This window comes from Mustela putorius, unplaced genomic scaffold (assembly GCF_011764305.1).
Source record: "Mustela putorius furo isolate JIRA1106 unplaced genomic scaffold, ASM1176430v1.1 tig00003845_pilon_pilon_pilon, whole genome shotgun sequence".
Lineage (NCBI taxonomy): Eukaryota > Metazoa > Chordata > Mammalia > Carnivora > Mustelidae > Mustela > Mustela putorius.
The window spans coordinates 6,040,333-6,106,921 of NW_025421998.1; the positions used below are offsets into that span (position 1 = coordinate 6,040,333).

The window sequence follows — 66,589 nt, forward strand, 5'->3', positions numbered from 1 at the left end:
AGGGAGAATTACAGACCAATATCCCTGATGGATGCCAGGATACTAGCTAAGAGGATTCAACAATACATTAAAATTCACCATGACCAGGTGAGATTTACTCCTGGGATTCTTGCAAGGGTGGTTCAACATTTGCAAATCAATCAATGTGACAGACCACATTAATAAAAGAAAAGAGCAAAAGAAAAGGAAAAGAGGGAGGGAGGAAGGAAGAAAACAAACTGAGGGTTGCTGGAGAAGAGGTAGATCAGGGGTGGGGTAAGTGGGTGATGGGCATTAAAGAGGGCACTTGATGTAGTGAGTACTGGGCATTATATGCTACTGATGAATCACTAAAACCTACCCCAAAATTAATAATACACTATATGTTAACTAACATGAATATAAGTAAAACCAAAAATCAGAACAACAAAAAAAATAATTATAACAAAACTCATCAACAAAGAGTGAGACTAAAACTGGAAATAGTTTTCTTGGCAGCACTATATTACCAAAGGCAATTAATTATAAATATCTTCAAAGGTCTGAGGGAAAATATTTAAGTTGTTTAGAACTAAGTTTTTCATATGCAATAAAACTATCAATCAAGTGTGAGATTAGACTAAAGATATTTTGATCTCTTACACATTTTACTTAGGAAGTTATTGGTGATAAGTTGCAGCAAAATAAAAGAACCAAGCAAGTGAAAGATTTAGAATCTGGGAAACATTATCACTAACTCAAGGAACCAAAGGAAGAAAGATGTCAGGATGACGCTGTGTTTCAGGTCAAGAAAATACTTTGTACAGCAGTGAGAGGACCGAGGGCTCCAGAAGGAGGTGGGAGACGTGCAGAGGAGGGAAAATGCCATACATGTGACACTCCTGAGACACAGTGATAAAGGCAGACTATGTTAAGGAAAATAGAAATAAAAACATAAACACAAAATATACAGAAAGATGATCAAAAAAGAAACGTAACTATAATACATTTCTTGGCTGGGAATTCAGCAATATTTATTAGGTTATAGTAATGTAAACACCATTTATTATTTTTTTAACTTTTAGAATATACCTATTTACAAAGCAAAAAATGACAACAGTAAATGCTATCAAGTCTGAAAATGTAAAAGTTCAAATGGTAAGGGCTGAGAGGTGATGGAAAGCAGCAGCCAAATAAAGACAAGCCTATAAATATCCACATCCTCTAAGTGGGGAGTTAAAAAGATACTGCCCACATTGTTAACAAAAAACAGAGGTGTGAACACACTATTTAAATGCACAAACATAGGACAAATAAAAATAGTACTTTATACTAGGAGGATGAAAAAGGAAAAGCAGCAAGCATGTAGTGAGCTAAAGCATCATCTATCATAACAGAGGATCAATAGTATATTTAAGTAGGTAAACCTAGAAATAATTCCTATGATTTTGGGATTAGGAGAATTACCAGAAGAAACAGCTAAAATAAAAGTCAGGCTTCTAGATAATGGACCGGCAAGTCAGAGTGTTGAAGCCAAAGGCTGATGTTACTATTTACAAGTCTCTGTACCACTTGACTAAAATCCTTACTCCTTATTAGTTTAATAAAATGTTTGTGTGTGAGAGGCACTAAGGTTTATAGCTACAGAATATAGCAGGTATGAGTTTCAGACCATAAAACTAGAATATGAGACATTCATATTGTCTTTTTTGACAAATAAAAGTTAAACTGTTCCAAAGCCCCATCCTATAAGTTGCCAGAATTCAGCCTCAACTATTTACCAAGATTGTCTCACCAGGCCCTGAGTCATGCAAAGGCCCTGAGGGCTTATATAGTCTTGAACATTCAAAGAACCTCAGGTCTTCAGTCTGTGCTGGTTGTTAATGGTAAGTTCATTTTCTGACTCCTCTGTCCTTTAGAGGCCGAAAGCAGTAAACCCCTGCCCCTTGCATTTCATGAGTGCAAGCCTCCCCAACTTTTTTTTTAGTAAAATAGAATACAATTATTATAAAATAATGCACGGCATGTAGTTTGAATAAGGCTAAGTATTATTACTTGAAACTTGCTTCACACATTATATATTTTTATTTTATATATTATGTATTTTTTATTGACCCTAAACATGATCTCTTATTGACATTTATTCTATATGTCTTACTGCTACAGAACATTCAGATATTCAGTCTAGTTTATAAATACAGTTTTGCAGCTGCTGGTTCTGATTATAGCTTAGTCTAGGTCTGATCATGTCAACATTAAGACCCATAATATTGACAGATAGCATTTAGAAACGGTGAAAAAACTTTCTACTGTTAATAACCCTATTTATGCAGAAACTAACTCAGACAATCCAGATCAGGTTAAGGGAACAACTGACCAAAACACTGAAAAAGAAATACTTAGCAAGTGATTAATATTTGGTATTTATTACTTCTGTTTTTAATATAATTTTTAATAATGACATATTTGACAGAAATGAATTATAAACCATTAAAAAGTGAGTCAGTGAGTCCACATTGTAATACATAGATTAGTAAGTTAAATAATTAAATACATACATACATACATGGAGAATGGAAGTCTACTTCTGGTAGAATTCTGAAGGCCAATCATAAATGTGATGGGAGTGCTGGAATGTCCTCATTTGTAAAAGGAGAGTAGATAAGAGGATCTTGTACGCTAACATTTGCTAACAAATGCTAACATTTTTTTCCAAGTTTAGCTGCTGAAGTTTGTCTGTAAAGACTCAAACTTATTATTGCTGAACAATAATACATTGGGGAGACACTACTATGTAATAAAAATTGGGAATGGTCAGCATGTATTTCTTTAAATATATAGCATATAAATACATGTATACACACACACACACACACACACACACACACACACTACACATTCATATATATACTCTCAAGTCCCCCTCCCTTTTTTTTTTAATTAAGGACCCTGTGGTATAATACAAAAATATGTATGTTTGGTCTTTGTCCCTGGTTCTTGGCACAGAGTTCCTAAAACTCTTGAAATTTCTTGTGATAGGGGTGTCTTTTGTTATTTATAAGTAATCTCTTTTGACCACCCTTGAATTTAGGCCAATGAGGTGACTTTGGGCAGGCCCCCAAGTGGCTTCAGGATGGGGGCCGATGACTGAAAGACAACTAGAATTAGATAGAGAATTCTTCTGGGCCAGAAGAGGCTGGAAATTAAATCTAATCACCAATAGCTACCGATCTAATCAACCATATGTACATAAATGATGCCTCAACAAAAACCCCTATGTGATGGGGTTCAGGGAGCTTCCCTGTTGGGGAGCACATCAATGTGTTGGAAGGGTGACACACCCAGAGAGGACATGGAAGCTCTTCATCCTCTTCCCTGCTCCCCACTCATACCTTGTCCTATACATCCCTTCCATCTGGCTGTTTGAGTTGTATCTTTTCCAATAAAGATAAAAGTAGAGCACTTCCCTAAGTCATGTCATTTCTTGTGAATTGTCAAACCTGAAGGGCGTAGATTTTGTGAGAATCCCCACATTTGTGATTGGCTGAGCAATAGTGTGGACTGTCTGGGGACCCCACTTGTAACTGGCATCTGAAATGAGGGCCATCATGTGGGACTGAGCCCTTTAACTTGTGTGGTCTGACTCTAACACCAGGGAGAGAGTGTAAGAATTGAAATAAATAGTTGGACATTCAGTTGGTGTCACAGAATTGGTGAACTGATATGGAAAAACACACACTTGGCATCAGAAGAAAAACACTGCAGACCCAAAGAGTGCTCTTGAACTAAAGGCCAGCTTTGGTGGGGTGTGGACCTTTACAGATACCTCAGAGTCCTCTCTGAATAAATTAGATCACAGAAAAGCACTTTAGAAATCATCTTCCCCAATTTCTTCAGAGACTAAACAGGTAAAATGTGCAATTTTAAAACAATTTTTTAAATTTTTAAAAATTATTTAAGTTATTTCTACATCCAATGTGGGGCTCAAACTTACAACCCCAAGATCAAGAGTCTCATGCTCTACCAAATGAGCCAGCCAGCCCCCCACAAAGTTCACCATTTTAAAAAGTCTTGAGATAGCAACTTCACACCTTACTACAAAGAACTAACCATGCCATTTTCTATCGTCCGCTGTGCTTGTACTTCTTTCTACCCTACCAAGACTAGGGAAGTGGTCAGAATAAATTGTTACTGATAGGACTTTTTGCAACCCCTTTACACAGTCAGGGTTGAGATGACTCACTTTCTTCTTGCTTAAGAAAGCACACTTTCTGGGGTGCCTGGGTGGCTCAGCCGTTAAGCGTTTGCCTTTGGGTCATGTCATAATCCGAGACTCCCTGCTCCACAGGGAGCCAGCTTCCTCCTCTTCCTCTGCCTCATGCTCTGCTTGTGCTCGCTCTCTGTCAAATAAATAAAATATTAAGGAAAGATAGAAAGATAGAAAGCAAGCAAGTGCACCTTCTTATTGCCAGTACCTAGCCAACTTCTTAACATATAGTAGGGAATCAGTTCACTAATTCAACCTAAACACCCCTAGCCTTTGGTAAATGTCAGTTCCTTGCATTCTGGGTTAGGAAACAGACAATGTGAGAAATTATTTTAACGTGACCGTGGGCAAGCTGTCAGGACAACAGACAGTGCCATATGAAGATTATTAGAACTCCAGCTTGTACCAATTGGAGGAAGGCCAGCTATATAGAGCTTCAGGGCCTCTTGCCTCTGAGGTGGAAGGATCAGAGAAAAAACAAGATTTAACATTAGAATACCTATGTTCAGACATTTCTGCAAAGAAGACATCCAGATGGCCAACAGACACATGAAAAAGTGCTCCATATCACTCGGCATCAGGGAAATACAAATCAAAACCACAATGAGATATCACCTCACACCAGTCAGAATGGCTAAAATCAACAAGTCAGGAAATGACAGATGCTGGCAAGGATCCGGAGAAAGGGGAACCCTCCTACACTGTTGGTGGGAATGCAAGCTGGTGCAGCCACTCTGGAAAACAGCATGGAGGTTCCTCAAAATGTTGAAAGTAGAACTGCCCTATGACCCAGCAATTGCACTACTGGGTATTTACCCTAAAGATACAAACATAGTGATCCAAAGGGGCACGTGCACCCGAATGTTTATAGCAGCAATGTCCACAATAGCCAAACTATGGAAAGAATCTAGATGTCCATCAACAGATGAATGGATCAAGAAGATGTGGTATATATACACAATGGAATACTATGCAGCCATCAAAAGAAATGAAATCTTGCCATTTGCGACAACATGGATGGAACTAGAGCGTATCATGCTTAGCGAAATAAGTCAAGCAGAGAAAGACAACTATCATATGATCTCCCTGATATGAGGAAGTGGTGATGCAACATGGGGGCTTAAGTGGGTAGGAGAAGAATCAATGAAACAAGATGGGATTGGGAGGGAGACAAACCATAAGTGACTCTTAATCTCACAAAACAAACTGAGGGTTGCTGGGGGGAGGGGGTTTGGGAGAAGGGGGTGGGATTATGGACATTGGGGAGGGTATGTGCTTTGGTGAGTGCTGTGAAGTGTGTAAACCTGGTGATTCACAGACCTGTACCCCTGGGGATAAAAATAAATGTTTATAAAAAAATAAAAAATTAAAAAAAAAAAAAGAATACCTATGTTCTAGGCACTGTGCCCACATCACTCACCGGTATTTCCTGACCTTAGGGAATTCAACACTGAAAGCTGGGCATTAATATACCCATTCTGAGGATCAGCAGACTGCAGTTCAAAATGGTTAAGGAAACTTAACCTAAGGTGACATGTTCTACGACTGTCCTGGGCACTATGGGTGCGACAACTACTATTCTTCCCTGAGAGGACAAAGAACTTGCTTTGATACTGGTTCAGCTTATTGTGACTTACTGTGACCAGTGGCCTGACATATTTTCACTTGGTTCTATGCTCCTGACCTTCCAAAAACACATAATTTATTTCATGTCCATAGAGTTTAGCCTTCAAAGCCCTTTCGCATCTATAGGGGTAATATTCTTACTATGGGGAAGGGCAGAGACTTTTATGCTCATTACACTTAGAATAATGCCAGAAGAGTTGAAAGAACTGGCCAGTTTTCCTGGTCCTCCAATCTAGGTTTTTGTTTGGTTTGCAAGGCCTCGAAAACATTCTAGAAGAGTGCTACTCTGGCCAACCATCTGCTCCAACTCGAAGTCCTTTCTTGCAAGGCTGGCTAGCTCACAGTCAAGACTGCAGGTGGCCCCCGAATGCCATGTGTGGCTCTTAAAGCAGGGGAACAAACCTTATAAATTGTACTGATACTAATCACATCTTTAAGAAGCAAAAACAAAAAAACCAAAAACATAAACTACATTGCCATACAGAGACACAAGAGGGAATCCCCAATCATTAATGAAGAAAGAAACTATTTTCCATATAGGCCATAGGTAGGGCGGGGAAAAAGGCACAGAATTGCTACTGTTCCAAGTTGAAAAGCTAAGGAGTACGTAGTTTAAGACCATGGTACAGGCATATATATAAAGAAAACAAACACACATATATGTATATGTGTTCTTATATCAAAAAACCAGTAACACACACTATACATATGTGTGTATTAATTTTCTGATACTAGGTTGCTCTGACCAAGTAAGGATTTGCTTTGGGCACTGTACTAGGCAGGTGATTTAAATTATTATGATCTTTGTTGCCCTTACAAGTAAGAAACTATTAAATCTGCGATGTATACAATACTTTTTTCCTTCACTTAGTAAGCAGTGGTTACTACAAGTAGACACTGCCCTAGGCGCTTGGGATTTGCCATTAAATTAGACAAAATGTCTCTCTCCTGGAACTTTTTTAGTGTGGCAGACAACAAAGAAAAAATATCCAGGTGTGGTGGTGTGGTGGCAGTGGAGGGGTGAGAAGTAAATTGTAGATATTATTTTGGAGAATACATTACTTGTCACAGGGTTATTGTGAGGACCAACTGAGAAGGAATAGCTGGAAAACTGTAAGGCCTTATTTGTGTATCATTAATCCTATAAAGCATATACTCCAACCTCTATTCGTCTGTCAATGTTTGTGATAATATTCATTTAGAAATTCAACAAGTGTTTTGTAGGAGAATGCAGATAGATTTTTAGTAATTTGTAATTAGTCAATCAACTGATGTCCTCTTTCAGTGACACATTTCATGATAAGACATTCCAGGAGCCCACAAACCACACTATTAAGCAAGGTTGATCAGGAGCTGAAAACACATGGGGGAGACAAGCAAATACATGACTGTGTGAGTGGCTATGGAATGAGAAGAGTGTAGGTAGAATAAGTGTCAGGGAAATGAGACAACTGCATCCAAATAATCTTGAAAATCTACCCAGAAAAGACCTTCTCTAGCAAAATTATGACCAACGTGTAACATAAGAGGTAGAATTCAGCTCATTTTAAACACTTTCAGTTCATTTACTTTTTGACATAAGGTTCTCCTTCAAACAAAAAAACAAAATGGTGCTTCCTGCACTCAGGTTAAATTAAACACCCTTCATTCCAAGTAGAACATTCTTAACAAGAGACAAATGGCCCAAGGGCAGATTTTGGGGTAAAACACCACTTGTAAGCAGTGACAAAGTAACTGGAACTGGAACCAGGCTTTATTTCCTACTCTTCCATCAGGGCTCAGGGCTGTCTGGACTCTTCCTCTGTGATGTGTACTTTTGTTGACTTTTTGTGGTTAGAGTTTAGTCTAGTGGACTAGATGGCCAAAGCCACTTCCTTTAAGGCATACGTTTCATGGAAATGGCAGAACTACCATAAAAAGGGCATTCTTTTATTTTGGTATAGGTATTTAAACAACACAAAGCCTCAGCAACTCTTGGGGTGCTTGGCCGGCTATCAGTAGAGCACGTGACTCTGATCTTGGGCTTGTAAGCAAAAAGTCCCACACTGGGTGTACAGATTACTTAAAATCTTAAAAAAAAAAAAAAACACAACTACTAAGAACTTTAAAAATTTGCTACTCAAAAGTGTGGTCCATGTATCAGCAGCCATTAGCAGGCAAAAAGAAATGAATATTTTCAGACCCACCCAGACCTACTCAATCAATCTCTAGGGGTAGAACCCAAGGAGCTGTATCTTAAAATAACTCTCAAAGATGATTCTTATACTTGCTAAAGTTTGAGAAGTACTGTTTTATAACACAAATGCTCTAGCTCTTAGATACATTGGTATGGTTAATTAAAAAAATCTATTTTATTTATTTTTCCTACCTAAGAGTCAATTAAGTGTGAAGGTTACTCTGGTCTATCACCAGTTATTGGTCAGCCCTCATTTTACATGTATAAATATAAAATATGTAATACTTTACCTACCCATGCATCAAGAACCAGCAAATCAGCAAAATAAAAAATAGCAAAATACATGTTATAAATAGGGACTCATAATTACCTTATATTAAGAAAATACTTGTGTCTAGAATTATCTAAGAAGATAAACACATTTGCCAGAGGCAAAGGAAGTCTACATTTTAGAATAATTTCTATCATAATTTCTATGTGTATATGTGCACGTGTATATGTACATATCTAAGCATCTGTGCACACATACACATACATGTGCTTACACACATGTCCACACACACACACACACACATTTTTGCCTTTAAGGAGCTTAGCATCTATAAAATGGGGCCATATGGATGCCCTATGATTAAAGTTCCAAGGCTATATTTTTATTTCCTTGAAGACCGCCATTCATTTAAAACTGAAGTACTTAGCATTTCAAAACAGGCAGAAAATCAGTTACTATCAATATGAGAACAGACTTTCCTCTCTGCACTGGAGTCCAAAACTGAGGAACACTTCAACCATACCAGTAAGACTCCAGACTACCTTATTCATGAAGAATCAGGACATTCATCAGACATAGTTATATTATTTTCAGATGTAGGATATACTAATTCAACAATTCTCAGTGTTGCTAACCAATTTATTATAAACATACTGGAACTTTGGAAATAAAGTTCAGTAATTAAACACTGAATAAACAGACTAAATCACCGCCCCTACCCTGCCAAAGGGGAATAAACTATCTCTCCTGTTTATTACTTTTTTTTTTTTAAGGGAAAAGAAGGCCATTTTTCATCTCACATTCAATTATCAGTGAATTTTTCACATAATTCAGAATGCTGTTTCTGCTCTCTCACTCTGAAGTTTTAACCTTTATTTCATGAAGCACCTAAACATCTACAGGAGCTCCACCTGCCTGTTCAGACAAAACTCCTACCCTACCTTCAAACTCTTTGATTACCTTTACCAACATTACTTGCTCTGTTTCTTTTCCCATGATACGAAAATGTTTATGAGAAGGGGTGCTCAGAAAGTGCAGTATTTCATTTTAATTTCTCCTATAAAGCAAAATATGAAGGACAGAAGGAAGGAGGCGAAAATAACCCATGATATCCTATCAAATTTGTTTAATATCTATGATGGAAAAAAGTTAGGTTTGTTTATTTTGAAACTGTTTTAATTTACAAATACAAAACACCCTGGAAGACAAAAATGAAAGAAAAACACAAAACACATAGGCAAATTTTTACTCCATGAGCTTCTCAAATCCTCACTTATTCACCAATCCCCAAGATGGAAAAAGTCTCCTAAAAAGGTGTTCAGCCACCACTGCAAAAGAAAAAAAAAATGGTCCATCTCAGTGTATAGAACATTTTAATAACAATTATTATTTGAAATAGTTTCTATAATTTTATGGAACTAAAATCAGTTATTTGAGAACCCTAAGAGAGCATAAAGGAGAAGAACTGTACTTTGAAATCTCAGAATGGGAAAGATCCTTAGAGATGATGTGGCTTCTGCATAGGCTTATCTTAAAAACTCTGAATCCTCTTTGGGTAATGTGTTTTATGGTCTTATTTAGTAAGTCTTATTTAAGTCTTCTCTTTCTAAACAGGATGGAAAATATGAATTACATATAGGACAGTTAGTTGATTAAGTTTTTCAATTTGATATACAATCAACCGGCTGAAAATAAAGACTAAAACTAGCTCAACCATTCCCAACTACGATCACTAAAAACAGGGGTTTAATCATAATGAAAACAAAAATCACCTTTTCTACAAAAGAACTTCTAAATTTCAAAAGCCTAAACATTGTAAAAGTCTGCTGAGATATACATTTCAGTATCGTTTAATAATTTTTTAAAAGTAGGCTCCACACCCAGTATGTGGCTTGAACTCACCCCCCTTGAGATCAAGTGGCAAGCTCCACCAGTCAGGGTACGTACAATCTCTGACTGGTAATGGTAAATGATATTGTGTGTCTGCCATGGAAACAATTAAAAGAAAGGAAACTGAATACTTGTTTCAAAACGCTCTTGGGAACAACCCAACTGATCTCAATCCAAAAGCGTGCGCACTAAGAGTGTCTGTCCTAAACAGTATTTTAGGCCACAACTTAGGTAATGAAATAAAAGATTCTCTAGTACAAAACTAGGATAAATAACCATGTTGGACAGAATAAAAACTCAAAAATTTTCCCTAAGGGAATCTAGGAAATAGGAATTTAACAAGGATAATGTTCCATTCTTAAACTTAAAACAAACCATCCCAACTGTTTAAACCCAGGATAAAGGAAATTTATTGTAGCAGTTATTTGTGAGAAACTGTCTGAGGATTTTAGCCAAGAGCAAGAAAACATCTGTAGCAGGCATTCAATCCGAAATACTAGATTTTAGAAGGACTGATGAAATGCGAACTGGAGCATGAAGTAAGGAATGTGACTCAGAATACGAGTGTTCAATGGAGAGCTGGCTCTTAATAAGGGTTAAAAATATAGGCTCTTGGGTCAGTCAGCCTGGGTTTTATTTCTTTATTTTTAAAAATATTTTATTAAGTCAGTTTGGGTTTTATATGCTGCTTTACCACTTACCAGCCAAGAAACTTAGGTACCTACTTTTCATGCCTCAGTTTCTTCATCTATAAAATGAAAATAGTTGTGCTAGGCTCACAGAAGTGTCGTGAGGATTAGAGGAGTTGACCAAAGCAGGAATAGTCCCTGGCACACTTGCCCAATAAATGTTAGAGATCATTATTACCACCATGACCATTAGAAAAAGATAAAGAACTGTAAGCTGTTCACTTATTTCAACAAACACTTATTCACTGCTTTTCATGGGTACAGGAGAGTATGCTGGACTAGGTTCTGCTGGATACACACACACTACAGAATACATATATACACTCACATATGCATTTACATATATTAACATCTTAACATATATTAACATTTTGAGTGTGTGTGTGTATGTAAATATCTACAACAGGATTCCCTCAGAGCTCGTAATCTAAGGTGAAAGACAGGCCCTATCAAGGATGCAAGGCAGACAGTAACGTCTGGCAAGACAGAGTTAAAAAGACAGTTTTAAGTGAAGGCTGGGGAAAAAATGTAAAAAGCACTCATATAACAAAATACTGAAAGAGACAAACACTTGTTATTCCAAAGGGTAAAACTAAGAAAAATGAGGGATGTTTACAGGAAACAAGTTCCACATCAATTGAAAACAGTAACTGTATCCATTAAACCTGTGTGACACTGGAATGGGAAGCAGGAGGCATTGAGCTCTGTGGAAAAGAAGGGACTTCACAGAAACCCACCCCACCCCTTCTGTTTACTGATGAGGTTAAGTATAGCCCAGGGATGCAGAGTGTTTCTACCTGAGTATTCTCTGCATGCTTCCAGCATTCTAGTGTGGGTATTCCTCACCAGTAATATCGCAGAGATTTCTGAAGTGATGGAGTAGATTGAGACCTGATCCTTTCCACGTCTAACTTTCACAGATCCTAAAGTCTCTCTTTGCAGAACTTCTCTAAGCATAATAACTTATGCTTAATAACTACAATGACCTACTTAAAAAAATCCACCTGACAGTATCATTCAGTCACTTGTCATTTAGAAGACAAATTCCACCAGTATCTAGAGTAAAGCATCTAGGACTTAAAAAAATTTATAGTATACAAAGCATTTGTTTTCCCCTTAGATTTTACTTATTAGAGAGAGAGAGAGAGCACACAAGTAGGCAGAGCAGCAGAGGGAGAGGGAGAGGGAGAAGCAGACTCCACGCTAAGCAGAGGAGCCCGATGAGGGACTCAATCCCAGGACCCCGGGATCATGACCCAAGCCAAAGATAGCCGCTTAACTGACTGAGCCACCCAGGCGCCCCTACAAAACATTTCTAAGTAACTGTTCCAAACCTCTCTATCCCCTTGAATAAGCCTAGTAAGTATCACTACCTCTATATGAAAGATAAAGCTCAGATTAAATAAATACAAGAATCCTAGAACAAGTAAGTATTGCAACTCATAGTAAGTCTTTACATCAAACTAAAATGCCTAGAACTGGGATGCCTGGGTGGCTCAGGTCATGATCCCAGGGTCCTGCTTCACCCTCTGCCTGCTGCTCCCCCTGCTTGTGTGCGCTCTCTGACAAATAAAATCTTTAAGGATAAATAAATAAATAAAATGCCTAAACATGAACTATTCTAATTGCTCACTGCCATTAAGTTTCTTCATAACTTATAATCAATTGCAAAAGAAAAGCTTTTAGAAAAGAATAAAGTGATCTCAGTGCTTCTCAACGTTTTCTTCTCCTCTCTAATACACTGAAAGTTAAGAAACCCTCCATTAGTACAGTGGTTCATGACAGTCACAACAACTTCTATTTCCATTCTTATTCCTACCCAAATTCTTTTTTAGGGTTTTATACGACTTAAGTCATTAATTTTTCCTATAATCCAAGTAAGAGCTCTTAGCCTTATGGAATAAACTGGGCACAGAGAAGCTAAGTACCTTGCCCAAGTTCATGACATCTGTTAAGTAAAAAGAAAAGAGGATTTGAAGCTACAAGATCTGGTCTAGTCTGAACTCTATCAAAGTAGTGATTTTCAGACAGGAAGCATTTCTTCTGCACCTTAAAAACCAACCAGTTACTATACAGCATAAAGATTTAAATTTGACTACTGGCTCTATCACTTGCTTTATCACATACTGAGGGCTTTTAACCCACTTCCTTGACCCTTTAAAATTTTACTTATTTAAGAAAACTGTGCCTATTTCAGAGATGCTACAAAGACTGCAGAACATATAAAAGCACTCCTAACTATCAGGTACTCAAAAAGTACCAGTAGACTCTAGCAGCATTAAAAATTCAAAAGACATCTCTATGTATCAACAATACAGCAGGCTGTCAACTCAAAATGATTTCAGTTCTTTTTAAAGACTTATTTGAGAGGGAGAGCGCGCACAAGCAAGCGCATATGAATGGGGGAGGGACAGAGGGCCAGAGAATCTCCAGCAGACCCCCCAAGAGGAGCCTGATGCAGAGCTCAATCTCACAACCCTGGATCATGACCTAAGCCAAAATTAATTAAGAGTCAGACACTTAACTGTCTGAGCCACCCAGGTGCCCTTCAATTTGTGTTCTATCCTAGATATTGTCTATTTCAAAAAGTTTACTTACACAATGATGTTATTAATAGGGATATGGATCAATTTCACAAAGAAGCCAATGAATCCCATTATAGCAAATCCTATTGCTGTTGCCATGGCAATCTTCTGGAATTCTGGATTTAAAAACACAAAATTTAGATTATTTTTTGCACTGTCATTGCAAGTATAGGAGAGAAAACTAACAGTGACATAAATAAACTTAGTGCTATACATTATTCCTGATAGTAAATCTATCATTTTAAATTAAACAAAGCATGCTATTAAGAAATAAATTGTTTGACAGATCTTTAAATTTTCATATTTTATTGATATTTAAGGACACAGAAATAAAGTGGCTGCCCATGCTAGTGAATCCAACAACAGGCAGCAAAATAGTCTATCTTAGTAGCAAATGAACAGAATACCAAAAAAAAAAAAAAAAAAGAAACATGAATAAAAGAAATACACAGTAGGTTTTAAAAGTTGTTATACTGTTAAAATAAATAAAGTTGTTATACTGTTAAAAGTATTAATTACAGAAACACAGAACATGATTTTTTTTTAAATAAACAATACATTTGTCGTCTTTGATAACATAATGAAGCCCGAAATAAAGCCTGAGAAAGCAAACTGGGCTGGGCACAACCCTATGTTAAAGTTTCAGACCTTGGTAATGCATCCATTTAATGTTATTTCCTCGGGGAAGCTCCCCTCGCCCTCCTGACTTGGTTAGTCCCATTATGTCCTGTCCAAACTCCTATTTCTCCTCTAAAGGATTACCACAGCTGGAATTGAAGTGGTAACTGCCATTCATGACCGTCTTCCCTCAAAGATTCTAAACTCCTTCAGAGCAAGGGCGATTCTCTATGGCATGTTTTCTGTGTTATACTACATCCACACTAAAACCTAATATATTCTCTATTACATTCCCAGCTCCTAACTTCAGGCGCACTCAAATGAAGAAAGGTAAACAAATTCTGGCACACCTTTTAACAGATAAATCATGATAACCAAGAATTTAACTTCCAAGGTTAGCAACAACTATACTGCTGATTTCATGTTAAGGTTTTGTTTAGGGGAAGAAGTGGGAAGGGGGCAGTGGCAGCACAGGGATGACTCCCAAAGAGTTTCCGGAGTGGAAATGTGGAAGAGGCTAACAACTCTAAAGTCACTGATGATGACTAAGGCAAACCTAACATGGGAATGAAGACCGTAACCACCTTTCACTACACGAAAATGCACAGAACAGAAAGATCTGTAAAGTGTAAAAAAGTGCATAAAATCTAGGAAGAAATGACAGTATTAAAAAGCAGTAAGATGAAAATAACGCAACAATTATTAAACTGCAAGATATTAATCAAGGAAAAGACCTAGAAAATGCACAGAGTTAATCTTTCCTCCCATTTTAAAGCTGTCACCTTTTCTATCAGGTTTAGTGCATCTTTTCACCAGCCGAATGGAGTCCTTCACAAACTGCCGACTCGGCTCAACGAACTGCATTACCTGATCCATGATGCCTGTTTAAACGAAACAGAAGAGTAAAAAAACACTCACTGGTGTCCCTTATCACAAAGTAAGTACTTGCTCAGTTACACCAAAATGGAGAGGAGAGCAGCCACGAGTTCCTGTCTGAGACGAGTCAATTCCATCTTATAAAACAAAACAAAAAAGTACAGATTCCAGCCTAAACTGACATACTTACGCTTGCTTTCTAAGTATTTCACTTAAGTTTATTCTTCAAACCCAGTGGCTTAAACTTTATCGCTGTCCTGAAAGAAGCTAAGGGGTCTTTCTTCGGGGCGGGGGGTGGCGCTCACAATTCACAAACCCGGCACTCACTTCCCGGGGAGGGGATTTAGTGACACACCACGATCTCTCCATCTAGTCTACACCCATCCTCCCCTAGAGCCCGCAGGAGTGGGAGGGCCAGGGCTGAGTGAAGCTCTTCCGAGACAGGACGCTACGCACAAATCCCCAAAGCCAAGTCCGCGGGGAACTCCGGCCGCAGCCATCCACTCCCGCTGGAGCACAGAACACACTGGCGGCCCCCAACAGAGTACGGGTGGCACACAAAGGCGGCCCTGCGCAAACAGCCAAGAAGCCAAAGCCTGGGCCAGGTCTTTAAGCGCTGAAGGACCAGAGGCCATCAGAGCCACTCTGCTTCGCGCCCTGGGGACGCCGCCGGCTTGGGGCTTTGCTTCCACAGAAGCCGTACTAGGAAGTGTGCGGGCAGCGGAAAGCGCCGGACCTCGGTCTCCGACCGGAGCAACCGGCCCTTCTTACCGCCAGCTCCTAAGAGCCTCCCGGCGACACCCTCCGCCTCACCCACGCCCGCTGCCGCCGCCTGTCACAAAGGCTTCAGCCCAAGCCCACCAGGAGACACAGCCTCACCTGTCAGCCAACACCTCACACGCCACCGACACGTAGCACAAAAGCTGACTGACCCAGGGCCACCGGAACCGGAAGCCGAGTCTCTGCCCTCTAGCCCGCCCACCCTTCCGTTCATTGGTTCTTTACGCGGAAGACCCTGTGCGCAGGCGCAGCTTGAAGTACAGCTGGGACACCCATCCCGGAAGAGGTACGCTGCGGCGCTTGATGACGTGGCACTCTTGTAGGGTTTGGTTTTCTTCTGCAGCGTGAGTGTGGAGTATATGGTTTTGTTCCCTAAATCCTCGGTGCGCCACCAGCCAGATATCACCCTCTTCGCATTCACATAGCAAGACCGCCTGCGGCCTTGCGCCGTGCTTGCTCTATTAGAAACGAGCTGGGTAAATCTCTGCTAATTAGATTCCATTTGATCGGATGGTGTCTGATATGCTTGTTTTCAGCGGTTCATCTTGTTCTCATACCTCCTGACCATCCATCCTTTTTATATGTATTTAATTTTAGGGATCAAAATGAAGTTTACGAGTAACACAATCACGTTATGACCGACCTCGCTTGGAATGGTTTCCAACCCCTAAACCTGGCCTCCTTGTGGTATCAGTCTTGGGACTATATCTGGAATTGAGTCCTTCATTAGGGATACCCTAGGTTCGGTTTGGAGAAAGAGTTATAATGTATATATGTGTATGTTATCTGACATGCTTTGGTGAGACTATTATGAATTCAGATATTTGGTGGTAACAGGTGAGCTTGTGATTTTTAGAGTGACTCATTCCTTGAATAATTATTTGAAAGCCTGTAGGTAATTATTTATTAAGCAAGTATAAGACCCTCGTGGAGTCTTGGAATTTGCAGTGGAAGGAGAGAGAGTTTGTATAAATGCTACATAGCAAATAAAAGGGGGGTGTTGTGAAGAGAGAGGGGGGGGGAATGGTGGGATAAAGAGAGGATTCCCTTAGATGTCCCCTATAAGGACTTTTCGGAGATGACATATGGGCTGCAGTCCTAGGGATGAGGAATTATTCAGAATTTAAAAATGACTCTTAGGTCTATTCAGAATTTTAAAATGGCCCTTAGAACCAAAACAAAATATCCCTATCAACTTCGCCATGTGTATAGACCACCTGCAATACAGTGTATGGGCTTCTGACCTCTAAGCCATTGAATCAGAATATCTAAGTGGTATAGTACTAAGAAGGCAACTACTAAAAATAAATAAGTAAATAGTTCTGGAGTGATAATAGTCTTTCAGCTAATCATGCATTAGAATGGCATTCAAGGAAATAATACAGTTCATCCAAAAGGACACAGGGAAGGAAGAACAGAGAAAAACAAAAAAGCAAAGCAGTCAAAAAAAAAAAAAAACCAAATAATAAAGCAGGAGAACAAATGTAACCACATTTATAATTGTATGTCATCTAAATGTAATGTTTGTGTTTAAAAATGCCCCTCAAACACAAGTCAAAGTGCATTTAAAATCCAAAGATTTGGCAATATGCTAATTGGATGGATGCAGTCTAAATATAAAGGCACAGGTTGTGAGTAAATAAATGGAAATGGAAACTCTGAGAAGACTGTCAGAATTTAGTACCAGAGTTTCTTGATAGTAGGTAATACTAGATCATGTTGATTTTAACAAAGGGAATTACTGGAGATAAAAAGCATTGCATAATGATAAAAGGTCAATTCATCAGGAACTTGTATCAGTCATAAATTTGTGTTATCTTCAAATGACATGAGACAAAAATTAAGAAAAAGACATTTGCAAACAAGCAGGAGATTTTAACTATTTCTTTCAGCACTTATGAAATTAGAAAAGAAAAACCAGTAAAGAAATTGAAGATCTGAACATGATCAACTCCCTTGACTTAACTAAGTTATAAATGGAACAGTACTCCCCCAAACTGCATGTACCTTCTCTTCAAGTGCATATGGTACTTCTCCAAGAGAGAACATACTGGGTCATAAAACAAGTCTTAACTATAAATAAAGATTCAAAATCATGCATTGTTTTCTCCATTACAGAATTAAATCTGTAGCAACCAGATAACCAGATAAATCCAAGTGTTGAGAAATTAAATAACATCCTTCTAAGTAAATCATGGGTCAAAGAAGAAATCACAAGGGAAATTTGAACATAACTTGAACTCAATGATAATGAGACCATAGTGTATCAAATCTAAAGATCCTACTACAGACCCACAAGAATGGTTAGAAAGGTTGATGACATCAAATCTGGGCATAAATAGAAATCAGTAAAAGCTCTTATTGTTGGTAGGAGTTTAAGATGAAGCAATCTTTTTGGAAGAGGTTTGATGGTTTGTTATAAAACTAAGCACACAACGCCCTGTTACCTCATAATTCCAATTTTAGGTATTTACTGAAGATATATGAAAATATATTTACCTAAAGACTTACAGAAGAACATAGCAGGTTTATTTGTAATAGTCAAAAAACCTAAAGTGATTCAGGGGTCCGTCAAAAGAAGAGAAGATAGGATGATGTATCAAAGTGTTGAATTACTATATTGTATACCTGACACTAACCTAACACTGTATGTTAGCTAACTGGAATTAAAATAAAAAGTTTAAAAAAAGGAGAACAGATAAACAAAAAGGTGTATTTCCACAATTAAATGCTACTACACAATTTAGAAAAAAATGTTTATCTACAGCAATACTGATGAATATCAAAAACATGAATGAAAGAAGTCTCTGGGAAAGAGTGCATACTTTGCAATTCTGTTTTTAAGAAGAAAAAGGCAAGGCAGAGTTAAGGCCTGGTGAAAACAGTGTGTGGAAGTAAGGACTGAGGAGAGTAAGGAAACTCGGGTAAAAATATGTAACTTGACAAGGGTTAGGGTTCCACAGGTGTCTTAGTTCAGACTGCAAGCAAAATACCATAAACTGGATGACTTAAACCATGAATATTTATTTCTCACAGTTCTGGAGGATTGAAGTTCCAGATTAGGGTGCCAGCATGGTTGGGTTCTTGGTAGAGTACCTCTTCCCTCTCCTTTGTATTCTCCGTATATCCTCTCTTTGTATCCGTATATGGCTGAGAGAGTGCTAGTCCTTCTCCTTATATGGGTACTAATCCCTTCATTGGGCTCCACCCTTAGTACCTAAGTACCTCCCAAAGCCCCGCCTCCATCACAGAATGTGTCTGGGGAGTTCAAACATTCAGTCCATAGTAACAGGCATATGCAGTTCTTACAGCTCATCAAATAGAACTCTTAAGGTCTCTGCATTCTACTTTATGAAAAATTTGCCTCAGAAACTAAAGCACTATAAACAAATACTGAATTCTAGTTAAACAGGAGTGAAGTATACAATTATTTGTAGTTTACTTAGGTAAAAAAGTGGATTCATGGTTTGGTAGAGGAATGGATAGGTAAGTGATAAAAGCAGATATAGGGAACTGTTACTTGTAGACTCTCAGTTGTGGTGGTGGGGGTATTCAGTGAACAGTTTGTATGTATGAAATTTTTTGTATTATGGGGGAAAGTCAAGTTTTAAAAATTTTGGTCTGACAACTAATGATGAATATAAATTGAAGTATATGTGGTAAAAATTTTAAATTGCCCCTTAATTTAAAAACATCAGTGAAATACTAATGGTGTCATTTGAGATAAGCTAAATTAATGCTCTCTTTAGATTCCTGAATCTCTGCCTGAAGGAAGAAACAGTTTAAAACCCTGTATAGATAGAGAATTTTTAAAAACATCATATTTAAGTAATAAGACCTCTGCTTAGGTTAATGATTTTTTTTTACCCAGAGGTTTTGTCTTTTGTTTCTTAAAGTAGGAAAATATAATCTTTAATTGCAAATGGAATATATGATATTTTTAACATTTATTTTATTTACAAGCAAGATATCTTTGCTTTTATTTTTTATTTTTATTTATTTATTTATTTTACAGATTTTAGTTATTTATTTGACAGAGAGCACGCAAGTAGGCAGAGCAGCAGGCAGAGGGAGAGGGAGAAGCACGCTCTCCACTGAAAAGAGAGCCTGACCTGGTGCTCAATCCCAGGACCCTGGGGTCATGACCTCAGCCAAAGGAAAGTGCTTAACCAACTGAGCCACCTAGGCACCTCTCTCTTTGCTTATTTGAAGGAGAGTTAAAAATCACATCTTTCAAAGTGGGTATTGAAAACATATAACTGGAGTTCTTATTGCATAATTTAAGAAGTTCTATTTTTTTGTACAAAATAATATTGTACCATATGATATAATATATATATATATATATATATATATATATATATATATATATATATTTGTTGTTGTTGTTGTTGTTTAGGTAAAGGCTAATTCCAGTTTGCTAATGTTTACATTTTATTACCATTGACAGTTCTTACTAGTTTACATTTTCAAATTTTAAAGTTCTTTTTTTTTTCTTTAAGGTAATAAGCTATTTCATGAAGGGTTAGTAAAACTCTACCATATCCTGGGTTTTAGGGACCTTCCCACCTTAGAAAAAATTCCTAGGAAGTTATGCCTCACAATCCAAGTGGGGGAAAAATCCCCTGCTGGTTTGGCTCTGCACATAGAGACAAATGCTAGGTACAGAGCTCACCATTTTGAAGCTGATGTCACAACAGCTGTCCTTGACTTGTGTCAATTCTGATGTTCTCTTATTTGTTTCCTTCAACTAGACTTACACATTTCTGTTCCCTTATCTATTAATTCCTCTGAAACATCCTGCCCCTCTGTATTGTCCCAAACTCTCTATTTCCTTTTACTAGACTTCCTTTAAATCCCTCTTGGGAATTTATGTTTTATTTCCCCTTTAAGACAAATAGTGATTTTATAAAGTAAGCATCACACAACAAAAAGGTGGGGAGCAGGGAGGATCTGTGAAGAACCAAGGACCCCATAGCACCTGTCTTTTTGTTGTATATTACCTAATGTAAGTATCAGAAACTGGGAAGAGCTACATTTCTTTTTGCATTTTTGTATCAACTTTGAGGAGAATTTTTCATTTCATTTTATTTTTTTTTAATTTATTTTTTATTTATTTTTGGCATAACAGTATTCATTATTTTTTCACCATACCCAGTGCTCCATGCAATCCATGCCCTCTATAATACCCACCATCTGGTACCCCAACCTCCCACCCACCCTCCAATTCAGACCCCTCAGATTGTTTTTTAGAGTCGATAGTCTCTCATGGTTCACCTCCCCTTCCAATTTTCCCCAACTCCCTTCTCTTCTCTAACTCCCCATGTCCTCCATGCTATTTGTTAGGCTCCACAAATAAGTGAAACCATATGATAATTGACTCTCTCTGCTTGACTGATTTCACTCAGCATAATCTCTTCAAGTCCCGTCCATGTTGCTATAAAAGTTGGGTATTCGTCCTTTCTGATGGAGGCATAATACTCCATAGTGTATATGGACCACATCTTCCTTATCCATTCGTCCATTGAAGGGCATCTTGGTTCTTTCCACAGTTTGGAGCTACATTTTTTTAAAGGGAGAAGCTGATGCTTAGTAAGTATAATAGACCTACACTTCAAGAAATGCAAAATCATGAATGTGTTACAAGAACTCCAGAAAAAATTAAAAATTGCACATAGAAACAAAGTGTCTTTGGGGCAAAAACATTTTAGAGCTCAATATGATGATGTCAAATACAGTTTTTAAAGTACTGTAAAGAAGTTATTGTGTCTTAATTCCCCATAAACATAATAACTAGAGTAGAGCAGTGAAAATGTCGTGAGAGTTTTAGATGGCATATACTTCATTACCAGCAACCCTGCATTGTCAATTCTAAGAAACAGTTCTTGTTACTTCTTTACAGCACTTGGCATCATCAGCTACTTCCTTTTGGAACTATCTGCTACTTTTGCTTTAGGATAATTAAAAACAAAAACAAAAAAATTACTTTCCTGACCATTTCCGAGTCTCCTTCAGAGACTTTATTTCCTGCACTGGTCCTGTATGATCAAGTTAGGCTACTAAACAACTTTTGGTTTAACACTGTTTATTCCTTGCCCAGACCCAGTCTAAGGTGGACTTGAGGTCTGTTTTACACAGTCATTTAGCATGTCAGGCTCCTAAAAATTGTGTAGTGCTGCCAATTTCTAGGGCCTTGGAATCTTCTGGTCCCTCTTTGCCTCCAGACAAGAGATGAAGGAAGAGAAAGAAGGTGGAAGCTTGAGTGAGAGTTTAGAAGCCTGAAAATAGCATTCGTCACTTTCTCCTAAATCTTATTGACAAGAACTCACCAGTTGTAGGAAACAGTTTCATTGTGTGCGGGAGGAAGAAGGAGACATTAGTATAACTGAATAATCAGCCAGTTCTCAGCATTTTCTTGGATATTTATATTCTTAAAAGTTCCATTCTCAAACTGTTTTTGCATTTTAGATTTTTCAGTTGATTCTTAGGGTGTTGACTACTATGAGTAGATTACTGACAAGTCTATATATCTGACCAAGGTCTTTTTAGAAATCAATTAATTGTTTTTAATTTGTCTTTTATTTATTTATTTATTTTTTAATGAACATATATTTTTATCCCCAGGGGTACAGGTCTGTGAATCGCCAGGTTTACACACTTCACAGCACTCACCAAAGCACATACCCTCCCCAATGTCCATAATCCCACCCCCCTTCTCCCAACCCCCCTCCCCCCAGCAACCCTCAGTTTGTTTTGTGAGATTAAGAGTCACTTATGGTTTGTCTTCCTCCCAGTCCATCTTGTTTCATTTATTCTTCTCCTACCCACATAAGCCCCCATGTTGCATCACCACTTCCTCAATTAATTTTTTAAAGTAATCTCAACACCCAGCATGTGGCTCAGACAGCCCTGGGAGGGAAAGAGTTACGTGTAACTTCACCAACTGAGCCATGTGGGCACCCCATGGTCTCGTTAAAGGAAAAAAACAAGGTAGAGAAAAATGTGTACAATTTGTCACAACTCACCTAAGAAATTTTAATAATATCTTCACACATATAATGTTTTTCTAAAGATTTTAAAATACATTAATTTAAAGAAGAGGAGGAAAAGTGCTTAGGTGCACACAAGGGGGTGGCGGAGGGACAAGCAGACTCAACACTGACCTGAGCCAAAACCGAGAGTCAGATGAGCAACTGACTGCACCACCCACATGCCCCATATTTAATTTTTTTAATGAAAAGATGAAATTTTAAAATTATATGATTACCTGTAGTGTAGAGAGAATAAGAATAGAAGCGAAACCTATTTGAATATATCTCATTTAGTAGATTTGATTTTGGAACTGTGAATATTTTACATGATTACTTTTAAAGTCTTAATCCATTGAGAGTAAACTTTTGAAATACAGAGCAGCTGTTCTAAGTGATTTTAGAGCTATAATCTCTGTGATAGAAGGATAAATTAAAAAGCGTAAGCTTAAAGAGTTTTTGGTAATATTTTTGGTAGGCTTGTTGGTACTGTTTTTGAGACTTATTTGTGTATTATGGGATAAAATAAGTGAGTAACTATCTTGGTGTCATTGAAAGCTAGAATTTTCAGAGTCCCTGAAAGGAAAAGCAGATAAAAGACTGGCATGGTTAGATTAAAACCCTGTCATCTTTAGTTTGAATTGGAAGTACAATGAATTTATGGAGTATCTTATCTGAAAGAAATAAATAAGATTGCCTCGTTCTATGCTCTAAAATGGACTAGAAACAATGTTCAGCCCAGTAGCAATGAGCTCCTAGCCCCAGATTATGGTCTTTTTATACTATTTTCTAGGAAGAGAAACCAGTGCTTTGTGGAAAAATGGAGGATTCAAGGCTGAGGCAGGATGAGTTTGGACTATTATTATCCTAGAAGGCTACAAGAGTTCTGTCAGAAGGACTCAGGAGCTTATCTGAAGAGCTTCCTGCTGGCTAAAGAAGGGACAGTAAGTATGATAAATGCAGTGTTTTGAAACACACTGGATATGTTTAAATCCTTGTGTTTATAATTATACCTAAATACTTTTCAGTCACCTTTGGAGAATATAAATAAAGCATCTAATTAATTTGAAAACAGGCAAATAAAGGGTAAGAATCAGGCATTTATTCTAATTTTCCTATACCATCTGACTGAACTCATCGATAAGAGGAAACTTCTTTTTATGAAATTGTTGCAGGTGTTAAACAGCAGCAACAAAATTATACAGTGAGAACATTACATGTTGTACTAACAATAGATTAATGGACCTAGCTATAAATCAGATTAACAGACATTTCCAATAAAGGATCAGATAGTAAATATTTTAGTGTTGGAGGCCATAAAGTCTCTGTTGTAGCTCTACTGTTGTAGTAAAAGCTGCCATAAGAAATATGTAAGAGAATGGATGTGACTGTGTGTTTCAATAAAAACCTTATTTACAGTAATAGAAACATGATCAGATGGTCCACAGGCCATAGTTTTCCAACCCACAATCTGGGTACTGCTTATCAGTGCCTGATAACATCATAAAAGAGAGAATATCAGACATGAACCTCTGATGTAAGAACAATCTAACATCACCTGTGAAATAGCTTTAACAAAAAATAAGAATAATTACACCTAGTCTCTCATCAAAACTGTAGATGTAATGATCAATTTACAAAAAATATAGGGACTGAAGAACATGTTAAACTTAACTACCAGCATGCAGTCAGGGGGATAAAGTGCCCATTTGGAGAAATTACAGGACAAATGGTTGTTTTCTTAAAAAAAAAATTGCAAGAAAAAAAGTGGAATCCATGTTATATATGTGTGTGTCTGTGTGTGTATGTATATACATATATGACTTATCCATTTATTTGTTTTAGAGAGAGTGCCAGGCAAGGGGCCGAGGGAGAGAATCCACAAGCAGACTCCCCATGAGCACAGAGCCCATTGTAGAGCTTAGTCCTAGGACCCTGAGATCATGACCTGACCCAAAACCAAGAGTCAGCCACTCAGCAGACTGAGCCACCCAGGTGCCACTAAGAATCAAATATACTTAAAAAGTACATCAATTAGTGACATATTTACCCTGAGTCAGTAAGCAAGCTGATAATTTAAACACGCATGAATTAAACCTATAGTATTGAAATTATTGTTGATAATTTAAGAATGATCCTGTTATTGTCCTAGCTTTTACTATAGGTGAAACAAGAGTTGCTAATTGGGGAGTGGAAAGGGTAGTCCATCAACTTAGCTCTTTCATAAACTGGGTTCTGCATAATACTGAAGCCTGTGGTTGTACTGTTTTTTAGTCGATCTAGTATTTTCACTCCTCAGCGAGGTGCAGACAGGGAGGGTTAAGTCAGTACATTGTACCTAACTCCGTAAATTATATAGTACTGCTACAGAAGGTGGAACACGTGTAAACATAGTGTCAAAATTAACCATATGGTGTATTTGTAGGACAAATTCCATCCACATCTGGACTTAGGGTTATTATCTTAATTTTCTTGGTTGTTAAGTACATCTTAAAACATTTATGACTATATTTTTGAGATAATACTCATTATTATATTACATATTTTATTATTTTATATTAAAAATTCAGATAATACAGGCAAGAAAAAATTGTTGGAAATAATCACTACTCTTCACCTAGTAAATTGCTTTTTTTTTATTTAGTTCTTTTCAGCGTAACAGTATTCATTGTTTATGCACCACACCCAGTGCTCCAGTAAAATGCTTTTTTAACAGACAAGTCTCATGCCAGTTCTCTCTGTACAGTTACACAGATAGGAAGATATCGAGGTGAATAGCTAGAAAACAGATCTATAAAAATATATTAAAATTATGTATAAGATACTTGGAGTTTAACAAAAATGAACTGAAATCAAAATGAAAATTTCTTATTTCTGAATGTAAGATAAACATTAATTTACTGCATGTGGTATTGCTCCTTAGTTATAACTCTTAGGTTAAGAAAAATTGAGAAAAACATGAAGGTTAGACTGACTGTAAGATATATATATTCTTAAAATGTTTTAATTTTAGGCCATAAAATTGGTATCTTGTGATGAGAAAATTAACACTCTTCCTCCTTACTGTCCTCCCAATTTCTGTTAGTGTTTTGGAATATTCCCTAAATGAGAGATGATTCTTTTGGTGATGCCCAGTTTAGTTCATTTAAAAGAATAAAGTAAAAAATTGTAAGACCACCCCCCCCAACATATACTCCTATTCACCATCATATTGGAGTCCGAGCTAATGACATAAAACAAGAAAAAGGGTGGGAGGAAGGCATATAGATTTAAGAAAAAGAAAGAAAATTACCTTTCTTCACAGATGACATGATTGTAGAAAACCCCAAAGAATCAAAAAAATCTGGAACTAAGAAGCAGTTAAAACAAGATTACAGGATATAAAGTTGAAATACAAAAGTCAGTTGCTTTCCTGATACCAGCAATGAAAATTTGGAAATCAAAACTACAGCATAATTTTTAAAAATTTATAAAAATATATGTTTATATAAAAAAATTAAAAAAAAATTAAGCCCTTAAAAAAAAAGTATTTTATTTTTAAGTAATCTTTACACCCAACATAGTACATACAGTTACAACCCGAGATCAAGAGTCACATGCTTGCCAACTGAGCCAACTAGGTGCCCCAGTCTTTGTTTAAATATAAATGTGATGCTGAAATTAAGAATTAGGGATTCTACCAAAGACATTTGAGGGGTGGTAAAGCAAATCTATGCTTTTATGTCTGAAGATATTAATCTTCTTTCATGAGTATGGATACAAAGCAAATGAAACACCACCATGGCTAAGGGAACAAAGACCTCAATACTGAAGAGATGAACATAATTTAATTAATGTCCTCAACAAATTGTGCAGTAATAAATGCCCTAAACTAGACTATCCTGGAAACCTTATCCTCTTGATTCCTTTTCAGAACATGCCTAGGGTTATTCAAAACCATTGTCAGATACCCTAAATATTCATCAAAGTTTAATGTGGGCACCACACTTTTGGTTCAGTGAAATGAGCATTAGAATTTGGATTGTATTAATATTATTCTAGTTGAATGTATTTCTTAGTTTGAGCATTTTCTTACTTGGTAATGCTCATTTAAACAAAAAGAAACTGAGTCTGGATGTCATCCTGGGGTTTTAAATTGTTCAGAGAGTAGCAGCTAAGTTGTATTATTGTGAAGGTTGGTTTTGCTGAAGTTACATCACCAAAAAGAGGAGGAGGAAGGGAGGGAGGAAGGTCACATAGATATAAATTTAAAATATGTGTAAGATTTATATTACTTATTATTTATATACTATAAAAATTGATGAAGGAGATCAAAGATTTAAGTAAATGGAGAGAGATTCTGTGTTCATGGATAGGAAGACTCAATATTTTACGATGTCAGGTCTTCCCAACTTGGTAATCAACACAATTTCTATCAAGATCCTAGCAAGTTATTTGGATATCAACAAATTTATTCTATAATTTATGGAAAAACAAAAGACTAGCCAACACAATATTGAAGATGGAAAATGGACAATACTAGGCTTTAAGGCTTACTGTAAATCTAAAGGAATTCAGACAGTGTGGTATTGGTGAAAGAATAAACAGATCAGTTGAACAAAACAGAGAACCAGGAGATAGACCCATTCAAATATAGTCAACTGATGTTTGACAAAGGAGTAAAGGCATAGAGTGGAGTACAGATAGTCTTTTCAACAAACCTACTAGACTAGCTGGAAATCCACATTCAGAAAGTGAAACTAGACCCAGACCTTACACCTTTCACAGAAATTAACTCAAAATGAATCACAGACCTAAGCATAAAATGCAAAACTAAAAAAGTCTAGAAGATAACATCAGAGAAAACGGAGGTGACTTTGGGTTTGGTTACCAGGTTTTAGATACAACCACCAAAGAACAACGCATGAAAGATAAAAATAAGTGTGATTTACTTAAGGTCAAAACTGCTTCTCTACAAAAGACACTGTTAAGAGAAGAAAAAGACAAGCCACAGAGTGGGAGAACATATTTGCAAAACATATCTGATAAAGGACTGTTACTCAAAATATACAAAGAACTCTGAAAAATCAGCAATTAAAAAAAAAAAAGGTAAGAGCTCTGAATAGACACTTCCGCAAAGATATACAGATGGCAAATGAGCAAATGAAAAGTTGTTCAATATCACATGTCGTCAGGGAATTGCAAATTAAAACAATAATGAGATACTACTACTACCTGTCAGAGTGGTTAAAATCCAAAATAGTAACAACATCAAGAGCTGATAAGGTTATGGGGCAACAGAACTTTAATTCATTTCTAGTAAGAATGCAACATGATACAATCACCTTGGAAGACAGGCATTTTCTAACAAAGCTAAACATCTTGCAGTACCATCCAGCAGTCACGCTCCTTGGAGCTGTAAACTTATGTCCACAAAAACCTGCACACAGATCTTTATAACGGCTTTACTTATAATTGCCAATATTGGAGGCAACCAAGATGTCTTTCAGTAGATTAATGAATAAACAAACTGACCTATCTGTACAATGGAATATTATTTATTGATTAAAGGTACTATCAAACCGTGAAAGGCATGGAAGAAGCTTAAAAGGATATTGCTAAGTGAAAGAAGCCAGTCAGAAAAGGCTGCATACTATGTAATTCCAACCATTTGATATTCTGCAAAAGGCAAAACTATAGACAGTTAAAAAATTAATGCTTGCCAGGGTATTGAGGGGCAGCAGGAAAAGGAGGACTAGGTGGAGCAGAGGGCATCTTTCATGCACTGAAACTATTCTGTATGACACTATAATGGTGGATCCATGGCAGTATACATTTGTCAAAACCCACAGACATGCACAGCACAAAGAGTAAATGCTCGTGTAAACTATGGACTAGTCATCATTGATGGTAACAAATGTACGCTTATGCAAGACGTTAATAGGGAAAACTACAGAGGAAGTCAGGGGAGAGTATGATAGTTTTCTGTACTTTTCTATCAATTTTTCTGTGAACTTAAAACTACTCAAAGCCTATCCATAAAAATGGAAAATGAATTACAAGACTCAAGGAGATGGAAAGAAGCTAGAGAATAATTCCATTATTTTCTTTATGCTGTTTCTAAAACAAATTGAAGCAGCATTGAGACTCCTCCACTCTTTCCCTCTGTCATTTTTTTGTTGTTGTTGTTTTGTTTTGTTCTCAAGATTATGAGAAATTCAGCATCTCTCCTAAGACAGAGTTGACAGAGATAAGTTTGACCACATGCCTAGTTATAACCAACTGACTTCTTGAAATTTTTATTTAAATTCAATTAGCCAACATATTCATCAGTTCCATATAACACCCAGTGCTCATCACATCCCGGGCCCTCCCTAATGCCTATCACCCAGTTACCCCATAAAGAAACGATGTCCCCTCCAGTAACCTTCAGCTTATTTCCTGTAGTTAAAAGTCTCTCATGGTTTGGTTTGTCTCCCTTTCTGATTTCTTTCCATTCCATTTTTCCCTCCCTTCCTCTATGATTCTCTGCAATATTCATTATATTCCACAAATGAGTGAAACCATTCTTCCTCTGATTGACTTAATTCACTCAACATAATACACTCTAGTTCCATAGATGTTGATATAAATGGTAAGATTTCATCCTTTCTGATGGCTGAGTAGTATTCCATTATATATATTACCACATGTTCTTTATCTATTCCTCTGTTGATGGACACCAGGGCTCTTTCCATAAATGGGCTGTTGTGGACATTGCTATTGTAAACATTGGGGTTCAGGTGCCCCTTCAGATCACTACATTCATATCTTGGGTGAATACCTACTAGCTCAATTTCTGGGTAGGATAGGACCCCACTAGAAGGTTCTAGTTTCATTGATCATAGATTCATTCATATCAGTACTGTTCATACTGATATGAACAGTAGATCGTTGATCTGCTGTTCTTCTGGTTTCTATTTCATTGGTTTGTCCTTTAATCTTTATTATTTCTCTTCTCCTGCTTGGTTTGGGCTTTATTTGCTGTTCTTTCTCTAGCTTCATTAGGTGAAAGGCTAGCATGCTTATTTGGGATTTTATCAATTTTTTGAGAGAGACTTGTATTCTATGTAGTTCCCTCTTAGGACCACCTTTGCTGGATTGCAGAGGTTTTGAAATGATTTTCATTCTCATTAGTTTCCATGAATTTTTAAGTTCTTCTTGAATTTCCTGGTTGACCCATTCATTCTTGAGCAGGGTACTCTTTAACCTCCATGTGTTTGAGTTCCTTCCAAATCTCCTCTTGTGATTGAGTTCTAGTTTCATAGCATTGTGGTCTGAAAATATGTAGGAAATAATCTCAGTCTTTTGGTATCAATTGAGACCTGATTTATGACCCAGTATGTGTTTTATTCTGGAAATCATTCCATATGCACTTGAGAAGAATGTGTATTCTGTTGTTTTAAAAGAGAATGTTCTGTATATATTTGTGAAGTCCATCTGGTCCAGTGTGTCATTCAGAGTCCTTGTTTCTTTGTTGATCTTCTGCTTAGGTGATCTGTCCATTTCTGTGAAAGGGATGTTGAAGTCCCCTGCTATTAATGTATTATCAATGTATTCCTTTACTTTGGTTATTTATTGGTTTATATAGTTGGGGGCATAAATATGTACAATTGTTAGATCTTCTTGTGTTCCTATTCATCTCTTAACTACAGTCTTTGGTTTAAAATCTAATTTATTTGATATGAGGATTGCCACCCCAACTTTCTTTTGAGGTCGGTTAGCATGATAAGTGGTTCTCTACCCTCACCTTCAGTCTGGAGGTGTATTTAGGTCTAAGTTGAGTCTCTTGGGGTGCCTGGGTGGCTCAGTGGATTAAGCCTCTGCCTTTGGCTCAGGTCATGATCTCAGAGTCATGGGATCGAGCCCTGCATCAGGCTCTCTGCTCAGTGGGGAGCCTGCTTCCTCCTCTCTCTCTGCCTGCCTCTCTGCCTACTTGTGATTTCTGTCTGTCAAATAAATAAATAAAATCTTAAAAAAAAAAAAAAAAGCCTCTGCCTTCACCTCGGGTCATGATCCCAGGGTCCTGGGATCAAGCCCTGTATTGGGCTCTCTGCTCAGCAGGGAGCCTGCTTCCTCCTCTCTCTCTCTCTCTGCCTGCCTCTCTGCCTACTTGTGATCTCTATCTGTGATCTCTATCTCTATAAAATCTTAAAAAAAAATAAAATGAGTCACTTGTAGACAGCATATGGATGGGTCTTGCTTTTTAAATCCAATTTGATAACTTGTGTCTTTTGATTGGAGCATTTAGCCCATTTGCAGAGTAACTAATGAAAGATGAATTTAGTGCTGTTGTATTGCCTGTAAAGTCCCTGTTTCTGTAGATTGTCCCTCTTTCTTTCTGGTCTATGTGACTCTTGGGGTCCCTCTTTGCCTAATATTTGTTGCAGGGCTGGCTTGGTGGTCACATATTCTTTCAGTTTCTGTCTGTCCTGGAAGCTCTTTATCTCTCCTTCCATTCTGAGTGGGAGCCTTGATGGACAAAATATTCTCAGCTGCATATTCTTCTCATGTAATACTCTGAATATATCATCACTTTCTGGCCTGTGAGGATTCTGTGGGTAGGTCTGATGTTATTGGGCTGTTCCTCCCTCCATAGGTATGGAACCCCCTCTCCTGCAAATATTCTCTAAAATTTGCAAGCTTCACTATTGTATGTCAGGGTATTGACCTATTTTTATTGGTTTTGGGAGGGGTTTTCTCTGTCTCTTGGACATGAATGCTTGTTTCTTATGCCAGATTAGGGAAGTTCTCAGCCATGACTTGCTCAAATATACCTTCTGGACCTCTATCTCTTTCCATCCCCTTAGATACCCCAATAAATCTGACATTTTAAAATTTTATTTATTTATTTAACTTTCAGGGCATCATTAAATTCTCAAAGCCTTTCTTCATGGTCTCTGATTTGTCTTTCTCTCTTTTCCTCAACTTCCTTCCTTTCCATCATCCTGTCCTCTAGATCACGAATTCTCTCTTCTCCTCATTTACCCTAACTGTTAGAGGATCCAGGTTGGACTGCATCTCATTCATAGCATTTTTAAGTTTGGCCTGAGTAGATCTCATTTCCATCCTTAAAGATTCTCTACTGTGGTTTATTTTTTTTAAGCCCAGCTGTTAACTTTATAATTGTTATCTTGAATTCCATCTCTGACATCTTACTTATATCCATATCAATTTGCTCTGTGGCAGAGAACATTGCCTCTGGTTCTTTCTTTTGTTGTGAATTCCTCTTTCAAGTCATTTTGCCCAGAGAAGGATGGGGGAGCAAGTGAGCAGAGTCCAAAATATCAACCATACCCAAATAAAATATACCCTAGACAGATCCAAAGTGGTTGGAAAAAGAAAAGCAAACAAAAGTAAAACAGAATGAAACAAAAAAGGAAAATGGGGCTGTGGAGAGACTATAGTCTCGCAGGGTGGACAAAGCAGGGTGATCCACTTGTTCCTGACTGAATTTTGGTCTGGATGTTAGAAGACACTACATCCCCAAATTGCAAAGAAAGAAAAACTTTTATATATATATGTGTGTGCGCACACACACACACACACACACATATATAAATTTTGCTTTCTTTCTATACACACATATATGTATATATGTATATGTATATATATATATATATATGTATGTATTGGATAGAATGAAAAAATAGAGTGAAAAAAAGGACTAAAATGAAGCATGTACCTATAAAATGTAGATGTAAAAAATGTTAAAAAGAGATTTAAAAACCCAAGTTGGTAAAATAAGAATTTAGTCAAAGGGGGAAAAAGTAAAAGTAGGAAAAAGAAAAGAAATGGAAAGTGTTAGAGTGAAAGATACATGACTTGTGAGAAAGCACCTGGAGCTCAGTATACTATTTTTCCCTGATGCTGGAGGTTAACAGCCTTGTGGGATCCATAAAGTTGTCCACCTGTTCTTCCAGTCTGTCTTCTGGGGGAGAGGCCTGCTGTTCTGCTTCTCAGGTGTCTTTGCCTGGGCAGAGTTGCCCCACCCCTTGTGTGTGGGGGGAGTGCGAATGGGCTCAATGTGAGCAGTTAGTCTGTGTGGCATTTGTTTCCTGGAGGCCTTCTGCGCTTCTTTAGAGGATCAGAGCAAAAATGGCTCTGCCCCAGTCTCTGGCCCAGGGCTGAAAGATTGTGGTCTCCCCTCTTTAATAAACTCTCTGGGACAAACAGTCTTCAGTTTTGTGTGCATCAAACTCTGCAGACTCTTGCGGTGTGTGCCCACCTTAGTCCTCCTGGGGGAATCCCAGGGACCCACAAGTGTCACTGCCCTTTGTATCCTCGGGACTGCAGGTGGCTGGGGGCTCATGCATACACTGCTCTCTGGGCCATGGCTGGGTGTCACCCTACTGTCCTTTCTGGGGCCACTGCCCTGAGAGTTGTTGCCCAGTCATGGGTGCAGATGTTTTGCCCCTCCTGAGGGATGGTAAATGGCCCTCAGGTGGTAAATGGCACAATCCTTTTCAAGGGGCTCAGGCAAAGAGCAGTCACCTGGCTGGCCCAGCTCATGGGTTATGACAATCCAGGCTGAGAGTCCTCTCCAGGGCTCGCTGACCTTAACCAGTTTCCCTGCTTCGCTGCTTGGGCACTCTGCTGGTTCAGGCATCTCCCTTTGTTCTCTGTCTCCTGGGATCCTGAGACTGCAGTGACCCACCTAGAATTCTATCCTTTTCATCCCCTGAGCCTCTTTCAGAAAGGGAGGTCTTTCACTGGAGCAGATTTCTAAGGGTTCTGATTTTACGCTCCGGTGTTAGATCATTTTCCAGTAGCCAGTTCATGGAAGCTCCCTGCCCCCTCCATTTATCTTTTGATATTTTCTCCACAGATTCACAACTCTCTACCTCCTACCTTGCACAGAGCAGTCACTTTTCTGCTTGTAGAATTCCAGATATATTTTCTTACGTCTCAGAATGAATTTATGTGTATTTAGGATGGTTTGATAGATATCTATCTAAATTCAAGGGACCAGATGAAACAAGGTCCTCCCCTGTTCTGCCATTTTCCCTCTCCATCTTCAGTTTGTCCTCTGTAGTTAAGAGTCTCTTGTGGTTTGTCTCCCTCCCTGTTTTTATCTTGTTTTATTTTTCCTTTCCTTCCTCTGTGTTCATCAGTTTTGTTTCTTAAATTCCACAAATGAGTGAAATCATATAGCATGTGTCTTTCTCTGACTGACTTATTTCACTTAGCATAATACCCTCTAGCTCCATAGTTGTTGCATATTGCAAGATTTCATTCCTTTTGAAGGATGAGTAATATTCCTCTGTGTGTGTGTACGTGTATATATATACATATATGTATATATATGTATAAAAAAGCCTGTATACACACACACACACACACACACACACATATGTGTGTGTGTATATATATATAAAATTTCTTCTTTATCCATTCATCTGTCAATGGCAATCTGGGCTCTTTTCATATTATTGCTATTGTGGACATTGCTGCTATAAACATCAGGGTGCATGTGCCCCTTTGAATAATTATGTTTTTGTTCTTTGGATAAAGACCTAATAATGCAGTTCCTGGGTTGTAGTTTGTTGTGATGATTATGATTTTGATTATTGTTATTATTGAGGCTTTTAGGTCTTTTCTTTACCTTGATAAATTTCATGAGTAATTGCCTAGGTGTGATTTATTTCTTGTGCTGAGCACTTACTGGGCCTTGTAAATCTGGAGCCTTGTACTGTTCAGTTCTAGGAGATTGTCTTTACAAATGTTCTTGCCTCTATTTTCCCATCTTTTTCTAGAACTCTAGTTTGTCCAATGTACGTTCCCAAGTAATTCTGCACATATTTTTCAATTTCTTATCTTGGGGTTCTGTTTTCTGGAAGAGTTTAATCTTCCAACTTTTATGTGATTTTTTTTTATTTTAACAATGATTTTTAATTTCTAAGAGTTCTATTTTTGGTTTTGACTTTTTAATAGCTTCATATTATTGTTTCATGAGTGCGGTAGCATCTCAGATCTCTTTGAGAAGATAATTGCTTTTTGTTTCTCATGTTTAAAACATTCCCCCACCCCCCATTATCTTTCTTTTGGGTAACTTTTTTGTTCATATTTAAGAATGAGGCACAAAAATATAATTGAAGGTTCTTTGGGCTAGTCATTTACCTGTTTGCCGTTAAGTTCATTCTTTATCCTCCCCTTGCTCTGTTCTAGTGGCTTGGGAAGTGGATTTCCAAACTCTTAGAAATTTGCTCTATCTAGAGGAGGCACTAGCTAGAGGAGGGAAAAACCCAGATATTTCTCCTTTTCTGTAATATCTGGGTAGCACTTCCTACAGTATGGTTTAGGCTCCTGAGCTCCTCTTATGCTAAGACCTTGGTGCCATGCTTCAGGGAATACCACCTTATCCTATCATTCCTCTGGACCTAGAGATATCTGGTAGTGGTTTCCTGATTTTGCTAATTTGGGGGTTTTCCCACCATTCTCTCTTTGCTTTTTAACGTTTTTGATGCCCTTGAATCTAGTTCTCAGTATTAAATTTTCTCTCTGTGCTGCATGGAGTATGTTTTCTTTCCTTTTAATTTTTTTTTCTTTCTTTTCCTTCTTTCTTTCTTTAATTTTTTTCCTTTTCTTCTTTCTTTCTTTCTTTCTTTCTTTCTTTCTTTCTGTCTTTCTTTCTCTTTCTCTCTAGATTCATTTATTTATTTGAGAAAGAGAGAACAAGTGGGGGTAGGGGTAGAGGCAGAAGGAGAGAATCTCCAGACTCCCCGCTGAGTGCAGAGCCTGATGTGGGCCTCCATCTCATAACCTGGAGGTCATGACCTAAGCCAAAATCAAGAATCAGCTGCTTAACCAACTGAGCCACCGGGGGCATCCCATTTATTTTCTTTTCTTTACTGGACCCTTACTGACATATCTAGTAAACAATTAAAATTTACTTTAGAGTGATTGTCAAATAGCTGGCTATTATGTTTGGAAACTCCCAAGAACCAGAATGGGAAGCACTTTTCTGGGGCTAATATTTGGAGTAAAATTATTTTATTATTATTTTGCCTGGGAAATATAGGCATGCCTACAGTGTTCTTTATGTATAGTAAGAAAGGGGAATAGGACTCTATTAATTCCCAGCACCCTTTCTCATTCTATGTGCTTATTAAACTCATTTTTCTTATATATTATTCAATTTTTTGTATTTATCACATTATATCCACATGAAGTCAATACACCTCTTCCTGGGAGTAGTTCAAATTTTATTTTAGAAAGGCCATAATAGGAACAGTGCAGAGGATATATTGATCAGAATAATAAGCATGAATAAAACTTAAAGCAAGGAAAAGAATTTGCAGTCTAGTGTTCTAAAAGGTAATAAATTATCCTGAATTAAGAACACTAGTAGAAGGAAAGGAGAGCATGAAGAAGGGTTTTACAGAGGGATTGAGGAGGTTAACTTTGGCAGGCAGTGGAACACAGGGGAGGCGGCTTCACCACTTACAGTCGTTTTTTCTTAGATAAATCATATCCTCTCTCTGTGCCTCAATTTCCTCATTTCTAAAATTGTGAATGTTGCATGTAAAGTGCTTGGAAGAGTTCCAGGCACAATAGTAGCTAACATTTTTAATATGAAAAGTAAGAGAGCAGATGAGTTCAGAGTTAGATTGAATCAAATCCAGGTTTTGGTTTTAGTAACCATAAGGACATGGGGCATTTATTAGATGCTCAAGTTTATTCAATGCAAGTTTGTAGTTGTTTCCTTGTCAATAAAATAGGGAGGAAATGCCATGCAATATTCAGTTTATTATGTTAAGTATATCCAGTTGGGTGGAAGAAAATGATTGTTCAATAAATAGTCATTATGTTTTTAAAATTGGTGTCAGTCTTATATTCAAATATAATATACCATATGACTAGACTAAACAGTTAAAGAATAATAAAACAAATAGTCATATATTCCCTACTCAATTTAGGAATTAAATAAAACCAAAAGTATCCTATGCCCTCCCCAATTATATCTCCTTATTTTTTTCCCACACAGAAGTTATAACTATCCTCAATTTTCTCTCTCCTTTTTAGGTTGCAAACTATAGGTATAAATGCATAAACGATACATTTTCAGCTTGATGGTTTTTGAGCTTCGTATAAATGGAACCATACTGCCGATATTCTTCTGTGACTTGTCTTCACTCAAAATGCTGTTTTGAGATTTGTGTACATTAATACATAGCTCTAATAGCTGTAGTCCATTTATTCTCATTGCTGTGTAATCTTCCATTGTAAAATTATTCCACAATGTATTTACTCATTTTACTATTCATGGATATTTGAATTGTTTCTAGGGTATTTTCCTTCTATTATGAATCACACTGCTAAGAATGTGCATGTCTTCTGATGTATTTGTGCAAGCACTTCTTTCGTCTAATATTTAGAGTAAATTACAGGGTCAAAAGTATGTCCAGTCTCTACCTTGGTAATGCCTGTAATTTTCTGAAGTGATTGTACTAACTCCTACCTCATTAGCACTGATAAGAGACTTCCTGTTCTGTGTTCTTTGGATATGTTATGAATATCTTCTGTCTGTGGCAGGAATTTTCATTTATTTTATGGTGTCTTTGGATCAAGAAATTCTTAATGGTAGTATCTCTGAAAACAGGTTTCCCACACTATCTGAAAATAGAGTATTCTTATTAAATCTTTCACAAGTTGAAATGGAGTAAAGCAACTATCCTATTCAGATTTCTTTCTTTTAGTGAAAACATGTACTAATGTACATTTTCATAAAAGCAAAGTGTCATAAAGTGAACTTTTAGATGACGGCCAGGGGAGACCTGTAGGATTACCAAGGCTCATCTTTATATACCAGTGCTTTCCAGAATTTCCTGGATATAAGACTCATCCAGGTATTCACCAAAATATGGGTCCTGGGGCCTCACCATATATTTACCAAATCAAAATCTATAGATGTTGGCTGGGATTGTATACCTTATAACAGTGCTCTTAAATGGTATCAACTTTGATCAAGATTGAGAAACATCTTTCCAGTTGAATCCCCAACCTCCCACCTGGAAGTTACCAGATTGTCACATTATGACTTCTGTTGTAGACAAAATATGTCACTGTGTAGGTATGACTATCATGTAACTCTTCAGTAACATGGACAGCCACCTAAATAGACACTTTTCAAGTTATATCACACTGAGTTTATTAAATGCTCAGCTCAGAGGGCAGTCAAAGTCGGTAAAATAAAAATCTTCGAAATCCTCATTCTTTTTTATGGCAATCGCCAATGCATTATTTATCCAAGACCTTTCCTGTATTTATGAGGAATTAATTCCAACTGAAAGTCATGCCCTGTCAACTCAAAGAAGAAATCTGTTTTATTTTGTATCTCATTCCTAAAAAACTGACGATCAAATAGACATCAAATATTTCATCTTTGTGACATAGAGATTGAAGAATCACTCACAGACAAATATAGTACTGGTGAGCTTGCAGTTAATGAAATGGAGGATGACTGGGATAGGGGTGAATTTTAGAGAATAATCAGCAACTTGGTTTTGGACATGTTAGTTTGAGAAGCCTATTAAATAGTCAAATCGAGATAAACACCAGACAGTCTGGTGTTTCCAGGAGATGCCCAGACTAGGCATGCAAATTTGAGAATCATCAGGATGTGTTTTAATCCTTAAGATGAGACTAGACCATCGAAGCAGGAAGTGTTGCAAGAGAAAAAAAGAAATCCAGTGTTAGTGTCCTGGGGAAGTGCAACATTAAGAAGACAGAAAAGGAGAAACCAGTGAGATAGGAAGAAACCTAGGGATTGTGGTGCTGTGGAAACCAAGTATGGTATGCTTCAAGGAGTAAGGGACCAATGGAGTCAAATGTTGCTGAGAGGTTATGTAAGATGAGGATTGAGATTTAACAATATAAAGAGTATTTTTGTTGATAGGTAGAGCTTATATGGAAAGGGACTACTTAGCAATGTGGAGGGTATTTGTGACCTTGATGAGAGTAGTTTTTTGGGAAAAAGTCCTCACTGGAGTGGATTCTAAAGACAGTGAAAGGCTAAGGATATGAGCAAGGAACCACAGACAACTCTTTTGAGGTTTCTGTAAAGGTGACAGTTGAGAGGGGTAGTGGGGCCAAAAAAAAGTTTCCTTTTATGATGAGAGAAATAACAATATGCTTTTATGGTGATAGCAATGGTCCAAAAGAGAAAGGAAAAATTTATATTGCAGGAGTGAGAAGAGATGGGATCTACTGCCCAAGCAGTGGAATGGCTCATCCTTGCTATTAAAAGGAGAGTATATGGGCATAGAATTGAAATTTCTCCAAATGAAGTAATGAAGGAAAACAATAGTTAAGTGTGTTGAGGATATATGTCAGAGAATGATACTATGATGTACCATGGTATTTAAACTGAGTAAGCATTAGAAGACAAGAGGTGGGTGACAATGGATTATGGGTTTCGGTGGGTTGAAGGTTTATTGAAACTGAAGTACTACAGGGAGTGAACTAGAAGATAGGAGTTTGTGGTTGAAAGTAGAATTCTGGAATTCAAATTATGGAGGTGTTGTAGTTACTGGTGGTGATGACTAGTTATAACACTGGAAGAACCCTGGGAATCATAACTAAGAGTGAAAATCCAGATCCTTGGAGGTAAGGAAGTCAATAAAATGGAAAGTAAATGTATTGGGAAGATTACCTTTGTGGATACTAAGATCACCAAGAATTATAATAGGAGTAGAGATGGAGGAGTGACAGCAAACCAGGAACTAAAGTCTCCCAGGAATGAGACGGGAGGGAGGACTGACTCAAGAGTTTGTAGATGACACTGGTAAGGAAGGCAGTGGGTGGTACTGATTGATGCTGGGAGGTTGAAAGCTGAAGAGTGGAGTTTAGAGAACATGAAGGGTTGGTCTTGGAACTGCACCCAGGAGCAAGGAGGATACCTATCCTGTCTCCAGCCCCGGTGTTACAAGTGAGATGGGAAAGGAAAGGTTCTCCTCATCAGGGCTACAGGTTAAGCAGTGCTGAAACAGCATAAGGGTGAAGGAAATATTCAAAGATTGGAAAACATTGGGAATTTTCTGGTAATTGACCATGCATTCCAGATGCCAGAATGACAATTTCAGAGTTAAAGAAGGGTGACAGATAGGCTCAGAAAAAGGAAAATATAGAACCTCACAGGAATTAGGCAGTAGTTTTCAAGGGATGGTTGGGGAATTTTAGTCTCCCAAGTAAGTAGGGATAAAGGGCATAATGATTTTTGCACTTATTTTTTTAGAGAGTGGCAGCAAAACAATTCTAGACTTGGGGGATTGGCAGAAGGAGTGGTGGGGGGGAGGAGTTTAGAGACCCTTGGCTCATGTTTGTAATGGTGCTACAGAGCAGAGCTTTTCTCAAACTTATGTGAAGACGAATCACCTGAGGATCTTGTTAAAATGCAGATTCTGATTCAGGAAATGAGGAATGAGGATTGGGATTTTGCACTTCTCACAGGTTTTCTAATATACATTCGTGCTACTCTGAGGAACAAGGGTAGAGGATGGAGAAGAAGACAGACTTATCCAGAGCCCATTGATTCTTACAGTGGAGGCAATATTTATAATGAAACATTTATGGTTACTTTTATATATGGGGGTAAGAAATATTTCATTGAAAACGTTGTATTGAAGATGAACTTTTTAAGATGCATTGGATTTTGGAGGGCTGAGACTACCGGTCCACTAGATATTTTTTTAAAGGATTAACAAGTGTTTTAATCCTCCAGGTTTCCTGGATTTAATACATTGCTTCAGGGGAAGTGTTATAAAAGATAACATCTAGAAATATTCACCACTATGGTTTTTATACCTGATCACTTCAGAATTACTTTTCCTGTAGTCAGTTAGAGGTAATACATTGCCTCTAGAAGGAATTAGTATGGTGGGAATAAAAAGAGATACACAAACTCTAAAGTTCAGGATTTAAAAAGTATATATATATATACTTTTTATATATATATATACACATACATATATATATATAATATATTATATATTTTTTAAAATGGATTTTTTGTGAATATATATATGTATATATGTAATATATATTATATATATTTTAAAATGGACTTTTTGTGAATATATATGTATATACTATATATAATACACACACACACACACACACACACACACACACAAGAACAGGCTTTTGAGAACAAAATGTAAATCTTGAGGAAAGGCAGGCATGGAGTTATGATGTAAAAATAGAACCAGAAAGAATGTAGGAATGTAGAGTAAGAAGGAAATAACCATACATCTTCATTTGGACTTTGGAAAGTAGTAGATGAGTCCTCGGGGAGTTGAGTTGGGGGCAGAGAAGGAGATCTGACCTGGTAGGAAGAAGTGGGGGCGGTTAGAATGAGGCTCCCTATCAGACAGAGGCTACCACTTCTTGGCCCACATCGGGAACCAACCACCTGGGGAGAATTTAGCCAGTGGGCACAGATCATTGCCTTTGGGGGGAACAGAACAAACAGAAAAAAGCCACATAGCTCTTTGCCTCCTCCTGTAGGTTGTATGCTTTTAAAGGGAAATATATTTCGTGATTTGGTTGTAAGTGGAAATTATTTAATTGAGTTTGAGCTTCAAGAACTAGTGTGTGTGTGTGTGTGTGTGTGTGTGTGTGTGTGTGTGTGTGTATCATTGTATAGTTGCCAGATTCTTGAATATAATAATGAAGTGAAGATAGAAATTTTGTTGTGCATAGCCAGAGAAGAAAAAAATGCAGTGATAGAGTTCTGGGGAACTGCAATGTTATGAAGTCAAAGAGAAAAGGAGAAGCCTTTTATGACACTACATAGATAAAGGCAGGAAAATTTATATGCTATTTCATTGTCCTCATTATTTTGTATAATGTGGATATAGCTCACATTGCTACTATTCAAACTAGCAGAAAAGTGTCAGTGTTCTGTTTTCAGTGTTCTGTTGAGCTAAAGTTTTTTGTAGTAATGAAAATTGTACATACTTCGAAACCTGTCACCTAAGAGCCATCTGAATTTCACATACATAATGTCTCAAGATACAGTATTTTTATATTTATCTTAAACTCATTTAAAATCTGTATTTACAGTTTCATTCTTTCCTGTCTGTAGTGTATGTAGATGAAGACATTTATTACAGCATTCAATTTATTTGCTATTTACTTAATAACCAGATTCACTTGATGTGGCTTTTACTAGATAAAAGGGAAATTGAGTATCATTTGGTTTCTTTCATCAATAGGATACAATTACCTAGGTGAGGATTTAGTGAAAGAATAATGGCAGAAGAACTATGTTGGAAGAGCTATATTAAGATTAAAAGTTCTGTTCAGAGTTCATACAGAAGGTAGGGATATCATTAACATATGCTTAAGTGAGTAGCAGCCCTATTTTTTTTTTTTTTTTTTTTTTTTTTTTTACATTTTTTTTTTTTAATTTTTTATAAACATATATTTTTATCTATTTTCTCCTCTTTTCTCTTATTTCATGCTTAAGCAATCATCAACATAAATGATATGGATAATAAATGTATTCTATTTCTACAAGATCAAATAAAAAATGTTAAGGTTAGAGAAAGCTGCAGTTTCTTTCTTTCTTTCTTTCATCTTTCTCTTTCTCTTTCTTTCTTTCTGCCTTTCTGTCTGTCTTCCTTTCTTCCTTCTTTCAAGAAACTTTGACAAAATACAGCAGTCACCAAGAATAAAGCTGAAACACACTTTATATTCTGCACGAGTCCCTGCCAAGTTGTTCTCATCCAAAAACCTGACATCTTCTGGACATTTCTGCTGAAATGCAGGGGAATGGCTTTATTGCCCTGAGCTGGACATTCATAATATAAAAATTACTATGCTATAATATGAAATGTGTTATTTCACATTTGTAATAAAAGAGGTTAACAATTTAGAATTTGTTTCATTTCCCTAAAAACGTACAATCAGAACTTATGAAATGTCAAAAGCATGAAAAGTTACAATCTTCATGGTGATCATGGCTGAAGCCTTTGTTTGGCATCAGTCCTGTGGTGTCATCATTTGTTTTATTTTTAAATGCTAGATTTCACTAAAGAACTAAAATCATTTGAACGTGAGAAAATCTTTGGTGAGATTCCTGAGCCAGAAATCTATGGGTTATATTTCTCTATTTCTTAAAAAATTCCACTGTCTAAAACTAAGAGGTATACAAACATTAAAACTAACTCAAATTCAGCAAATCCTTTCAGAGACCAGTTTGCAAAATCAAATTAATTAACTGCTCTCCTTTTAGCCCAAGAAGAGACCTGTCTCCAGATATCTATGTATCTGAGTTTTAGAAACAGTTTTTAAAATTTTCAAAATTGCTTGATTAAATTAAGATTATTTTCCTTTAGTCATGTCACTTTAAAGCCAATAATTTACTTTCTAGCATCTTTTGCTTAAAAATTGTAATTTTAAAATAAATGTCCGGGCGCCTGGGTGGCTTAGTGGGTTGGGGCCTCTGCCCTTGGCTCAGGTCATGATCCTGGGGCCCTAGGATTGAGCCCCACATCAGGCTCTCTACTCCGTTGGGAGCCTACTTCCCCCTCTCTCTTTCTGCCTGCCTCTCTGCCTACTTGTGATCTCTGTCTGTCAAATAAATAAATAAAATCTTTAAAAATAAATAAATAAGTAAATGCCCAACAGTAGCATATTTAGTTAACTGGTTATTAGCTAACTATCTCAATTATTTATTGTTATGTAATAAACCATCCCCAAATTTGGTGGTCTAAACAGCAACAATTTATTTTTTGTCAATTTCATGGTTTGACCAAGGCTCAGTTGTGCAAATATGATCTTGTTTAAGGTCTTTTGGCATATTCCTTCAGCTGAAAGCATGGTGGAGGCTGGAATATGTGAGGTGACATCTCATTCTACAGGGCTTTTCAACATGTGATCTCCTTTAGTACTTTAGCCTGGACTTCCTAGCCTCCAGGTGGCTGAGCTCCAAGATAGGAGAGAAGTTGTGACTCTTTTAAGGCTTAGAATTGGAAGTCCGAGAACATCATTTCCATTGATTTCCACTGGACAAGGCAAGTCACAGGACCAGCCCAGATTCATGGGAAGGAAAACAGTTTCCATCTGTTGATAGGCTAAAGGGCATACATGTACAGGAACAGAAAGAATGGATGACTGCTTTCATTAACACTATCTATTACCGTAAAGTGGTAATAGTTATTTATTTCTCAGTTGTCAAACATTTATTGAGTCCTGGGGAACAAGAGGAGGATGGAGCCCATATATTGACACGAGTCCTATCTTTGAGATAACTTTACAGTATGGTGGGGGAGATTGGCAATTAAACAAATATGCAGCACTGCAGTTGTGTTTTGGCAACTTGGCAGATTGAATAATATAGACAAAATATAAATGCAGAATAAATTTTAATAAGTTTTTGAATGCACTACCAGGAAATATCAAGTGACATAAAAAGAGGACATTCATTTAAAACATTTGAAGTGCAAAAATTGATGGTACATTGTTTATGAAGACATCACAGAGGATGTAAGTTTTAAATGCTAGAAGCTGGGGTTTGGATACGAACAGGAATAGAAAAGGTAGAAAATGGGAGCCTTGATTGCTATGTCTTTCATGTAATGGGTCCAAAATTTCTAGGCAAACCATCCAGTGAAATATTGAAACTCTAAATCTGAGCAACCAATGAGTGTGGAGCCAATAATTTGCAAGTAGAGATAACCAAAGCTGGAAAATTCACAGAAAACTGATTATAGATATAAAATTGTTGGAACATCAGGCAGAAATTAATACAAATCTCTGTAAGGACACCTTAATATATAAGGCACAGAAAAAATATATATATATAAGGCACAGAGTACCCACAGAAAAAACAGTTTCCAAACAAACTGAGCTCACAGTAAGAAATTAGATGTCATGGATTGTAGTTCTTAAGGTCATTCACCAACATTTCTGTTTTTTTTTTTTTTTTCCATTTAGGTAACTCAGTATTAATGCATTTCCCCTTCCCTTTGAATGTCATATTACTTGCTTTGGCCAATGGAATGTGACTGGAAATTACATGGCCATTTATTGCTGGAAGCACTTAAGAGTTTGAGTACTATTCTTTATAATTTTCTTGTTCTGCCATGGTGATAAATTGTGGAAGCATATCACGATAATGAACATGTAATTCTGAGCCTTATAGCCCTGAGTGTCATAAGGAGGACACTGCCTTGAAGAGTAATTTGAACCAGCAGCTCAGTGGATATGAGCGTTTAAAACATTTAAATTTGAAAGTTATTTATTTCCATAACATAACTTTGTATGTCAAAATAAACCACACAGGAAATAATCTATTGTATAGGACCACTAATAAACAATCCAAAATATGGTACTTCAAGAAGGCTAAAAAAAATCTGAATGAGCCAAGTAGGTATAATACTATTTTATTTTAAATACAGGTTATTTTTAAATAATTGTAAAAGAAGGAATATAGACTTTATGGTCAAATAAAAAGACATCAAAAAAGATTTGAAAAATAGTAAATAGAATTTCTGAAAATTAAAAAATAGTTATTTAGACTGAACACTCAGACATTCAAACAAAATCGCCTGGCATGTCTGGAAAAAAGATCAGATGAGTGATGACCAGGAGTAATGATAGACAGTAAAAATAACACCACGTGTGATTCAGACATTGACCTTATCAAATACTTTATAATAACAATGGTTAACCTCTGTCAGTGTGGCATGAAGGGCATTTTTTAAGACAGCTACAAGTATTCCAGACAGGAGTACACGAAAACCCCATGTACAAGAAGCAGAAAAGTGAATTGAAATGACCATCAGGCAATACAAAGATCACACCCCCACCCACATATTGACAGTGTGGAAGGAGGCAGCAAGAAGTCCTGTGCTCTAAGGCATGTAAGTGTTGTGCTTGTAAAACTGGAGTCACCAACATAGCCTGTTAATGACTGCAATACTGAGCTACATGGAGATCCTGGTGAAAAAGAGCATGTGCTCAGGATGGTATTTCAACACCCACCAAAGATCTTCTTCTGAAGCTGAATTAAACATTCAGACTCAGAAGATTACTACAGGCCACTCTTGGCAAGGTAATCACCAAGGAAGAGATAGGGCAAGAAGCACAGCATGCCGTCAGTGTGGAAGCAGGTATTTCTCTTCTGGGGTATCCCTGGCAGTAGTCCACAGAGTCACCTGGCAAATATATTTTTGTTTTTAGGTGCAAAGGGATGAGACATTTATTGGTTAAAGTGAGAAGTCCCTAGCTTGAAACTTTGATGTTGCACAGGAGCCACAATCTTATGTTTGCAAAGGTATGCTTCTAGGGTGCCTGTGAGGGAGATACAGATTTATAAGAGTTATTACACTCAGAGAAGCACTATATGGTTTTCTAGGTATATATAATACTCCTAGTCCAGATGCATTTTTACAACCAAGTTTTACCATAAATGGTGTTATCAGCAATTGAGTTGATATTCTGCTTTTATCATGTCTCCAGGAGATCAGATCTAGAAATTTGACTGAGGGTCAGATTTTTATGCAGAAAGGGGAAGTGCCTATTAAACTTTATTTATGTTACTCTATAATATCTAACTATTCACCATCCCTGGGCACAAGAAGGCAACAAGTTTGACTCCACACTAGATTATTGATGGAAAACTCCAGAATTCAATGAAATTCAAAATAATATTAACAGTACGGGTGCCTGGGTGGTACAGCTGGTTAATGATTGAACTCTTGGCTTTGGCTCAGGTTGTGATCTTAGGGTTTTGAGATAGAGCCCTATGTGGAGCTTGCAATCAGCATGGAGTCAGCTTGAGAGTCTCTCTCTCTCTGCCCCTCTCCCCACTGCGTGCTCTTTCTTTCTCTCTCTAAAAATAAATAAATAAATCTTTAAAAATATATTATTGCCCAGTAGTGCAATGGCAGGGTCTTAGGGAAGTTCTATTTTTAATTTCTTGAGGAATCTCCACACTGTACTCCAAAGAGGCTGCACCAACTTGCATTCCCACCAACAGTGTAAGAGGGTTCCCCTTTCTCCACATCCCCTCCAACACATGTTGTTTCCTGTCTTGCTAATTTTGGCCATTCTAACTGGTGTAAGGTGATATCTCAATGTAGTTTTAATTTGAATCTCCCTGATGGCTAGTGATGATGAACATTTTTTCATGTGTCTGATAGCCATTTGTATGTCTTCATTGGAGAAGTGTCTGTCCATATCTTCTGCCCATTTTTTGATATGATTGTCTGTTTTGTGTGTGTTGAGTTTGAGGAGTTCGTTATAGATCCTGGATATCAACCTTTTGTCTGTACTGTCATTTGCAAATATCTTTTCCCATTCCTTGGGTTGCTTCTTTGTTTTCTTGACTGTTTCCTTTGCTGTGCAGAAGCTTTTGATTTTGATGAAGTCCCAAAAGTTCATCTTCGCTTTTGTTTCCTTTGCCTTTGGAGACATATCTTGAAAGAAGTAGCTGTGGCTGATATCGAAGAGATTACTGCCTATGTTCTCCTCTAGGATTCTGATGGATTCCTGTCTCACATTGAGGTCTTTTATCCATTTTGAGTTTATCTTTGTGTACGGTGTAAGAGAATGGTCGAGTTTCATTCTTCTACATATAGCTGCCCAGTTTTCCCAACACCACTTATTGAAGAGACTTTTTTCCACTGTATATTTTTTCCTGTTTTGTCAAAGATTATTTGACCATAGAGTTGAGGGTCCATATCTGGGCTCTCTACTCTGTTCCACTGGTCTATGTGTCTGTTTTTATGCCAGTACCATGCTGTCTTGGTGATCACAGCTTTGTAGTAAAGCTTGAAATCAGGTAACATGATGCCCCCAGTTTTATTTTTGTTTTTCAACATTTCCTTAGCGATTTGGGGTCTCTTCTGATTCCATACAAATTTTTGGATTATTTACTCCAGGTATTTGAAGAATACCAGTGGAATTTTGATCAGAATAGCATTAAAAGTATAGATTGCTCTAGGCAGTATAGACATTTTAACAATGTTTATTCTTCCGATCCAAGAGCATGGAATGGTCTTCCATCTTTTTGTGTCTTCTTCAATTTCTTTCATGAGTGTTCTGTAGTTCCTCGAGTACAGATCCTTTACCTCTTTGGTAAGTTTATTCCCAGGTATCTTATGGTTCTTGGTGCTATAGTAAATGGAATCGATTCTCTAATTTCCCTTTCTGTATTTTCATTATTAGTGTATAAGAAAGCCACTGATTTCTGTACATTGACTTTGCATCCTGCCACGTTGCTGAATTGTTGTATGAGTTCTAGTAGTTTGGGGGTGGAGCCTTTTGGGTTTTCCATATAAAGAATCATGTCATCTGCAAAGAGAGAGAGTTTGACTTCTTCATTACCAATTTGGATACCTTTTATTTGCATTACTGGGTATTTACCCCAAAGATACAGATGTAGTGAAAAGAAGGACCTTCTGTACCCCAATGTTTATAGCAGCAATGGCCACGGTCTCCAAACTGTGGAAAGAACCAAGATGCCCTTCAACGGATGAATGGATAAGGAAGATGTGGTCCATATACACAATGGAGTATTATGCCTCCATCAGAAAGGATGAATACCCAACTTTTGTAGCAACATGGACGGGACTGGAAGAGATTATGCTGAGTGAAATAAGTCAAGCAGAGAGAGTCAATTATCATATGGTTTCACTTATTTGTAGAGCATAACAAATAGCATGGAGGACATGGGGAGATAGGAGAAGGGAGGTGGGGGAAATTGGAAGGGAAGGTGGATCATGAGAGACTATGGACTGTGAAAAACAATCTGAGGGTTTTGAAGGGGTGGGGGGTGGGAGGTTGGGGTACCAGGTGGTGGGTATTATAGAGGGCACGGATTGCATGGAGCACTGGGTGTGGTGCAAAAATAATGAATACTGTTATGCTGAAAATAAAAAATAAATTAAAAAATATATTATTGATAGTAAAGCCTAATATATGCAACCCAAAACAGATACTACAACTTTTAACTGAAATATAGATACTTAAATTCCTTAAATGTAGATAAATAAATTCCTTTACCAGTAAGTTGAAGACAACACTGTTTTCCAAAAATTGAATTTCCATGACCAACTAGGGAATAGGAAAATGGTTTAACATTAGAAAACTAATGAATATACTTTATTACAGAGGCCAGAAGAGAACAGTATATATAAATTTTTCATATTCAGTACTCATTCTTGAAAAAAATAAGTAGAAAAATATCATGGTAAAGACTACATATCTTTTATAAAAGAATATTTTTTAACTTATTAATTAATTAATTTTTTTGAGAGAGAGAATGCATGTGGTGGGAGGGGCAGAAGGAGAGGGAGAGAGAGAGAGAGAGAGAGAGAATCTTAAGTAGGCTCCATGCTGGGTGTGGAGGCTTGATCTCAAACCTGAGCCAAAATCAAGAGTCAGAAACTTAACCAACTGAGCCACCCAGGCGCCCCTAAAGAAATATTTTTTTTTTAAGATTTTATTTATTTATTTGACAGAGAGATATCACAAGCAGATGGAGAGGCAGGCAGAGAGAGAGAGAGGGAAGCAGGCTCCCCGCTGAGCAGAGAGCGCGACACAGGACTCAATCCCAGGACCCTGAGATAATGACCCGAGCCAAAGGCAGTGGCTTAACCCACTGAGCCACCCAGGCGCCCTAAAGAAATATTTTTAATAGTGGCAAACATTTTGACATTTTCAGTAAAGTCAAGGTTAAGTCAAATGATCTTTATCTCCCTGATTCTTTTATAATTAATGCAGAGTTTCTGGAATTCAATAAATTAAGAAATAGAAATTTGAGTTACAGTTACTCCAAAAGGAAGAGTTAAATAACATTATTTGGCTCTCATCCAACTGGCAATCAAAAGAGTATCAAGTGGAAAAACAATACAATCAGAGAAATTAGTAAACTTGCAAGATTAAATGATTTACAAATACAAAAGTTGTCCTATGTATAAGATAATCAATTCGAAAAAAATTTAAAAATGACTCATTTGCAATGGGAATAAAAGTGCAAAATATTGTATAAGTCAGAGAAGAATAACAGTTATCACAAAAAAATGGTACTTAATAGTTGCTGGACAGCTGAAAGTTTATATTTCACATCATAATGCAGATGGATTTGGGTAGTCAGGCTTCCTCATACTAGTTTAGCTGGTCCAAATTTCTTCTGTTTAGTAGTTTTGACATCTTCCTGGGCCTTAGAGCTTTCCATGGCATCTTCTGTATCCATCCAAGAGACCACAGGAGGAGGATGGACGATATAGATTACTTCCATCCACATTCTGTTGACCAGAATCCAGGCTCATCATCCACCTTACATCAAGGGAAGCTGGGAAATGTAGTCTTCCTCTGTGACCCAGAAGACGAGGTAAAATGTAGATATTGCCACAAATATCTAATAAGAAGCTAGGAAATTTTGTGGACCAATTAAGAAGAAAACTATGATTCTGAACATAACATAGATTAAAGAAGGGCTAAATAATGAGAAGTGCCATGATTTTGAAGGAGAAGGCCTAATACTGTAAAGAGTTTTTTCCTTACTACTATAAAATTTTAATGCTGCTCTGGTGAGAATACCAAAGAAAAATTGTCACAATATTAAAAAAAAAATAAATTATTCTAAAGTTCACCTGCAAAAACTCACATTTTTGTAGGATAAGCAGAGGTATATTTAAAAAGAAAGAATAATGAGGGCATATTTCACTTTCTTGGCAAAAATGTAGTTTAAGGGCAAACATAATTAAAGATGATAAGGTTTTCTAGATACTTAAAAATAAATGACGAATAGAGGGATTAGTGGAACTACATGTATAGCATGGAAACTGATCCTAAGACTAGATGCCAAATATGGTGTAACAAAGAGTAAGAAAAGGATTGTATTTTAATAATTATTTTATGACAACTGTTTGAAAAGATATATATTTTTTTCTCACTATATCACAAACACTAAACCAGATATCTTAAAGCATATGTGAACAAATTACAACCCAAGGTCCAAATCTAGCCCATCTCTTGATTTTGTAAGCAAGGTTTTATTGGTTCATGGCCATGCCCATTTGTTTATATAATGCCAATGGCTGCTGTCCAGGCAGAATTGTTACAGACACCCTATGGCTTAGAAAGACTAAAATAATTAACATCTGATCCTTTATGGGAAAAAAAGTTTGCTGAACCCTGAACGAAAATAATTAAAATAATTGAAAGAAAATGTAGGTAAATGTTTATTTGATTTGGAATAGGAGTTTTTCAGTGTAACAGCTAAATAAGAAACCACAAAATACAGGGTGATGTATACTGGAAATATTAATTTTTCAAAAGTTGTTCTAAGTCAAATGATAAACTGGGAAACATTTTATAAAAGATGGCTACAATAATTCCTTTCATGCTATTCCCATGCCTCCATGACTCTGTTGTCCTTCCTGTGAGAAGTGGAATCTGTTTCTCCTCCCCTTTGAAGCTGGGCTGGCTCTGTGATTGTTTGAACACAAAAATGTGGTAAAGTATGTTTTGTCACTTCTGGTCCTGGACTATAAGATACTGTGCTACTTCCGCCCTATCATTGGAACACCTGGAACACTGTGCCTTCTACACAAGCCCCATCCAGGTCTTTGGGGGATGGGGAACCTCATGGAGAGAGGGGTCCAGCTGTCCCAGACATTCTGCCATCTTTGCTGAGCCTCCTTGTGAGTGAGGTTTTCTGGGACCAATCAACTCCCAGCTGACCCTCAATGGCTACAAAGCACAAGTAAGCCCAGCTGAGTATACCCCAGCCCCAAATTACTAATCTATAGGGCTGGGAGGAAATTGCAGTCTTGTTTTAAGTCACTAAGGGTTGAGGATGATTTATTTACAGCTAACTGACACAACACAGTCGTGATACACATGACAACCAAAAGACCAGTCTTCTTAGCAAAGAGTATTAACACGTCAATAAGTAGTTCTTCCCTCCTCCCCACCCCCACTTTGGTTTCCAGTTTGGGTCTAGAGGACAGGCCCTCAAATTGCTTATCCTTCTTCCATCTCCTTAATTAGTGGTAATAGTGGTTGTGGGAGCAGTCTAACATCCTTTAGTAGATTCAGTTTTGGCATATGTAGACTTTGTTGGTTACAGTTTCCCATTCAATCTTTTACTGAATTTTTTCCCCAGTGTACCTTCGTTTGTTACACCGACCTATAACATAAATGCAGTAAAGTGCACACATCTGAAGTGTACAGTTTCATGAATTTGGACACATACATTCACTCATGTAAACACCGCACAGATCAAGATGCTGAACTTTTCCAACTCAGCAACTCTTTTTCAGAGACAGCTTTTCCTCTGCATGCTGAGTATATATACTGCTTTTGGGAGCTGCGCAATTTCTCATATGATCTCCACTGTGTGTACGTGTGTATATTTGTGCTTTTCTTTGTAATCATCTCTATCAATCTGGGTTCTCCAGAGAAACAGAACCAATAATAGACATATATTCTAATCTCTATATCTTTACTTCTACCTCCGCCTCTGTCTATGTGTTTATGTCCATCCATCCATCCATTGAAGGAGAGAGATTTACGATAAGGAATTTGGCGTACATGATGATTAGGGAGGCCAAGAAGTCTCCGGGTTTGCAAGTCAGCAAGCTGGACCTTGGGGAGCGGATGGTATCGTTCCAGTCTGAGTAGGGTCTGAAGGGAGAAAAAGACAGATGTCTGAACTCAAAGACAGGCCGGCAGGAAGAGAATTTATGCTTTCTTAGTCTTTTATTCTAGTGCTTTTATTCTATGCTTTCTTAGTCTTTTATCCAGGCCTTGCGTGGGTTGGATGAGGCCCACCTGTGTCGGGAGGGCTGCCAGTGCCCATGTGCTTTACTCAAGTCTATCAATTCAAATGTTGATCTCATTCCGTAACTCCCTCGCAGGCACACCCAGAAACAAGGTTAGGTAATGGAGCACAAACAACATTGTCAAGAAATTAAAGAAGGCAAGTCACTGAGTAGTGGGTCAGTGGAAATCTGGCTGGGGAGCTACTGGAGAACATACCATTTTCTGTGACAACCCAAGCTTCTTAAATGTGTTAAAATATCAGCATTTGGTCAGCGGGTGAAACCTTGTAGTGTATTTCTGGTTATGTTGTTAAAAAAAAAATGCCAGAAGCACAGAAATGAAATGTTTGGATCATGGTGTGGGGCACAGAACACTGTATAATCAGTTTAAGATTGGGAAGATTTTTCTAGAATTAATAGGTATATCCCTTATATAAGTCATAGTACCTTAGATTAATTATAGTTTTTATTAATCACATTGTGTTATTAAAACTGCATCTTTATGGTTATTTCACAGAATCGCTCCTAAATGTTTCTCACTTTGAAGGCACTGCACATCTTTAGACAAAATTGCTCATATTTACATATTTTTTCATCTCCCCTGAATTACTCTTGCATTGTTGTGGAAAAATATTGATTTTAGGGTCTTATTAACTGTCTATTGTTCTTTATTAGATATGGTCCATCATCTTTGCGTTGGTTGATATAAGTACCTGCTCTTCTGCTTGTTCCATGTGATTTACTTCTCTCTCTCAGTGAGATAATTAGTATTACACAGCACATAATTAGTATTTTATATAATAAAGGACTTTCCTCCTTAGAATTCAGGAGAGTTTCACTTGGTGCCAGTGAAGTTCTGACTTATTTCTTGCAACTATTTTCTGAGGGAAGAGATTGTAAATCTTATATCCAATGCCCTTTGAACGAGCCTGAATATCTTTCATATTCCCTGGTCCCACTGCCCGTGTTGCAGTTGGTGCAAAACACAAAAGACCACCAGGCTGTGGTGCCCACTGCTTCGAGTGCAGTGGGCCATGCTTCAGGAGTCTTGGCATCAAGCTATATCAGCCAGGAGGGAGGGGACACTTTTCTAATCCATCCACTCAGAAAGGACCCCCTGTGTGCTTTTCTGATTTTGCTGTTTTAACTTACATATTTATTTCCAACTAGCAAGTAATAGTAATAGTAATAAAAACACGGAGTTTAGAAGAAAAAGCACGCATGTTGTATTTTGGCTTATCACCAATTTTCTCACCAGCTGGACCCCTGGACCTGACCTTTACTGCTCACCTACTTATACCCACTGACTGTCCAGCATTTTTCCTTAATCTCTTCTTTCCTGTTTATCTCTTAACTCAGGCAAAAGACTTGAGGGGCATAACAGCCTGTAATGGAAACTGAAACTACTCTTTAAGCAGTATCAACCACCTGGACCAGGAGCTCTGGTAACCCAGACCACCCAGACCAGTTTGACTTTCACCCCGACTCACACCTGTGGAGATGAACCATCCAGGACCACGGAGTGACCAACAGTCCCTTACCTCATTATAATACTAAAATCTCCGCCCAAGGAGGAGCACAGCCTCACTTACATAACATAGTTACAGTGTCTGTGTATTTCCTTGAAGGCACCTGTCCCTGCCTTTACATATAATGACAAGACTCCCCTTTTTAAATATTCATCCTAACCCTAAATAAAAGGAGGCCATGCTCTAGGAGTCAGAGCTTGGAGGTCATTCCCTGTGATCTCCAAGTAAGTTTACTTTGTGTGACAATTCCTCCTTGGGTAGTTTCTACGTGTGACTCACCAAGGTCCAAACTCACCGTTTGGTTACAACTTGATTTTTGTTAAGTTATGATACACCTATATGAATCCCTGTTTCACACTTTTTTTCTTTTTGATAGTGCGTTTTTAATTATAAAAATTATTCATGTTCATGGAAAATGAGTATACGCAACACGATAAAGGGGGGAGCTCTCAGAATTCTCCTACAGAGGGGTAAATACTGGAAGTTTGGTGGGAAACTTTCAATATTTTTTCTTTGCCTACATGTGAATATATAATTGTGTTAATATTAGAATCATAACATATATACCTTTACTTGCTTAAATTGTAAATATTTTAATTCAACTTTTTATTGACTGTCTTAAAGATGTACTATAATTTATTTTATTAATTGGCTATTCTTTCACATATTATAAATATATACATACATTTAAGACTTTTGCCTATTTTTCTAAATCACCTTCTTCAAATTTTCATCCATAACTCATATATAAGTAGTATTAAGAAATGCCTATTGCTGCATACTATCATCCTTTAAAGAATGTATGCCTTTCTGATAGATAAAAATGACTATCTTTGGTTGCTATAATTTGCTTTCCATTGATTAATAGTAACATTAGGGGCGCCTGGGTGGCTCAGTGGGTTAGGCCTCTGCCTTCGGCTCAGGTCATGATCCCAGGGGCCTGGGATCGAGTCCCACATGGGGCTCTCTGCTCAGCAGGGAGCCTGCTTCTCCTCATCTCTCTCTCTGTCTCTCTGCCTATTTGTGATCTCTCTCTCTGTCAAATAAATAAATAAAATAAAATAAAATAAAAAATAGTAACATTAAGCGTGTTTTCATTTGTCTCTTTGCATTTAAATTTCTTAATTTTGTATATTTCATGATTGTGACTTTTCCATATGTTTCTATTCTTCTTTTTTTTAAAAAAGATTTTATTTATTTATTTGACAGCGAGAGATCACAAGTAGGCAGAGAGGGAGGCAGAGTGTGTGTGGGGGGGGGCAGGCTGGAGCTGAGCAGACAGCCTGATGTGGGGCTTGATCCCAGGACCCTGGGATCATGACCTGAGCTGAAGCCAGAGGCTTTAACCCAGGAGCCCCTATATGTTTCATTCTTTAAAAATATTTACCTTATTGGCTTGTAGGAGGTCTTTATGTGTTAAGAAAAATTAAACTTTACACTGAAAAAATAAAATTAAGTAAAAAAATTTTAAAAAGTTAACCTTTTCTGTATCTTGTGTATATTCTAGGAAATTCTCAATAAAAATTAGAGGAGTTGGCCTTCCCTTAATTTGTGCATTGATTCCCTGTAATAGAAGAATTCAAGAGAGTGACATTAGAGGAATGTTTTTTTTTTTTATTTTTTTTTAAGTCCTCTTTACCTTTCTGGACAAATAGTGTTAATAATCGGGTGTAATCTGCATTGGATTTACAGCTAGTTATTGGCAAGGTGTATTTCTTTCATCTATTTCCCAGATTCTTCCAAAATCATATTCTACTTCTCTTTTAGAAAATGAGGACCAAATGTGGTTGGTCTATGGACAGCCTTCATGGACACAGTCTCATCACTGCTTTTTCCCTGGGTGAAGGACCCACCTCTCTCTTTAATGTGAGGGCTGACTGTCAAGGATGGCATCCAGTTACATTTTTTTTTTCTTTCTCATAGCAGATACAGAGTTGCACTGCCTTTATACTCTAATAGAAACATTACAATGGCTCATAAATGAAAACATTTTTGTGATATAGAGCAAGCCATTAAAAGAATAAAATTTTGCCTTTTGCCATGGCATGGATGGAGCTAGAGAGTATTATGCTAAGTGAGATAAGTCAGAGAAAGACAAGTATCACGATTTCCCTCATACGTGGAATTTAAGAAACAAAACAGTTGGACATAGGGGAAAGAACAAAAAGAGAGGGAGGAAAACCATAAAAGAGACTCTTAGCTATAGAGAATAAACTGAGCATTGCTGGGGAGGAGTTGGGGTGGGAGGCATGGGCTTAATGGGTGGTGAGGATCAAGGAGGGCACTTACTATGATGAATACTGGGTGTTATATACAAGTAATGAACCACTAAATTCTACTCCTGAAACTAATATTTCACTGTATGTTAATTAACTAGAATTTAAATTAAAACTTGAAGCATTAAATAAATAAAAATTTTTGAAATGACCCTTTCATATTCTACAGGAATCTGTCATGTCTATCCTTATGCCAGTGATGCAGTTACTACTGGTATGGCTTTGTCCTGTTTTTTTTTTTTTTTTTTTTAAGATTTTTATTTATTTGAGAGTGAGACAGTGAGAGAGAGCATGAGAGGGGAGAAGGACAGAGGGAGAAGCAGACTCCCCATGGAGCTGGGAGCCTGACGTGGGACTCGATCCGGGGACTCCAGGACCATGACCCGAGCCAAAGGCAGTTGCTTAACCAACTGAGCCAGCCAGGTGCCCTGTCCTGTGTTTTAATATTAAATATCCATGTGTTCATTTCAGAGATTTCTGGGCATTTCCATCTATATTCCTCTCATTGCCTCCAATCTGGTTTTGTCATCCTTTTCTTAGTGACTAGGCTTTCTTGAATCTAAAATGTCAATGACATCCACCATATACAAAATCTTAGAAGTACCCCATTCATTGTGACAACAAAATTACCCACACAGGTTCCAAAATGCCACCTAAGGGTCCTGTTTGAGTTCAGTTAGTTTTGCATCATTTCACTAAGAAATGTCTTGAGACTGGGTAAACATTCCTGTTATATATGTCAAAGCACATTTGAACTCCCTTTTAAAAACATTTCTCTTGTTCATCAACACCTATTATGTACAATGCCTAACACTTGGTGTGTGCTCAATAAGAATTTGTTCAGTGACTAACAAATAGCCACATATAAATTGCATTGTAAAAAAAAAAATAGTGACAGCAAAAGAATAAGAAATGTGTGAGAGTTGTATAAAAAAAACCTTAAAATTAATAGTAAAAATTATTACTGAAAACATAAAAGAAGACAAATAAATTGAGAGAAGCAAATAGTTTATGGCTGAAAATGTCAACTATTATAAATTAGACACTGCTACCACTGAGTATAAATGATTTATTGGTTTAATGCAATTTGAATCTATGTCTCTTAAACCTTGATTCAATAATTCTAAAGGTCTTGGAAAATAAACAGATGAGACTAGCCAAGGCAATATTAAAAATGGAAAATAAACCACTGTAAGGAAGCAGATCCCAAGTAAGTCAGGTATGTATAAGCACTATGTAAAGAACAAAAGAGGGAGATACAGGTTGTTCTGTACATCGCTTTGGAAAAAGTGGCCAAGTATTTGGATTAAAAAGACAGAAGCTTACTTCACAACACACAATGAATTAATTTTAATGCAGAAAAAAGAACTATGTAAAAATAATAAATGTTTTGTTTGCTATCCACCTCTTGCCTTCTAATGATGAGAAAAAGTAGTGCTGAGTGAATTTGATGGAGAAATTGGAGAAGTCAACATGATTTAAAATTGCCTTAGGTAAGAAGAGAGGCAGTGAAAGTGTGTGTGTGTGTGTGTGTGTGTGTGAGAGAGAGAGAGAGCGGAAGGAGAAGAGTCAGAAAAAAAAAAAAAAGGTGATACCAGGGCAAATAGGATTTTAGATGCTGAAGATGAGAAATTACTGAAATAGTACAGAATCTATTATCAGGGAAGGGTTTTTTGTTTATCTGAATTTGTGAACTGAGATATTTCTCTCTCACTTCACACACACACACACACACACACACACACCACTGACACTGGTCTAGTCTAATGTCCTCATCATTCACTGGAAAAGAATCGTCTCCTGTTTTACCTTTCCACATCACTCAAGCCTGCGTGACTCAGAGGGCTACACTAAATGTCTCCACATCTCTATGGAACTCTGCTATGGAAGAAACTTCAGGGTCCTGTCACTCTTAAGTGGCCTCCAAAGTCCTGCCTTAATGGGTCATGGCCAAGGTCTCCAAGCTCACCCACCTTACTCTATATGTCCCAGCCATATTGGAATATTTTTCTGTCCTTCAAAAGTGCCAGACTTTCCTCTACTTTAGAGCCTTCAACACATACTGCCGTTGCTTCATTTGGAATATTCTTCTTTCACTCTTTCCCCAGCCAATGTCTTTTTTTTCAGATCTCAGATTTAACTTCAAAATTTTCTCGAGACGTTGTAGCCAGGTCGGGTGCCTGTATTTCATGTGTCAATGGACCTTCCCATCACTGTAAACATTTCACCTGTCATTTCTTGTCCAGGGTTAGTCTCTGTCACTCAACAGTGAACCTGCAAGGAGAGGTACTGTATTTGTCGTGCTTACAAGTGTATCTCTGTGCCCAGCACTGAGCTAGGCATCAGTTAAACTCTCAATGAACATTCTTATTTAATGAACAAGTGGCAAATTATATAAAGGATTGAAAGGATGTCTGGGCAGGGCAGGAGTTCATGCCCAAGAGTTGTTCAGTTGTCTGGAACATAATTGAGCCTTCTCAGCTAACGGAGTAATTCACATTATTGGAGTATTATGAATTTATGTATTTTTCTTTACAGGTGAGTTTTGTACTTTTATATGTTTTCATGTAACTAATTAGCATGCATTGGTTTCAACTTGAAGAAGTCTTTTTAACATTTCTTGTTAAAGCCAGTTTAGTGGAAACGAATTCTATCAGCTTTCGTTTGTCTGGAAAACTGACTCACCTTTGATTCTGAAAGACGCTTTTTTCAGGTTGGCAGTCCCGCCCAACCAGAACTTTTAATATATCATCCCACTGCCTTCTGCTCACAAGAATTCTGCTGAAAAAAACCTGCTGATATTTTTGAAGGGGTTCAGGGAGTAGCAGGGAGAGAAGGCAGTCAAATCTCCTTTGCCAGGGAGAATCTTGGATGTTTTTACCTGCTTTCCTCTGTGGTGAGCCCAAGGATAGGTACAGCAACTGCTGTGTGCCTGTTTGAAAACTGCTTTGTTGTTTTTAAAATATGTCCCTGTGGGACTTTTGAATTCCAAGCCCTCTTGACTATCAGATCTAGGACAGATTTGAAGACCTGTCCTTCAAGTAGAAGTCACAAGAGTTGGGGCATTTGATGTGTGACAAACTCCTCCTAGAGAGACTCTGGTGACTTGGTTTTTGTTGGAGTGAGTCAAAAGGAGAAGGTATAGGATGAACCCCCTGGCTCTTTCAGGCTCTGGGGAGGCTCTTACTCAGCACCCAGAGGAGCAGCAGCTAGCATGCAGTCCAACCCCTTCCCGGGAAAGACTGGGAGGTGGGCATTTTTTTCCTTTACCCTCTGTGCTGAGCTCAAAGGGAAAGCCATGGACAGTGCCGTGTGCCCATTAACAGCTGCTGCTTTTTTTTGCTATAGTCTTGTGGAACTTATACATGCAAGTCTTCTTGGCTTTCAGAGCTAGGTGATTTGAAGGTCATCCTTTGGATGGTAGACTTGAAACGTGGGGCACTAGTTGTATGTTCCAAACCCTTTGTTACTCAGGGAAAAGCTGGAAGTTGGACATTCCCTCATGACTGCATGATGTGCATGGTTGGAGTTTATGAGGAGAGAGTGTCTCAGCCCTTCCCACTCATTTCAATATTGTTATTTTCTTGGTGGTCCACTGTTTAGGAGTCACTCAACTGGATTCTGAATTTCTCTCAGAGGAAATTGTTCCATGTGTAGTTGTATATTTGGTGGGTCTGTGGGAGGAAGGAAATTCAGGGGCCTCCTATGTTGCCATTTTGGGGATTCCTATTGTATAATTTTTATAACAATAATGAAATTACTTTTATAATTAGCATCAAAATGCCTAACAAATGTTACTATGTGAATTCATCAATGGACTTCAAGAGAAAGCCCCAAATTTTATCAAATCTACATGAGACCCTTATGATCTATCTTTTCCTACTTCTTGTTTTCAACCTTCATTATTCTTGTTGGTATAGGAAAGCAGTATATACCAAGCTTTGGCTTCCTAACAGTCTTAGGCTGCAGTCTCGGTTCTCCTCCTCAGTAGCCACAAGACCTTGGGAAAGTTGTCAGCCTCTCTTTGCCTTTGTTTTCTCCCCTAACAAAGGAATATGATAATAGCACCTACATCATAGAGGTATGTGAGCATTATTGAATCATTATTGCAGTTTTCAACATGATTCTTGCTATATACATTATTTAATAATCTTGCTATTATCTGATTATCTGTGTGGTCATTCTATGATGATGCCACAGGCTCTTTTACCCATGAGGCTCTTTTTGCTTCAGGCCAACTTGTGTTTCAGGGTTTGGAGCAAGTGTCCCCTTTTCCCATGGACTCTTCTGCCAGATGTCTCACTGTTTCATCAGAGCCTCTACCTTTTTTCTATTTTAGTACTCACTTTATTAATTATGATAATCAATTTACTTGTGGATATCCTTCTTCAGGTTGAAGTATTCTGGAGGTTTGGAATCATGTTTAATTTTTGTTCTTATGTTTTATTCTTATTTTTTATCTAAAACAATTTCTGATATTAAATAAGTGCATGAGGTAAGTAATAAATGTTTGTGAAATGAATGTGTGAATGAATAAGTGGGCAAATTAGTCAATACCAGCTTATTACCTTATAATTAATTACTGTGGTTTTTTTTTTTAAAGATCTTATTTATTTATTTTATTTCTCTGTCGACAGAGAGAGGTCACAAGTAGGCAGACAGGCAGGCAGAGAGAGAGGGGGAAGCAGGCTCCCCACTGAGCAGAGAGCCTGATGTGGGGCTTGATCCCAGGACCCGAGATCATGACCTCAGCTGGAGGCAGATGCTTAACCCACTGAGCCACTCAGGCTAATTACTGTGTTTTATAATCTAGCTGTACTTTCTGTATAACCAGCATATAGGTAGTGAGTTTTTGGAGCAGAGGATAGGTAACTATTAGTTGTGGGCTGGATTAGATGTTGAGTGGGTATGGGGTGAGGAGTAGGTCGTTAGTATATGTATGGATATGTAGACAGAGTGAGTGTAGGTCAGGGGGTGGAGTGAGATAAAGAGTAGGCTTGGGGCAGAGTATAGTTAGTGATTGGGTATGGGGTGAGGGGCAGGTAGTGAGGTGATATGAAGCAAGGTAGTGAGTAGAGGTGGGGCAAGGTATGCTTAGAGTTAGTGTTGCTGGGGTAATTAGTTAATGGCTATGGAGTAGGGATAGGTAGTAAGTGACTGTGAGGTGAAATGTAAGTAGCAAGTAGGTATGCGGCAGGTTGTAGGTACTGAATTAGTGTGAAGTAAGGATAGGTAGTGACTGGGGTCTTATTTATGGACATGAAAGTTGGCTCTGACCTGAGTACTGGATGTGGACCTGGGACCTTGTTCTAGAACTTTGGACCTGAATTTTGAACCTGGACATTGTTCCAACCTCAGAACACAAACTGCTCTTTATTTTTGGATCTCACCTAGATGTGAATCTGGTTTTGTGCCTTAAAAATGGAAGTCATGGGGGCACCTGGGTGACTCAGTGGGTTAAAGCCTCTGATTTTGGCTCAGGTCATGGTCTCAGGGTCCTGGGATGGAGCCCTATCACAGGCTCTCTGCTCAGCGGGGAGCCTGCTTCCTCCCCTCTCTCTGTGCGCCTCTCCACCTACTTGCAATCTTTGTCTGTCAGATAAATAAATAAAATCTTAAAAAAAAAAAAAAAAGGAAGTCACGTCTCAACTATGGACCCAGATTTGTCCAGGACTTTGGATCTGACCTGGTCTTGGTTAGAGAGGCTGATCTTAGAGCTAGGTCTTAGACATGGACCTCTTAACTCTGTCATATACCTCAGCTCTGGACCCTGAAACTGGACCTTGAACCTACACCTCATGTCTTTGCCTGACTATGACTCTAAACCTGAAACTTGCACACAAACCTCGATTCCAGAGCTAGGTATGGCCCTGACCTTGGACTTGGACATTTATCTTAACTGAGAGTCTAGGACACTGATGCTAAAAGTAGACATTGATTTTACTGGATCTTGGAACTGGACCAGAATCTGTGCCTGATCCTGGACATTTGTTTAGGACCTTGAACTTGGCTTCAGACCTGGAATTTGAACATTTTCTTTGGATTTTAGATTTCAGTAGTAGGTCTAGATCTTTGATTTGGAGCTTTACTTCAAACTAGGACTTGGATCTGAAATCTGGATCTGGATTTTACCTTGATCTTGGACATTATAACTATCCAGTCTAGTGTCCATTAGACCTAGACATGACTTAAAACTTGCAATTGTTTGTGGACCTGGACACAAATGTCCAGGGTCTTGGACATCAAATCAGGCACTAGAGCAAGACTTGGACCTGTAATTTGGACTTTAAGCTTAGATTCTAGATCTGAACTTTAGATTCTTCCAGGGGACCTTGACTTTCAGTACAGTTAATCTTATATTAGTTGTGAAGATTGGACATGGACTTTGACGTTGTGCCTTGACATGGACCTGGATCTTGGAACTGGGCCTTTGACCTTTGTATTAGATATGGGGCCTACATTTGACCTGGACTTGGGCCCAGAATTTTAAACTTGTACCTTGACTTAGACCTTGATGTTGAAACTGTACATTTGGTATTTTCAGTAGGCCTCATGCCTAGTTTTGCCTTGGACATTGGACCTGAAATGTCTAGGTATAAGCTCGACATCCATATACAGGTTTGAATTTTGGTTACAGGCCCCGGTCAAAGGTCTAAGTTCAAAGACATATTCTAGGTCAAGTGAAGGAATTAGAAAAATCCAGAACCAGATTCTGGTTCAGAATTTATGTTCAAGTCCTATTTCCCAGTCCAAGGTGCATGTCCATAACCAGGTTATAAGTGCAGGTGTGTTGTTCAGGTCTAAATTTAGAGGTTAATATCCAAGGTCCAGTTCAAATGCATAAGTTGAGGCCTAGATCCAAGGTCAAAGGTCAAGGTCTAGGTGCAATTCAAGGTTCGAGGTCCAGAGCCAAGGTCCTTGGTCCACAATCTAGGTCCAATATTGAGGGCCAGGTATAAATTCCAGGGTCCAGGGTCATATCCAGACCCAGGTCAAATGTTTAGGTTCAATGTCCAGGTTTAGTAGTTTTGAAAAACAGGATTTATTTACACATTTCTTTTAAAAGAAACCACATATTTAGTGTTTGAGGAAATTGTGATGAATCCAGGCAGTATTTGTGAACAGAATCTGAGAGCCACATACTGTTTTCAAAAATATCTTCTTATTTTAAATCAAAGCAAATATAGTGAACTCAGTAAGTATTTATGTAGATGGGTACATAATCATATATTGTTCTCAAATGTAGCTTCTTTTTTTTTTCTGGTGTATCTTCTTAATATTAGTTTAAACAAGTTAAGGTATCAAGGCAGTATTTATGAAAATAAGTATAAGTATAAGCAAGTTCAGTAGCATACATTATTCTTATGTTTTTAGTAGGAGGGGCACCTGGGTGGCTCAGTCAGTTAAGCATCCGACATGGATTTGTAATTGATTTGACCTGGTCTTTGAACTGAAAGACCTAGACTTTGAATCTATTCTTAGTACCATGGTTGTGATTGTAGTAACTGTTCCTCTTGCTTTGGACCAGGAACTAAGGTCTGGACCTTAGACCTGGGACTGGACCTAATTTTGGACATGTATGTTGAACATGAAACTTGGATCTGGAACTTCTCTGTTCCTTGGACATAGTCTTACACTTGAAATTAGCCCCATACTTTGCACCTGGAGACTGGGCTTAGAATTAGACTTGGACTTAGACTTTAGACCTGAATGTGGGACATTTGCACCACAATTTGACCTAATTGGAAACCAAAGATTTACTAAACTTAATATACACATATTATACTATAAAAAGATAAAATTAACTTTAATATCTAAATTAACTTTAACATCTAAATTATAAATTAACTTTAACATCTGCTGAAATGCTCCAAATGGTAAACTTTCATCAATATGGACCTTAATCTGTATTGGAGCTCAAATTAGAATTATACCTGGGGAATCCCACTAAATTTAAATAAGTCACCCGATACCTGGGGTTCTCACTAAGTTTGCATAAGGTACCTCCTATAATCTTAAAGGAGTTGCAAATGTAAAATAGAAGGAAAATAAGTATGTCTCACCTTAAAACTATTGCCTTGCCTAACTTCCCCATGGTTATAGCTCTATTTTCTCTAATCTCATAGTGGGGAAGGAAGCTCTAACCTAATAAATAATAAATTAAAATTAAATTAAGTCTTTGGCACTTAAAATTGTTTTGACAAAACAAACAAACAAAAAAAAAACCCTGTGGATTTGTTCCAACCTATTATAATTGTTAACACAGCCCAGAATAAATTAAAACAACATTTCAAGGATTGAAACCTATAATATGAAGTCTATTTAGGCCCAGTTTAGCTCGTTATTACACCTGGAAACAATGAATGGTGCTTACAATGAATTATTAAATGCCATGGTCCCATCCATTAAGGTATCTAAAACTCAGTATTACAGAAATTATTAGCTCCATCCAATCAGCAACTAGTAAATACTTTGCAGTCACAGATTTGACTAGTACATTTTTTTCAGGCCCATTTACATAGCCTCTCACCACCAATTTTCCTTTACCTTAAAGGAACACAATATACCTTAACCTGTCTACCCATGGAGTATCTCAACAGTCCATCCAACACCATCTTTTCACCACATATAACTTTCTCCAGGAGTGTAGACATGACATTATATTGATGAATCTTCCTCTGAGGAGCTTCATTTGGCATATTCGTTCAGGACATACAAACATTCACAAAGGAGCTCACCAGAAAGTGATGTCCCATACATAGTACAAGGCCTCATCACCTCAGCAAAATTCCTGGCCAATATTTGGTTAATTGAAGGCCATTTCATTCCTCACAATGTCAAGAAACAACTCTTGACTGTCATCACCTACAATGGACAGCATCTTCACAGCCTTTTTGGGTTTTGGAGGCAATATATATACTTCATTTACAATTTTACTCAAGACTATTCTGTTACTCATCAATCGGCCCACTTTGAATGGGGACCCCTACCGCAAAAGGCTCTAAATCTGTACAAATTGTAATATAAAAGGCACTTACATTAGTGTCCCCTGCCCCCAGAAAGTCTTTTATTTTAGAGTTTTTACTAACCTCCTTTTCTGCCTCCTGGAATCTGTGGACCAACTGGAAAGGCCATGTCACCCATAAACTTCTAATCTCCTATTCCCCATGCTATATACCAGTAGAATGAAAGATACTGGCTCCATGTTGAGTCCTTCTAGAGATGGGGGTTTCTCACAGGTCCTGAGCCTGTGACTGTACCCATTTGTCATTATGTCTTAGGTCTTCGAGACAATAGACTGTAGGATGGGGGTGACCATTGAAACCCTACAAAAATAAATACATTTTTAGGATAAAGTGAGACTCAAACCACATGGTATATTGCCTTTCCAGTAAAAAGTGGCTTCCCCTTGCCCTCAGCCCCTTGCCATATGGCACTGGAGGAAGTCACTCCTCTTCTGGACCCTTTGGTTGCCTGAAGACCCCTCTAGAAACAAGAGGATAAATAAGTAAATAAGTAAACAAGAGGGTAAATGAGTAAATAAGAAGGGGAGTTGGTATACTTCACAGATAGCACTACCAATATTATACACGATGGAGTCAGCTGGAGGGGTTTTACTTTAACTGTTTGCCCCTGATAAAGTCTAGAATCAAAAGCTTGGTGCAACTGACTGAACTTTAGGCAGCTACCTTAGCACTGGATGCCCTGCCTGGATGCAACAATCACCCTCATCTTCACATTTTTGTAGATTCTTGGTCATTGTTCACAAACTGACCGTTGGGTTTAACCAATGGAAAAAACATGATGTTTAGCATGAAGAACTTGGGAATTATTGCCCCATACCTACCCAAAATGTAAGTCTAAGATAATCTACAATTCAAGGCCTCATAAAGTAATCCTTATTCCCTTTAATGTTTGAGGTATTATTGACAATAGCCAAGACACTCTTAACTTCTCAGGATACACAATATTGGGTTCTTGACTTGCCCCTCTTTGCTCTCTCAGCCATCTTTAGACCACCCTAGAGTCCTTCCCTGCTTTCCACAGAAAGATCTCACTATGTAAATAATAAACCTTTTATATCCTTTTGGTGTGTGTGTCGTATCATCAGCCTTGACATCTGAACCAAGTTTGTAAGGAGATGAACCTGTCCTGACATGAGAAAACCAAAAGATAAGGTACAAACGCCAGTCAAAGGTACAATACAAGGTACAAGATT

The 66,589-nt window shown here is 37.6% G+C and overlaps 1 protein-coding gene and 1 long non-coding RNA gene across 3 annotated transcripts; one reads left to right on the forward strand and one right to left on the reverse strand.

Annotated features, from left to right (window-relative positions):
* Window positions 1–9,419: 9,419 nt before the first annotated feature.
* Window positions 9,420–15,917, reverse strand: SEC61G (SEC61 translocon subunit gamma). Its single transcript, XM_004739377.3, has 4 exons — window positions 15,836–15,917; window positions 14,863–14,961; window positions 13,476–13,578; window positions 9,420–9,626 (listed from the first exon to the last, which is right to left on the reverse strand). The coding sequence occupies exons 2-4, from the start codon at window positions 14,954–14,956 to the stop codon at window positions 9,617–9,619; spliced, it is 207 nt and encodes a 68-aa protein (XP_004739434.2). The 5' UTR covers window positions 14,957–14,961; window positions 15,836–15,917; the 3' UTR covers window positions 9,420–9,616.
* Window positions 15,911–55,045, forward strand: LOC106006463. 2 transcript variants are annotated; one of them, XR_001180510.2, is made up of 3 exons: window positions 15,911–16,022; window positions 23,558–23,708; window positions 53,925–55,045. It is a non-coding gene; the product is annotated as an uncharacterized LOC106006463 (long non-coding RNA). The 2 variants fall into 2 exon arrangements; XR_006609563.1 differs by lacking the exon at window positions 53,925–55,045 and adding an exon at window positions 36,808–38,060.
* Window positions 55,046–66,589: the final 11,544 nt, after the last annotated feature.

What these genes read in the sequence shown, in the direction of transcription:
- SEC61G (XM_004739377.3), bottom strand. Translation starts at nt 14,956, where the DNA reads ATGGATCAGGTAATGCAGTTCGTTGAGCCGAGTCGGCAGTTTGTGAAG. An exon ending in CACTAAACCTGATAGAAAAG is followed by an intron (nt 13,579 to 14,862) that starts GTGACAGCTTTA and finishes TTTTAAATCCAG; the next exon opens with AATTCCAGAAGATTGCCATG.